The sequence below is a fragment of the Amborella trichopoda genome, chromosome 4 (genome assembly GCF_054954075.1).
Source record: "Amborella trichopoda isolate Santa Cruz 75 chromosome 4, AtrichopodaSantaCruz75HAP2 v2.0, whole genome shotgun sequence".
NCBI classification, from domain to species: domain Eukaryota; kingdom Viridiplantae; phylum Streptophyta; class Magnoliopsida; order Amborellales; family Amborellaceae; genus Amborella; species Amborella trichopoda.
The window spans coordinates 53938870-53999817 of record NC_142339.1 but is presented as its reverse complement, the minus strand read 5'-3'; the positions used below and the strand labels follow the sequence as shown (position 1 = coordinate 53999817).

Below are 60948 nucleotides of genomic sequence, written 5' to 3'. Positions count from 1 at the left end.
TGTTGGTGATATTGCACATAATGAGAGAGAATGGGAAGGGGGTCTAAGGGAAAATAAGAGAGATGATGATTCTGAGGCAACCCTATCCCAGCCATATTGTTCACATATCGAGTCCCAATAGCAACAATGTAGGGATGAGCACGATAGTGTAGGTGAGCATGAAGGATGGACAAGCTTCGGGGATTTTGGATTGGGAACACAACAGAACACTAACACTCAGGGATTTGGGTACAGTTAGACGCCTGCTAATATCGATGATTCGTTTTTAGATTGAATAAATGAATTGTCAAACGAATTCAATCAATGGCACCAGCGTGACCAAGAAGAAGAACGACGTCGTATGTTATTTTATTTTTAGATCGTATGTTACTAATTGTATGCTTTATTGTAGTCCATGTATGTTGATATACTTATTCCATGATAATTCTATGTTTATCCTTTTGTGTGATATAAATTAAATGATAAATAGTAGTTCATGTAGGGAAAGAACATATCAATATTCGCATATTCATGCAAAGAAATGAGAATTCTTAATGGAGTACCCTCATTTCTTATTGAATTTCTAAAAAACAATATTTATAATGAATTTTAATGATTTTTTCGGATTTTTTTGAAGCTTTAATCTGATCGATTCAGCCGAATCCCGATCCGAATCGTCGATTCGTCGATCCAAATCGATTTTTGAGGTGCCCGATCCGGATCATCGATTCGCTTTTTAAACCATTGTTAGAAACTATATGTTCTTGCACTTGCTCACTCAATATTTCTTGTAGGGTGTGGTTTCTATATGGTTGTAATTTTAAACAGTTCAATTAAAATGTACCTCCAAATTTTATTATAAAAATGAAATTTTGGTATAAATAATTTTTTGAATTATCTCAAATCAAGTAGATCTATAAACATATGAAAATTTTGAAAATGAATGGTATTTTTTACTATATTCATACATCTCATTATAGAGACGAACAATTAGGGGGTTTTTTTAGCATTAAAATAATTTTTTCCGGTGGATTTTTGAAGTGCATCAATACTCCTACATTTTCAGGTATAAACTTTTTCCTTTCTTGTGACACGCTCTTTCTCTCTCTCTCAACTTGAGCAACACCCTACATTTACTACTGTCTTAAATTCTTTAATCATTAACTGACATTGGTCCACGTAACTCTTTGGCAGGTACGTTTCTTGACTTTTATTTATTCGACCTGGTTTCTATGCGGCCAAGCCCGCATGTATAGAAACGCGGGCTTTTAAATAAATTTATTTTTGAGATGAATTTTAAGACTTAATTTTTTAAAGCAAATAATCTTTAACATGAATATCATGAATATGAAAAAATAAATAAATTTAAAAATAATAAATTAAAAAAAAAGCATTTGGACTTTTAATTGCCATATTGTTTTAAGATGGAACGCCTATTTGCATCCATCTTTACACTTTTTCTGAATTGCATATGTAGAAATGCTGTCTAGCCCACATCAAACAGTTTTCCTTATTTGTACTCTGTTTGTCCTGATATATAGATATATATTTCATACGTCCTGCAAACAAAATTGATCGGTTCTTCCATGGCTCCTACTCCTACACCCTCTGGATTTTGTAAGGGTTTAACCTTCTCTCTCTTCTTCATCCATGTGATTGCCTCTCCCCCATTTGCCTGTGACCAATCCAACCCTTCCACATCCTCCTTCAAATTTTGCACAACTTCTCTCTCTATCAATGAGAGGGTGTGGGACTTGATCTCTCACCTCACTCTAGAAGAGAAAGTCTCTCAGCTAGTTAACACTGCTCCTGCAATTTCAAGGCTTGGTATCCCAAGCTATCAATGGTGGTCTGAATCTCTTCATGGTGTCTCAAACATTGGGCCTGGGATCCGATTCAATGGCACCATTCGCTCTGCAACAAGTTTCCCTCAAGTCATTCTCACGGCTTCTTCTTTTAACAGAGAGATCTGGTACCAAATCGGACAGGTATAAGACTCATTCTCTCTCTAGCTCTTTATTTTATTTTCAAAGTTGGGTCTCAAAACCTCAAGCTTTCAACAGTAATGCTCCCCACTTGAGCCCTGGGCAACACTTTATTTCTCTTTTCTTGTTGGGGTGACCGGAAATTGTTTTCAGGCGGCCGGAAAAGAGGCGAGAGCAATATACAACGCTGGACAAGCTAATGGATTAACATTCTGGGCGCCAAATATCAATATCTTTAGGGACCCAAGATGGGGTAGAGGGCAAGAAACACCAGGAGAAGATCCCACTGTAACAGGAAAATACGCAGTGGCATATGTGAGGGGTTTACAGGGTGATTCCATTGATGGGTCCAGAGGGCCTACGGTTCGATTGAGGGCTTCGGCTTGTTGTAAACACTTAACGGCTTATGATTTGGATAAATGGGAAGGGACCACGCGTTATACGTTCAACGCCGCTGTGAGTTTGGATTTTTCTTTCCTTCCTCTCTGTCTCTTCACATTTACAGTCCTATAAATAAAGGTTTGTTTATTCTCTCTTTTCACATTTACAGTCCTCTAAATAAAGGTTTTTTGACAAATCAATGGAATTAGTATTTGTTTCTCTACATTCTGTGTAGGGGGAGAAATTAACAACCGAATTGTGCTTTTTTAGTCACACACACAAACTCTCTCTCTGATGAATTTTTTCATCAAAAGTTCTACTGATTACTGGCTCTGACGTAATTTACTTGGTGGCCTCTTTTGCTCTGATTTTACAGTGGTTTTGGTACACTAAATAAAGGTATTCATCTCTGTTTCCCACGTGTAGGCAGAAGGATTAGCACCCAAATTGTGCTCTTCATATAGTATCTGATGACTAATTTTCATGAAAATTTCTTTATTGAAAATTAATTTTCATTAAAAATTTATTCTGACTAGTAATTCTCATTATATTTGGACTACTTGTGTTACAGTCACCTCTCTCTTAAGAGATTTTTCATTGCATCTTTCTTCTCTGTCCTGAACTCCTGATAAGCGATTTCACAGAGTCGGTTTTTTGGGTGAATAAGTGGTTTCACTATGTCTTGATATGTGGGTTATTCATGTTTGTGCACAAAATGGTACTGATTCCTCTCTCTCTTGTTTTTGTCAGGTTTCTTCACAGGATTTAGCAGATACTTATCAGCCACCATTCCAAAGGTGCGTGGAAGAAGGGCATGCGAGTGGGATAATGTGTGCATATAATCGTGTTAATGGTGTTCCCAATTGCGCCGATTACGACCTCCTTACCAAAACCGCAAGATCACGTTGGGGTTTTTACGGGTAAAACGATCAAATATCTTGGTTTCTCTTTTTCTCTCTCTTTATCTATATGGACTTGTTATATCATTGCCATGGCCTTAAATTTTTTTCCTGTTTCTTTTATATCTCCCGCCTTTACATCAAATCTCAAGAAAGAGTGCAGTAGAGATGAGAGTGTTGAGATTGATGAGTGTCGAGATTGATGGTCAAGATAAGAATGGATATAATTCAAAATGAATACATTCGGAAAAATTTATGTATGGCAACAATCGGCGATGAGATTAAAGAGAGTAGACTTGGATGATTTGGCCATGTGTGCCACAATCCCAATATAATAGGTACAAGTTAGTTCAAGTGGAAGGTTAAAAAAAAAGCGGGGTAAGCCCACAAAGACATATAGTTTCAAGTAATGAAAAATGATATTGAGACTTATGGCTTCATCTTCATAAAACAGATTCGTGTAGATGACCCCAATTAAATTAATTGAGAAAAATCTTTGACGACGATGATGATCTCTCCTCCCTCTCCCATATATTTCTTCTTTTTATTTATTTATTTCAATGATGATCTCTCCTCCTTCTCCCATATATTTCTTCTTTTTATTTATTTATTTCCTTTATGTCCCTCAAGAGTTTGTGTTCTCTCGAATTTAGTCGATGTGCTAATTCATGAATAGTAATACTATGTGGTTACCTCCTTGGGTAGTTGAATCCCCACATAACACCCACATTTAGCAAAGAAAATTAGTTCACCGCCCATGATGCATGAGTGTAAAGAGAGATGATTGTATTTTGGGAAAGGGTAAAAGACTACTTAAAAAAAAAAAAAAAAAAAGTAAAAGAGGGGATCATAAATTTCTTCTTTTGGAGTTAACGTTGAATTGAATTTAAGTAGAGAAATGCATATTTTAGGAGTATTTGGATTCGATTTCATGAAAGAAGGCGATTTATTTGAAGGGTGTGGTTTATATAAGGCCGAGGCCCTAAACAATCAAAGGAGGCACATTTTCAAATAATGTCGAAATATATTCTTACAGTATAAGAAATCTTTATGATGACTTAAAAATTTATTTCCATATTTAATTATAAAATTTAAAATTAAAATATAGTATAGATCGAGCAGATCTATAAACACTTGAAAATTAATGATTTAGATAATATATTACAAGATGCATTATTTCTAAGACTTAGAAATTTATTTTTTCTCATGTTCAGACATCTTGAGGTTGAGATGGTCAAATTGAGGGTTTTTCAGCATCGAAATAATATTTTCTAATGGATTTTTGAGGTGCCCTTAATTTGATTGTTTAGGGCGCCTCACCCTTATATAAACTTTTCCCATATTTGAATCCTTTCTTAATGGGCTTGAATTTTCATTTTCAAATCTCATTAAATAAGGTGACAGATTTGGATGGGATTAAATTAATCGAAGTAAAAGGTAACTTGGTGAAGAAAATTAGTTGAAGATTGGGATTGGTAAGATATAAATGAAAGGCTCAGACGACACACACACAAAACATTTAAGGCAATTAGAAGGTCCTACATAAACACACGGAAATTTATCAAAATATGTCCGTCTTATTGGTTATTTAGCAATTTCCCATTATTAACTATTCTTGTATTACAAATTTTTTTAAATAAAAATTAAATGAAATATATGGGTTAAGTAGCTCATCTCTTATATTTATTTTGATAAATTTCACTTAATTTTTTTTCTCTTGTTGGTATGATTTAATGAATGTAAATATTTTGATTGATTAAATTAGGTATATCACCTCTGATTGCGACGCGGTTGGGATAATCCATGACTCTCAGAGCTATGCTGCAACCCCTGAAGATGCCGTTGGCGATGTCCTCCGAGCTGGTAACTTCGCTTTTAAAATTTGGGAAACTGGGGGAACATCTTGTGATCTATTGAACGCTTAAAGCTTCTTATCAATTTTCTTTATATTTTGCTGAAGCTCTTCTTCTCTGAACCAAAATGTTTAGAGAAAAGGTTGGTATGTATTCTCAATGAGGGGATCACACTAAAATTTACTTTATTGAGAAAACCAAAATACCAAAATGCCTCACATGGAACAAATCTGACATTGTTTTGGTAGTTTTCAAGCATGAGGTGATCACTAAGCTGTGTTGAAATTTCACAGTATTCACAATTCTAAAATAAACCAATATCCTTTAATCCCATTCTGTCATAATACCCACAGTCCATCTACTCACTATGTAAAATCCAGACAGAGGTCTAATGAAATTTTGCACAAAAATGAAAAAATGACCAAACTGCCTTTTTTTTGGCGCAATATCCAGGCATGGATGTCAACTGTGGAAGCTACATGCAGCAGCATACCATGTCTGCAATTCAACAGGGGAAAGCAAAAGAATCAGATGTAAACAGAGCCCTTCACCATCTTTTCTCAATAAGGATTAGGTTAGGCCTTTTTGATGGGAACCCAACAAAGCTACCTGATGGTAATATTGGGCCGAACATTGTATGTTCAAATGAACACCAGTACTTAGCTCTCCAAGCAGCTCGAGAAGGGATCGTTTTGTTAAAGAATTCTCCCAAGGTTCTTCCTCTCTCTAAAAATGCGATCAAATCGTTCGCTGTTATCGGCCCAAATGCAAACAACCCACAAACCCTTTTGGGGAATTATGCTGGTATCAAGTCTTATGGTCTCATGTTATGATCGTGTCTGCATATATGGTGTGTGTGTGTGTGATCTTCTTCTCCCTCTCTCTTTTCTCTACCCCAAAATTCAGGGCTCCACTTTATTTTCCCAGGTTGCTAGCCCATGGGAAAATATACCATAATTAATGGAGTAGCACTCCTAAGGGAATTTCTTCATTTTGGATTAGACAGATCAATTATTTCTTTTCCTATGTTATACTGATTCTCCCTCCTGTCATGCCATCATTCAGTCTAGCTTATCCTAGCAACTTATCAACCTAAATTATATTTCACAGGACCGCCCTGTAACATTCTTTCACCCCTTCAAGCTCTACAAAGATATGTAAAACACACACAATTCGCACATGGATGCGACTTGGTTGCTTGCACCTCAGAAGCATTGATCGACGAAGCTGTGAATGTAGCAAGAGCGGCAGATCATGTGGTTTTGGTGATGGGTTTGGATCAAAGCCAAGAGAGAGAGGAGTTGGATAGAGTGAGCCTTAGCCTTCCAGGTCACCAAGAGAGGTTGATTACCATGGTTTCTCAGGCTGCAAAGAAGCCGGTGGTGCTGGTGCTTTTGTGTGGTGGACCGGTGGATGTGTCTTTTGCGAAGCGTAATTCGAAGATTGGAGCCATGGTTTGGGCTGGTTATCCTGGTGAAGCAGGGGGGACTGCCCTTGCTGAGATCATCTTTGGTGAACATAATCCAGGTAATGTGTGTGTGTGCGTGCTATTTGAGGTGGGGTCTGTGTGCAAGAGAGAGAGAGAGAGAGAGAGAGTCCATTAACACTCCCATGTGGGGATTTGTTTGGTTCTAATTCCCTGGTTGGAATTTTCTTGCAGGGGGTAAATTGCCCATGACCTGGTACCCCGAAGAATTTACCAAGATCCCAATGACCAACATGAGGATGCGCCCTGACCTGAATTCTGGCTATCCAGGCCGCACATACCGCTTCTACAGGGGCCGAGAGGTTTTTCGATACGGCCATGGCCTGAGCTACTCAACCTACTCGTATGAGTTTCTCTCTCCAGCTATCACCCCACTTTACCTGAACCTCTCTCTCTATAGAGACCCCTCTCTCTCTAACCAAGACTCTGAGCATTTAATCTATGATATTGATCAGTTGGGTAGTGAAGCCTGTGATCAAGTTCAGTTCTCGACAACAGTTCGAGTGAGAAACTCGGGCCAAATGGATGGTCAACATGTTGTATTACTGTTTTCGCGGCCTCCTGTTGTGAGCAATGATGCTCCAAAGAGGCAATTGGTGGATTTTAAGAGTGTCTATTTGAAGGCAGGGGAGATGAGGGAGGTTCATTTTGAGCTGAGACCATGTGAGCACTTTGCTGGGACCTTAGAGGATGGGAGGAGGGTTTTTGAGGGGGGCCCTCATTACCTCATGGTTGGCAATGTGGAGAGGCTGGTTATTCTCGTGGCTTGAGATGGAGGGAAATAGGATTTGAAAATTTGAAGTTCTTATGCTTTGTCATTTATAAGGGTGTGGTTTGCATGAGGTTGCACCCTTAAATAATCATATTAAGGTGCACTTTCAAACTTTGTCATGAGCTGAAATTTTATAAATTTAAAAAATGATTCAAATCAAGTAGATCTATAAATCGAAAATCTTGTCTAGATATTGTGTTGCAAGATGTGTACTATTTTTTGGATTTGAATCCGTATTTTTTTCTCCATATCCATATGTCAAGATGATCAAAAAGATATTTTTCCCACATCAAAACAACCTTCCTCCAAAGGTTTTAGAGATGCACCTTAAATCAAGGTTTTAAGTAATCGACTTTATATAATCTTTTTCCTATAAATAAAGAACAATAGCTTATCCTCGCCACCGTTGGCAGTTTTCTTGGAGTGATGTTTCTGTAAGTAAAAGAACGAAACAACATTTTTTTGAGCTCTTATTTGTTGCAGATTTTAACAATTGAGCTCTAACATGTTGCGCAGTTTTTACTTGCCAAAGGTTAGAGTCTTCGCACACCAGGTAAGTTTTCAAATGCTTTGATAGCACATCACTAACAGTCCCATGTCATCAACAAACGGTTGGGATGCAATTCTTCGCATCAAAATATGGCCCATGAGTCGCCAGAGAACTGTGTGAGCAAGGTGACTCTAGTGGACCGTATGAATTGGACAGGTAGCGCTTTATACGCATCTCTCATTTTGGAGAGAAGTGTTCAAAGTGACTACGATTCGAATGTCGTATTATAGAAAAGCTTTAGCTACTCATGGATGAACTCTCATTTCTTATATAAGGATTTCTAATTAATTGATAAACCCCAAAAAATACCCCATGATTTTTTTAACCCAAAATTTTGCAGACCTACCTAGCGATCAATTCAACAAAAAAGAAAAGGAAAAAATAATTATGACTCTTAAAACTGTATTGCAGAAAAGCTCACTCGTATTTGTAGCATCACAAGCAAAGCTCCTATGAGTGTTGTTTTTGGCAAAAGATCTTATTTATTAGTAAGTTTTTTTGGTTGCAAACCATCTCCTGTCCAAAGATGTTCTCACAGAAAAGATTCGAAGAGCTTATTAACGAGCACTTGAAAGAAAGCAAGATCTAGGGGTGGCAACAGGTCGGTTCAGGTCCAGGTCTGGACGAGCACTAGAAAGAAAACAAGATGACAGGATCCTATTCATATAATTGGCTTACACTTGTGTATACAAGAAACCGATGAGAGTTCTCTTTCAGATGCATTAAGAACTCCATTTATCCCCGATATCTAAAAGTCCAAGAGTCCTTATGCAGATATGCCCAATTCAACTTTATACGAAACCACCACAACTTTTACAAATGCATAATCGGTTATAGAAAAGTTCTCGAAAATCCATAGCAAGGATCAGTCCTGCTAAGGAGGAGAGAGAGCAACAAAAATGCACATTTCATATGGATAGTATGTACATAAATCAAACCTTTCAGTTCATTAATCAAATTCTGCGAGCATAGGACACAAAATTTGATCGATCATATTTTTGAAAGAAAAAAAACCATTGAGAAGCTGCCGAGAAATATTGGAAGGTATACCCTGTCTATATTATATAGTCCAATGGAAATGGAACACAATTTCCATTGGGCTCATGACCATCCAACAAAATGATGGACGATTATAGGAGTGAGAGGTACCAATTATTGGGGTCATGTCCTGCTCTAGGAGTTTGCCCTCTCCATCACCATCTATCTTTTCGGAAAACAGTCATGACCTCAACCATGGTACCTTGGCCTGCACACTCTCACTTTTCATATTTCTTGGGCAGTAGCTCAGCTGCCCAAAGAACGATTTTTCCAATCAAAACTACAAGTTACTGCTCAGTCCATTCTCTTGGCTCCCTCTTAGAATAAGTAAGATTGCTTTCACAATGGCTCCTCTTATAATCATTAATTTTGCTTTCACAATAATTTAGGTCGAACTCTTATCAGAAAGGCAAAGTGACCTACAGTAATAATGATACAATATATGAAAGAGAAATTAAATGGTTTGTACATGCCGGGAAAAAAAACATTGGCTATAAAAAGTATGTTAAATGAATCTATGCGATAACTTAGCTCCACTCTCAAAAAACGATTACCAGATTTTCTCGACCAATTTCAGGCCAAAGCTATTCCATTGCATACAGAAAAGGGGCCACACCAGGAAAATGAATTTCAGCTGAATTTCCCAATCTCCATTTTCTTCTTGATTGCTCGTTGGCCATGGTATATGAATGAATCAATTATACCAGAAACAGTGAAAATACCTGAACACAAGCAGAGAGAAATGTACGTGTTAATTCAAATAAAAGCATGAATTTTCCTATATGATTCTTTTGTTTTTCAAGGGAAGAGACTCAATATAATAATGAGCATTTCTTTCCAGGCGATGCCTAAAAGTTGAGGAGTGCTATAATGCTACTCAATCACATTAACAATGACCTTTTAAGTCCAGTAAATGATCCACAAACAATTGACTTAAAAGGTCCAGCAAATGACCTTTAAGCAATAGAAAGTACTATGGGTTCACTTGTAATATATCAGCAAGAAAAGCAACACACCCCAAATAAAGTAAATAATCATAACATCAAGGGTACCTCCAACTATAGCACAAACATTTGTCAGGAAGTGCAAGAACGAAACGTGCGTCTCCACAAAAGTCACCTACAAAACAAAATAGTTCGTGTTTAGTTTGTAGAGAATATTTTGGAAGAAATATGAACTGGTTCAGGGTACTTTCATGGACTTAAAAGTGAATAGAAGAGTTCATCAACAGAGGAAATGCACAGAATAAGTCCTATTTCACGAAGAAAAGAAAGCATCAGCACTAAGTTCTAGATGCATTCATTGTTCTCTTAAGCACCAGCCTAGCACTACAAGGAAGCAAGTGGGCAGCATCTGCAAAATAATTGATCCTTCTCCAAGAAGGCGCTAGACATCCACAATAAAATAAGAAACACGGCTTACTAGGGAATTATGTAACTCCCAACATATGTTGCCTCTGAGAACTGTGTCACAAACTAAAGGGGGCGAAAACATGCTTAATCTTTCCACCCTTCTTCACATCACATAGAATTAGGGATATTGGAATAAACAATGCTATCATGGTTACATGTGAAGATCTCATCCTAAATGGTCAGCCACTAGTAGACAGACATGAACTCAGCACACTACTCTCCGGTGATGGCATCCACTTAACAGATACATGAGATGCTCACAGGCACAATTTGATCATGGAAACCCCCTTCCATAACTCAAAATCCATGAAAACCCCCTAAATATTCCAGCATTTGCCAATCTATCTCAAAGGAATAAGACTCCACTTGAACAATCTAGCATTTCACCAGCTCTAAGACCACCTTCTCCCCGCCTGCACCCCCCAACCACATCCTCACCTCTTCAAAGTCCAGACATTCTTGGGTTTGGAACCTCCTGATACATGCTAATCTGAAAATACCAAGAACCTTAAGCACAAAGACCCTTCACAAACCAAACACCCCAACCCCAATCCCAGCAGCGTCATTCCTTACATCCAAAAAATATAAAATAAAAAAGGAAACCCAATTGGAGAAAATACTGGATCATCACAATAATCATCATCAGAGCCTTTTCCCAACTATTTGGGGTTGCCACACAAATCCTGGTCTGCTATTCTACTCTATCAAGGGCTATACCTTTAGTGAGGCCATAAGTCTCAATATTTTTTCTTACTACTTCCAACCATGTCCTTTGGGCACCCCTTGCCCTTTTGGAGTCTTTTAGTTGAACGAACTCATACCTCCTAACATATGTAGTACTGGGTTTGCGCTGCACATGTCTAACCCGCCGAAGTCTACATTCTCTCATCTTATCGCCTATTGGAGCCACACCTAAGTTTTTTAAATATATTAATTTCGAATTGTATCCCTGGTTTTCTTGCCACTCATCCATCTCAACATCCTTATCTCAGCTGCATTCATCCTATTGGTATATTGTTTCTTGACCGCCCAACAATGTAGCCCATAAAGCAAAGCTGGTCTCACAGCTGTTCTATAGAAATTCCCCTTCAGCTTTATTAGTATGTGGCGATCACATAAAACTCCGATTGTACATCTCTACTTTGCCCACTCAGCTCTGATGCTATGTGTGATGTCTTCATCAATCTCTCTATTTTCTTGGATTATTGACCCAAGATATCAAAAAGGCATTCTTTTTGGTATTTCTTGGCTGTCAATCTCAACTACTTCCTTGTATCTACTCCTATTATTACTAAACTTGTATTCCATCCATATACTCTGTCTTAGTCCAGCTAATTTTAAAACTTTTAGATTCTAGAACATCCCTCTAAAGTTCTAACTTTGTGTTGACGTAGCTTAGGGTTCGATCAATCAAAACTATGACATCCACGAACAGCATACACTATGGTACCTCATCTTGTAGGTGCCTAGTTAATTCGTCCATAACTAAGACAAATAGGTATGGACTCAATGTTGACCCCTGATGTAGACATATCATTACTAAATCTTGTCTTTCTACCAGTTGCTCGTACAATAGTTAGCACTCCCTTGTATAATCTCTCACCAAGTCGATATAGCATCTGGGGATTCATTTCTTTTCCAATCCCCACTAAATTAAATCTCGAGGCACTCTATATTAAGGCTTCATTTACATTAATAAAGATCATGTGGAGGTCTTTTCCCTTCGCCACACACTTCTCACTCAGTTGTTTAAGTAGGAAATTAGCCTCAATCGTTGATCCCTGGCATAAAACCGAATTGATTTTATGATATACTTGTTTCATGCCTTAGTTGCTTCTCAATCACTCTCCCTCATAAGTTTAATCCCTCAATAGTTTGCACGGTTCCGTATATCTCATTTGTTCTTCTAAATAGGTACTACAATACTTTTTATCCATTCGTTTGGCATTTTCTTTGTTCTCAACACCTTGCTAAACTTGGTTAGCCAATGAATGCTGATCTCCCCTATGCACTTCTAAACCTCTATCAGGATACCATATGCTCCTAAAGCCATTCCTATCTTCATCATCTTCAAAGCTTCTTTCACTTCCGATATCCTAATCTTACAAGTGTATCTATGGCCTAGGCCTTCATTTATGCCTACAGTTTCTTCTATCGCCATGTTCCTATTTTGTTTTTCATTTAATAATTTTTTAAAATAAACTCTCCACGTTTCGTTGACCTCTTTATCTTTCACCAAGACCATTTGATCCTCACTCCTAATGCATTTAATATGGTCTAGATCCCTATATTTTTTCTCTCATTTATACTAATTTGAAGAATCTTTTTCACCTTTTCTTGTTCCCAATTTAATGTATAAATTATCATATGCCTTAAATTTAGCTTTATTATTTGTTTAGCACTTTTCCATAGTTTTAAAAAGCGGACCGCCCAACGCCTAGGCGGTCCAGAAGGCCTGGGCGATGGCCAAACTAGGCGGATATCCCTGGGCGCCTGCCTGAGCGCCTGTGCACCTGCCCAGGGCCGACACCCTGGCCAGGGGAGGAAATGTGGCTCTTTGAGGGTATTTTTGGGTCATTTTTTTAATACTAAAGGGGTAAAATTGTAGGTTTTAGGTTCATTTGAAACCTAACACCCATTTGAGGCTATTTTAGAGAGATAAAACCCCAAAAAGAAAAAAAAAATCTACTAGACAACCCAGGTTCTGGGCGCCGGCCTAGGCGTTGGGCGGCCTGAACCCCACTGACCGCCTAGGTGCCGCCTAGTGCTTTTTGAAACACTGCATTTTTCTTAGCATTTTTATATTCTTCTAAGTTTTGATTAGTTCTATTACATTACAAAGTTTTATAACATGATCGTTTTTTGCTAATGGCCTTTTGAACCTCATCACTCCACCACCAAGTTTCCTTATTGCAATTTCTTTTCCCTATAGTTTCTACTAAAACGTCTTTTGCCACTTTCTTAATACAGTCAGCTATCTCATTCCACATAACATTGACTTCATGTTCAGAGTTCCATTTTTCTTTTTTAACTAATTTGACATAAGTCTATTTTTTCATTTCTTAAAATCCACTACCTAGTACTTGGATACCTATTAATTTCACCCATTCTCTTCCATCTCTTTATGCAAATGTCCATAACCACGAGCCTACATTGCGTAGTCAAACTCTCTCTTGGGATAACCATACAATCTTTACATGATTGTCGATCTACCTCTTTAATTAGGAAGAAGTCTATTTGGCTTTTATATGATTCACTTTATTGGTTATTAAATATTCATCTCGCTTTTTGTTCCCAGATAAGCCAATGAAACCAATTATGCTTCTTGTTCCTCTATATCATTTGCTTAAAACTAGCAATATTTAACAGCCAAATATTAATATCACCACAAATGACATTAAGTCTCATACGATCACAATAACTAGAATTTCAACATTCTTTCAGGAGACACACCTTAATTGGAGAGAGGTCATAAAAGAAGAAAACTCCAGGAAGAGTTTGACCATGACCAAATTCTGAATTCCGGAAGTGCTCAGTAACCGAAAACTGCATGTCCAACAGCAAGTTAATACAAATTTTTTATCATAAAGTCTACAAATTTGCATTTTGGAATCATAACTCAACCTGATTTGACTGGATGGTATTCCCCTTGATGTCAGTGTAGACAGTAGGAACCACCTGAGCAAGTACACCACAAACATACATGAACTTCCTGAATCATAGCCCTTCAGAACAGCTACTGATAAAACATTGAATAGATCATAAAGGAACTTATATCACAAGCTACTCATTCTAAATACACGTCAGATAATCCTTCCAGAATAAGAAAAATATTGCTAAAACAATCTACAACTAAAAGGTCTGATTCACCTTCCATGGTATGCTATGATAAACTCTAGATGGTTACAAACTACCAAACATAATAAAAAGATGCAAGAAAAGGAAAATGCTAACACCGACCTTTATGAAGTACTGGTACATTCCAGATGGTGCTTTTTGCTCCCAATGAACCCTGGAAGTTCCAGAAATTAGGACCAGGTTGTTACATATAAACATTCAGGTAAGTTGCACAGAGAGATCCAAGTTAGGTGATTGGTGCAGCTTACCCATCAAGAGGATTGACTGCACCCGGAAAATAATCTCCAAAAGCCAGTCGATTTATTTTGTGGCTTATCTATATCATACAAAGCAGTTAGAAAAGACATCCTAAAAATCAATAAACAAACTGGATAACCACCAAGAAGATAAAGGCTTACGATACTCAAAGGGGGAAAAGAAAACCCTGCAACATAAAAATTTGAAGTCAAGGATAACATGTGAATACTCACATTAAAATTGTCTTTCTGAAATGCCAATAAATCATGCACATGAATATGTGATTGTTGGAAGCTTTTCCCAGGAGCGAAATGAAAATTTCCAGCAACCTTATTCACTTCCAGGAACCCATAGATGTTGCATCCTTCACCATCTTCCTCTTTAATCCTTTGGAGAAAACCCTCTCTTTTACACTGGAGCCCCAATATATGTAAGTTAAAATCATCAGCAGTAGCATAAATCTTACTTCATATATATAATGACTAGTAATTGAATATGCCACGAGTCCATTTTATGGTAGGGGCCCAAATCCCACTGACATACCACTTTTTTCTCACCAAAGGATAGGGGTCCAAATCCCGACTGACTTACAACTTGAGAATGACCTGAGGCATTGGCGGTAGTATTGCCAAGCTCTATGGTGAGGTCTCTGAATCCATTCTCACCAAAAGGTAGGGGCCCAAATCCCCACTGATTTACCACTTTCTTTTAGGAAAAGAGCCTGGGCTTAAGTGGTTAGCGCTTGACGATTTGCAACGCTACATTCTAGGCTCAATTACTACCAGGGTAGGGGCCCTCTCCCACTGACTCACCCAAAAATAAAAAATTGCCACGAGCGTAGTTGGCATCTTACGTGAAATAAGGGTGATATAAGATATTACAGACACGTCAGTTTGACATATAAAACAGCAAGCTGTTGAATCATAGCTATAATAATGTTTTTTTCTTATTTGATGATCAGACATCCACATGCAACCTCATCATAGAGGAATACATTAAAGCACCACACAACACCAACACACCCAAACACCCACCTAGCCCAACCTTAAGAGCCAGCCCATAAACTTCTCTATAAATTTAGGCAACTAACAAAGCTCAGTCCAAATTCTAGGTTAAACCAGTAAAAGGCAAGATCAAATCTGAATTATGGCCCTCAGGCAGTTTCAGTTTTGGGTTGAATCAGCTGCTCACTGGTTGGTCTGGAATGAATAATCCAAACTATTTGTTTCTAGTATCAACTAGTCGAAGCCCAGTTCAGTTTTAAGGCTAAAAAATAGCTTTTTGGTCTTCTCTTTTTTATTAACTGTCCAGGTTGACCCACCCAGCCAGTTTTAGACCAGTTTTGGTGAGGATAACCAGACTAAGAAAGTTCAGATATGTGTTTATTTGACAACCATGGCAAAAATGTGGCATAAATACCACCAATTTCGGAAAAATGATATGTATGCTCCCCAAAGAACTTTCGGCAACCACAAATGTAGTCACATCAAGTCAGTCCATTGACTTTTTTAAAAGTTGAAATAACAACCTGCCAAAGTTCTGTAAGCTCTTAGAGCTCTTAGACCGTACCTCAATAATGGAAATTGATAGAGCCAACTAGAGATTACTAAATCAGAATATCTTTAAATTACCAATTGACTAGCTATCCAGAAACTATGTAAATGTCCCAACTTTTGGAACCAAGGGTTCAAATCTCCAATGAATTGCCCCACTTTCGTCTCTTTTTATGGCCTTTTTCTTTTCTTTTTTTCTCATGACTATTTAAATGAACATGGCACCATTTCAAGCCAGTGTTCAGTTAACTTCATAACAAAAAAAAACATTTCAAGCCAGTGTTCACAAACTCATCTGAGCCGACACGGACTGGGGGTGAGCGGCTGCCAAGCCTAGAGTTCCCTATAAGGTAATCAGGCGAGTACTGTACAAACTTCCCGAGTACTGTTCAAACTGAGGTGAGTCAGCCCTAGATTTTACAATACCTGGGTAAGATCTCGCTCGAGACTGTACAAGTCACAAAAAAAGAAGAAAAAGAAGCCCCCCCCCAGTTCTTATTTTCTTCGATTTTGACTAGAAGGGTGTGCGCTCTGAGCCCAATTTGATCCTACAGCTAGATATTCTCCTGACATATCTATAAGATACATTAAATTTGAAAAAAAAAATCAGATTTGATAGATTGTTTATATCAATAATTTCAAGCCTTGCCTGATTTTGGAAATTGCGATTTCTTGGCAAACAACAGTGAATCATCAACGAAATTTATTCCCTACAACTATTTTTATATTCTTCATCTCACCATAAGCTTGATTTTCACAAAAACAAGTAAAATAAAGGGATTTAAGAGAGTTGAAATTCGAATATACTATCCATCCGAAAGTTCAAGAGCTCAGATCTCCTAGATTCGAACTCAAAATTTAAAACTGCTTTGGGGATTTGGATTTGGGTTGTTTGAGTAAGCTTTGACAAAGATCGGAGACATCATTCCACACCAAGTGTAAAGAATATTGATCAGCCTAAAAAATTAAGTTAAAGTTCATTTTCTCAAATTCAAATAATATATTTATTCTTTAAATTCATATACTATTCTTACTAAATCAATTATAATTGATTTATAAGTAATTTTGTATGTATATAACCACTACTTTTCTTTTTCTTTTCTTTCAAATTTTATGATCTTCCTATTTTTCTTATTTCCCCCTCTTTTTTAACGGACTGATTGAGGGCATGGCCCTTGATAGAGCAGAATGACGAAATAGGATTCATGCAGCCGACCCCAAATACATGGGATAAGACTCAAGATTCCTACAATTGTACTAAAACCAAAAGAGCTGAGCAAAATAATGGAGTATTCTTCAAGATTTCACCTGATCAATCAAATCGGGATTTGTAAGACCCCAACCTTTTTTCCTATATGCTTCACGAACCTCTTCACATGAGTTACAACATTCATCATCAGACTGCAAAGAAAATTTTAATTTAAAATCAGAAGTTACACAAAGAGAAGCTCATAACAATTACTAACAATTAGCTAAAACAGAGATTTTAAAGGAGCAGCACCTAAGTGTTCACATCAAATATAACACAGAAGAGAAAACAATTCCCCAACAAAGTATGAAAAAGCGGAACGGAGATCGGAATTTATATTATTAACAGACAAATCTTACACAAAATTCCAGAGTAACAATCAAAGGAGAAACATGAAGAAAGAAAGGAACTTGAGACATAATATCATCAATTGTTGATTATAGTGATATCATATCTTGATTTTCTCTTTGATTTTCATGCATATGTTTTATTTATTTCTCTGGAAATATGTACATCATCAACAGCCAAATATTACATACCAAACACACTAAATTCCAGAGAAACAAAAAAAGCTTCAAATTAGAAAAATCAGATGACAGCAAGTGAAGACAAACACAATCTCATGCAAACCAAATAAAAGCATAGGATTCAATCCTTATCCATTCAAAGAATATTTAAAAGTATAGAAAGAATTATAGGCAACAAAAAGATATACCACCATGTATATCATTCAATAGCCTTCTTAGACATATCATATTGGCTGAATTACATTAAACTCAACTCAAACTTGATCTCCAAGCGGACATTCAAAGAAAATGTATACAAGCATTTATTTCTAGGAAGGAAAAACACGAAATATCTTAGCTAATTCCATTTGGGAAGGGCAGTTTTACCTCAATGCTAACCAGAACCAAGTTTGGAAAATATTTGCTCATTAAGGCCCCATTTGGATGGTCCAACAATTCCATTAAAAAAAGGGGTTAAGTGCAACGGATTAGCATAAAACTAATCGTAGATTAGTAACAATACCATGTGCTTTCCGTCTTTGCTCCTAAATGGGTGGGAAACCAAACAGCCGTATTTGTTAATAAATAGTCTGCCGAAACAGGCCTAAGAGCAACTGATTAGCATAAAACTACATAACTATAGATGAGATCCCAGTTCTCATAGGGGAGGACGTTCCTAGGAAGAAATCCCACATGACAGACAATGTTAAAACATAGAGTCAGTACTGCATATACGATAAAGTTCGAAAGTGTTATGACCAGCGTTTAAAAAATCGCCGAGTCGAACCGGACTCGCCCGGTTCGACTCGGATTTCACGAAAATGGACCGGATCGTTTCAAGAATCGGGAATCGTCCGGTTCTAGAGAGAACCGGACGATTCCGCACAGCGACTCGCCGATTCACTGTGCGGAATCGGCGAGTCCGTGAAGAACACGGGTTGCACAGTGTTCTTCACGGATTCTTTCAAATTTGTCATTTTTTGATCATTTTTTTTGTTTTTTTTGGCATGTGATCTGATTTGCAGGCTGTAAACAGCTTTATTCAGCTTTTTCAAGAATTAAATGGTGGAAAAATTGGTTGTTTTTGGATCACAAAAATTTCGGGGTTTAGGGTTTCCGCCTTTTCTGAAATTTCATGCCAAATAGGGCATGAATCTTTCAAAATTTGTAGGTATTTTGATCTTAAAGCTGTGAATCAAAACCTTTTGTTACTAATTTGTGATAATCGTTGAGAAAAACAGAGCTTTTTGGAGATTGAAGGCTTCGGTTCACAAAAACAGGTAAGAACTTTGGGTTTTTTTTTTTTTCCGCCATTTGATTTATTTCACGGCATATTTTGAACAAAATGAGTTCAATAATTAGGGTTTTCAATCTTTATTGTGTCTAGTATGATTTAAAATTTTCAATTTTACGTAATCTAGTCAATTACAGCAAGAAATTTGATATGAACAGTGAGATGTCTGCGGAACCAAATTCCGCTGTTTTTTTTTTTTTTTTCCGCCTTTTGATTTTGTTTTCATGATATATTAGAAATAATGTGTTAGAAATTTAGGTTTTTGATTCCTTATATTGTTGTTTATCAGAAAATATACTCACTTGGATGTAATTTATTCACTTAGAGGTGAATTTTACAGTTAAAATCGCTTATGTAAAACGAACTCTGTGAAGAACAATTTTTTTTTTTTTTTTTTGTAGCCCATAATAGAATTTTTTGTAATCCATGATCGAAATGTTTGTTTTTTTTTCTTGTAATCCATGATCGAATTTTATTTTTTATTTTTTATTTTTGTAACCCATGATAGAATTTTTTGTAATCCATGATCGAATGTTTTGTAATCCATGATCGAAATATTTGTTTTTTTTTGTAATCCATGATCGAATTTTTTGTTTTTTGTTTTTTATGTAACCCATGATAGAGTTTTTTGTAATCTATGATTGAATTTTTTGTTATCCATGATGTAAATGTTTTTTTCTTTTTTTGTAATCCACGATTGAATTTTTTGTTTTTTGTTTTTTTTTGTAATCCATGATCGAATTTTATGTAATCCATGATAGAATTTTTTGTAATCCATGATAGAATTTTCTGTAATCCATGATCGACTTTTTTGTAATCCATGATCGAAATGTTCGTTTTTTTTACTTGTAATCCATGATCGAATTTTTTGTTTTTTTTTTTTTTTTGTAACCCATGATTGAATTTTTTGTAATCCATGATCGAATTGTTTTTTTCTGTTCTTGTAATCCACGATCGAATTTTATGTTTTTTTATGTTTTTTTTTTTTTTTGTAATCCATGATCGAATTTTATGTAATCCATGATCGAATTTTTTGTAATCCATGATCGAATTTTTTGTAATCCATGATCGAATTTTTTGTAATCCATGATCGAATTTTTTGTAATCCATGATCAAATTTTTTGTAATCCATGATCGATTTTTTAGAAAATTTATGATTTTTTTTTTTTAATCCATGATCGAACTTTTTGAAAATTTGTTAATTTTTTTTTTTAATCCATGATCGAATTTTTTGAAAATTTGCTGTACTTTTTTTTTTTTATTTCTTTTTATCCATGATTGAATTTTTTGAAAAATGATGATTTTTCGAAAAGATGTGAAAATCGTGATAAAGTTTTGATTATCATGATGTATTAAACATTTAAACCCAATTTTTAATTTTTATTGTTTGAGTTTGCTGTAAATTCTTTTTTTTTTTTTCCATGATCGAATTTTTTGAAAAATGATGATTTTCCGAAAAGATGTGAAAATCGTGACAAGGTTTTAATTATCATGAGGTATTAAACCATATTTTAAATTTTTATTGTTAAAGTTTTTGTTGAAAAAATTGTATGTTGATGGATTATTTATGCAAAAAAATGCATGTTATTATATTTTCAATACAAAACTGTATTTTTTTTATCTGTTGTTCATGGATTTTTTAGTTGGAATGACTGATGTTAGCCGGCTCTTTGAAGAATTGTTTTTATTATTAATATTTTAATGCAAAAAATGTATGTTCTTGATAATTGAGTTGTAGCCATGTTTGGAGCTTGCATTTTGTATTATTCTAAATGTTTGTAATTGATATGTACGAAAATATTATTGTCCTTTTGCAATAACAAATAACAACGAATATGACTACATGAACTACCGCAACATATTATCACTACATATGGTAATTATTTTTCTTTTTGAACTGTCAGGTTAATTTAAACTTTTTACATCTTAAAACAGTTGAATCATGTCAAGATCTACAGAAGACCGTGCATGGCAACATGGGGTCAGACTTGATCCCAACAAGAAAGACAAAATTATTTGTAATTACTGTCAAAGAGTGATAAGTAGTGGGGTACATAGGTTCAAACAACACTTGGCAGGGGTTAAGGGAGAAGTTTCTGCATGCACTAGTGTCCCTAGTAATGTAAAAAAACAGATGGTGGCAATTCTTAATGCTAGCAAAGGTAAAAAAATTGCCAAACATAAGATGAATGAGGAGATAGCTAGTTTATATACACCATCAAGCAGGAATGATACAGAAGAGCAATATAATTATGACCTAGAAGAGCAATATAATAATGAGCTGGATATGGCCACAAGATTGAGTTTACATGAACAATATCAGAGGGAATGTGGGTTTAGAATGCCTGGTGGGTCTAGCTCAGACATGCATGGTGGGCCTAGCTCCGATATGCATGGTGGGCCTAGTTCAGATATGCATGGCGGGTCCAGCTCGAGCATGTATGGCGGGCCCAGCTCAAATATGTATGGAGGGGTTGGTGGCAATATGTATCAAGGAGAATCAGTTGTTGAAGAAATTGTTTCTAAGTTACCTAGGAGTGCCAGTATTGCAGGTCATGGTCGTAAAGACCCATTTCTCTCAAAGCCTAAGTCACAACAGATGACCCTAAAAGGCATGGTTAAAGGTACAAGAAACATGTTAGGGAGATATGTTGGTAAATGGTTTTACGATAAAGGGATTCCCTTTGATGCAGCCAATAGCCCATATTTTCCACCTATGGTTAGTGCAATCCAGAGAGCCGGGCCCGGGGTAAAACCCCCGACGACATATGAGCTCAGTGGGCCAATATTAGATGAAGAGGTAGAGGAAGTTAAAAAGTGGATTGAAGAATATAAACAGAGTTGGCCAAGGACAGGAATTACTCTCATGAGTGATAGTTGGTTGAATAAAGTTAGCAAAAAGGAGTTTTTAAACTTCTTGACCTATTCCCCAAAAGGTACAGCTTTTTTGTCTAGCAAAGACATATCAGGGACGAAGAAGGATGCAAACTTCTACGTACGACTATATGATCAGATAGTGGAAGAGGTGGGAGATAAGCATGTAGTCCAGTTTATTACGGACAATGCGCGTGCATGTGTTTCTGCGGGCAGCAAGTTGATGGATAAGAGGAAGCATCTAGTATGGACCTCGTGTGCTGCACACAGCATCGATCTTATGTTAGAGGAAATCGGTGAGATCAAAATTGTGAAGGAGACTCTTGATGAAGCAAGGTTGGTGTCGAGATTTATATACAACCACTCTAAAATATTATTTCTGTTTAGAGAACACTCTAAGAAAAAAGAGATAATCAGGCCTGCCATAACCCGCTTTGCGACCGATTACTTAACTGTGGACTCCATTCGACAATCTGAAGGTGCATTAAAGAGATTGTTTACTTGTGAAGAGTGGTTAAATGACCGCCTCTCGAAGTCCAGTACCGGTATAAAAGTGGACAACATAATCTCAAATAGGTTGTTCTGGTCTCGATGTTCCAGTGTTGTAAAGGCCACTGCCCCTTTGGTCACGGTGTTAAGAATGGTAGATGCTGATAAGAAAGCTACCATGGGTATCCTTTATGAAGGTATTGAGAGGGCGAAATCAACTATTGGGGAGAAGTGTAATTTTGCTAGCAAAGTGATCGAGATTATAGAAAAGAGGTGGAACACCAAATTCGGACGTTCAATTCATTATGCTGGTAAATATATATTTATATCATTACAATGTTTCAGTTTAAATCATTTTTTTATGAAATTGTAAATGACATTTTTCTACCTATATATTTTTTAGGTTACTACTTCAACCCAAAATTTTTCTATTTGACACCTGAACAACCCCACAAGATTATGGAAGGGGTCAGATACATTATTGCAAGGTTGGAGAGAAGCCATCGAAACCAAGAAGCAGCAATACAAGAGGTATTATTTAATGTTTGGGTAAGAACTTCATTGAGTTGTTATATTTGTGAGGAATAATGCACTAAAACGTAATATATTTGTTTTAGCTTGCTATGTATAGGGATGCTATAGGATCCTTCGGAACTAGACTTGCCAGAAATTCTCGAACTATGATGGATCCAGGTTATCCCCTCGCTAATATTTTGTTTATTCATATATTTAATCTTATGAATTGTTCTTGCCCTTACAATGCTTTTTACATTTTAATCCAGCTGAATGGTGGGAGATATATGGTACTGATGCACCTCACCTAAAGAGGATAGCAATCAAGGTGCTCTCCCAGACATGTTCTGCTACTGGCTGTGAGCGCAACTGGAGTACGTTCCAATGGTTACACACTACTAGGAAGAATCGACTCGCTTCTGAGAAGCTTCATAAACTAGTCTACGTTCATTATAATTTAAACCTTAAAGAGCGACAAATAAGAAGGAAGCTTGAAGACTATGGGCCGATAGACTTAGACACAATATTTGTCACAGACACAGCAGATCGATGGGTAGTAGAAGAGGAGGAGCCAGTGTTGCACAAGAGAGCGTTCATTGAGGCTATCGGTGATGAAGATATTGAAGAAAGTGATGAGCGGCATGAAAGAGGAAGCAGCCAGCCAATGTATCTATAATATGTCGGTGATATTGCACCTAATGAGGGAGAGTGGGAAGGGGGTCTAAGAGAAAATGAGAGAGATGATGATTCTGAAGCCACCCTATCCCAGCCATATTATTCACATATCGAGTCCCAACAGCAACAGTGTAGGGATGAGCACGACAGTGCAGGTGAGCATGAAGGATGGACAAGCTTCGGGGATTTTGGATTGGGAACACAACAAAACACGAACACTCAGGGATTTGAGAATAGTCAGACGCCCGCTAATATCGATGATTCGTTTTTAGATCGAATCAATGAATTGTCAAACGAATTCAATCAATGGCACCAGCGTGACCAAGAAGAACAACAACGTCGTCTATCATTTTATTTTTAGATCGTATGTTACTAATTTTATGCTTTATTGTAGTCCATGTATGTTGATATACTTATTCCATGATAATTCTATGTTTATCCTTTTGTGTGATGTAAATTAAATGTTGAATGGCGGTTCATGCAGGGGAAGAACATATCAATATTCGCATATTCATTCAAAAACATGAAAATTCTTAATGGAGTACCCTCATTTTTTATTGAATTCCTAAAAAACAATATTTATAATGAATTTCAATAATTTTTTCGGATTTTTTTGAAGCTTTATTCTGACCCATTCACCCGATTCCGATCCGGATCGCCGATTCACCGATCCGGATCGGTTTTTGGAAAGCCCGATCCGGGTCACCTATCCGGTTTTTAAACCATTGGTTATGACCATGTTTTTTAGCACACAATATAAAGAACTACCAATCACATAGACCTTTCTTCAAAAAATAAAGAACTACCAATCAATAAAGATTCATCATAGAACAGGTAAACATTCCACAGATGCACCTAAACAAGACCTGAATAAGACACCCGTCAAACATTATTATAACAAAGAAGAAAGAGACTCTCCTGAAATCTAGCATGCAGCTAATCACCTGGTGTTACTTTTAACACCTTGCCACCAGCTTAGACAAGCTGCCCAACTGGGGCTCTCTTCACCGGAATACAACTTGTCAGTCTTTAGATCTAAAACATTCATGCAAATAAAGGACAAGAAGCTGCAAGGCCAAGTAATGAGATAGTGGGAAGGGACTTCTCTCAAGATACATGGTGACAGTCTTTTTCCTAGTAGCTAGCTCTCCAATGGAGGACCTAGGTCGCAGCTACAAAAGAGGGAAGCTCTGAGCCTTGCTTCTTTGAATGCCACACACGACTCAGGAGCATTGATACCTTTATAAATGAGCTACAGGACCTCTAAGCTACCTATGTAGGGCCTATAATCGAGGAACTCATATAGCAGCAGCTACATGCAATACTTTTTTTTTCTTTTCTTGGATCCATAAGCATAGGAGACATGCTCCACCAAATATATCTTCCTAATTAGATTTGAAACACTAACAAATATAGTATTCCATGTAGACAAGATAATGTGTTTGCCCATTGTATACCATATTCAAAGTTCGAAGTTACACCATGTCAAGGTTTTTAAAAACAGCAATCCAGATTGGAGTTGTCCGATCCGAATTGCCAATTGGTGGGACCTGTCTAGTTCTCACCAAATATCGGGAACCGGCCAGTTCCTACAGCGAACCACCTTCAGGTTGAGAATTTAGGTTTCATAGTTCCCGCATTCAGGACCAATTCTATTGTCAACCTATACAAAGAACTTAATAATGGGAAGTGCTCCAATTTGCTCAAACCTAACTTAAGATAACCTAACAAGTAATCCATGATGCGGAAGATGCCTACTCATTAGCTTCTGTAAGCGTATGCATATATGACAAGGACATCCCCAAAAGGCTAGTCAACTAAAAAAATAACTTCTAACATCAACTATCTCTAGGATCCCACAGAAGCCTTACAACCCACCTAATCACACTGAAGGAGCACCTCTGACAATCAGTGGGCCAAAAAGGACAGCACTAAGGAGCGGTTTGGTCTCTGCCGAGTGATGTGCTTTCTAGAAAAAAGGTCTAGTGCAGTGCATCAGTGACAGTTGCCAGATAGCTTAGACTATCCTTCACAATTGATTTGCTCTATAGAAATTAATTCCACTATAACTCCTGTAAAAACTGGTACGGAATCATTCTGGGGCCAATTGTACCATCCTGTTCTTCAGAGATGGTATGATACAGCAGGACCCAAAAAAACACAATTACAATTTATTATGAGAAACCTACCACTACTAATGTAATGCATTCCTGAGCATTTTTGTCAGATAAAAAACATATTTCAGTTCCGAGAATAAATTAAAGATCAAAACAAATAGGTAACCAGTAAAAATAGAATCATTAAGAAATCAAACACAGCAAGCAATTGGACATGCTCTGGTGAAAACCGGAGAAAAATCACATAAGCCAACTATTTCATTCTAAGCTCATAAGGCATAGTAAGCATAATACCGTGTAGGAGAACATACCCCTTCAGCACCATAACAAGAACCACAGTATGTTTCATTTTGTTCAAGCCTTCCACCATGCCTCTGTAAAGGCTTCTCAATCTGCACATACATAGACGACACAATCAACCAGTGCAATGTAAATAGAACCAAAGAAAAAAAGTAATATAAGAAGTGAGTTTATTTTCCAGTTGTAACAACAAGCAAACCTGCTCATAAAAGGAATCCTATAAACAGTACTTATGTACACAGTAATAACATATATGAGGCCATGTTAGTCTTTTCTCTTCTGTAATTATTCTGAATTCTGATCAAGCAGAACAATGGTATTCCTATTCCCAATACTTTTTTCCCCATACAGATAAGCCATGTGCTTCAATGAAAATCTGTTTATTTCTTTTCAATACAGGGGAAAAAGCCTTTTCTGTCGAGATACATTTCAAAGCTTCACCTGATTTCCTAATGTGACCCTTGCAACATTTCTCGAAATATATGTAAAGTACTTTCTCTCATTACCTCTTCAACGGGAAACTATAGATAAGCCAGAGATGTACAGTTGTCCCCAATTCTCCTTAAAAATACCGACTTCCCTCTCATTTCATCATATAGTTCATCTAGGTGACCAAGTGTTTACAATAAATGGCCACTCAAGTACAAGGATGATCACAGCAAATTCATAATAGTTGGCTAGTCACAGCCCTCCAATTGGATGCCTTAAGCTCATGTTTCACATTTTGGGAGAGGAAATCCACATGCAGCTAGTCTCTAGGATTGGGGAAGGGCATAGCCTGAGAAGAGGTCAAAGACAAAGTTTTGAGCTTTCTCATGTCAGAAGGTCGTTTCATGCTACACGGAAAAAATCCCTCACGCTGAAGGTTGCATATGACTTCACATTACAAGGCTTCCATTGGGATGTTAAGATGCATTACAAGAGGATTGTAAAGTTTGTATTGATATATTTAGAACGGTTCACAATTCACAGATGGTTAAAGTTAATTAAGATTGTATTTAAGTGGTTAAAGTTAATATAGCACAGATCAAAGCACAGATCAAGACCATAAAGGCTGATTAAGATCCCAAAAAGTATGCCAATTTGGGGCTATCATACGAAGTTCAGAAACTCAACTCGGCCAAGGATTTGGCCCTTGGCCAAGCCGAGTGATTTGGCCGATTCCCAGTGTACTCAACCGAGTCTTACACAACCCCAAAAAAGGCCAAAAAAAAAGTATAAAAAAAAAAAAAAAGTTAAAAATAAGAAAGTACATAAAAGAGGAAAGAACATAAAAAGAGGTAGTTGAAATCATCAGAGGTCTAAAAAGATGGAAAAACTCTATAAAAGATGGTTATTTTGAATTAGATCTTGAACATTCTGAAAAATTTAAAAAAATGGGAAAATATGGAAGTTCCCAAATCACCTTAAAAACTATCATATCATCCAAAAACTAATTGTAAATAATATGGTGGTGTTTTCCTATTTTTTCTACTTTTTTTTTATTATATTTTTTCCTCCTTAATAAGGGTAGGACAAGTTGCTATAAAATACGCCCCAACTCGGCCTCGCCCAAGTAACTATCCCAAGTCCTAGTCGGAACGCTGGTTTGATAAGTGACTCAATGGAGATATTACTTGTCGATGTTTAAAATATGGGCGTCTCACTCACTGCCCAGGTGGTTGAGGACCCTAAGCGTATAGCCTAGTCCTAGAGGGGCACCTAAGGCACCCAATACAAAAGGCACCCGCCTTTTGGGCTGAGGCACTGACTAGTTGCCTGGTTGGCACATGGTCCTGCCTCTTCCCAAAACATAGGAGCCTTGATGCCCCTGTCCACGGACGAAAATTGGGTCTCTGGCAATGGTAGTTTAGGTCATTTTCTCCTCTTAAAAGGGCGTAAGAGGGCTTTGGGGGGTATTCTAAACACCTCCCAACCTGGCTTCCACCCCCCACCCCCATCCAAAAAAAAAATCCACCCAAAAATAAAAAAGATCTTTGCTTGGATTCTAGAGAGAGAAAATCCTTTATGGGCAAAAAAAAAACCTCCACCAAATAATAATAATAATAATATTTTCCTGGACTCTGGAAAAGAAAATAAATAAAAAACAAGTTTTTTGATATTCTTTTGAAGATTGAAATTTTTTTCAGACCTTCCAATTTTGCAGAAAAGTATGAAAGCCGATTGTTTGTGAAACTTGAAGTGGTGGCAAAAATGGCGTTACGGCAACCAAAGCTCAACAACATTTATTAACTTTCCCAAAAATCAGCACATTTCAATCTTGGGTTTAGGGTTTGGTGATATTTTTAAACATTGGGTTTTCACTTGTTTGTTTTCAATTTTGATTTTTGTTTTGGTGTATTTTTTTTCTTGAAGTTTGGTTTTTGGATTTGTTGTCCCTTATCAAGATTGGGTTTGGGTTTGATTTAATTGATATTTATTAAGATTTTATAACTCTTTTTTAATTTATTACCTGTTTTCAACATATATTGATGATTTTTTCTTAATATTTGGTTCAACGTAAGTATTTTTTTCAATATTTGGATGATTGGGTTTTTGTTTTGTGATTTTCTACTTCTGCTTTTGTTGAAGGAAAAGTACACAATGAGACCATTTACCATTGGCACAAGGAAGTCATAATTAATCTTGAACATTGAATATGAAATTGGCTGACTTCATTTATTCCATTGACCAAGCTCAAAGTTCAAAAGAAATTCTCTCGAATTTTGTGACACACCCAAGCTATCAGATCTCATATCAAATGGTTACAAGTAATTGTGACCTCCTTGTATCAAAGGTATATGGTCTCAATTGTATACAATCCCTTTTGTATATTGTTAAATATTTTCTAGGTTGGGTTACTTTATTCGATACTTGAGTTTGATTTGTTGCATCCTAGGTTAAACACTTGAGTCTTGCAAATTAAATAAATACTTGAGTTTGCATCAATACTTGAGTTTTGTAAATTATTTACTACTACTTAATACCTGGTTTGGTTTTAGACAATTTTACCAATATTTCAGTTATTATGTTTTTGTGTGGTGATCTACTCTAGTTTTCAGTTTGTAAAGTACTAAATACTGTTTTAGGTTCCGTTACATTATTCAATACTTGATTTTGGTTTCCTGACCACATTTTCCAGGATTGGGGTTACTTTATTCAATACTTTAGTTCGCCTTGTTGTATCCAATACTTCCAGTATATTCATTCAAGATTAGGTTTTTTGGCCGTTCTGTGCATTTTTCATGTTGGGATGGTTGTTTGTTGAGTAGGTGACAATGTTGTCTTCTGGGATCAAATAGGTAAGTTGGCTTGGGTTGCAAATATGCAATGTTACCCAACCAAAATGACAAGAATAAGGTGAAATGCTAATTTGTAGTGGGATTATGCCAGCATAAATGGACTCAAGAAAGATATGATAGGCTAAAGAGGGGAATGTAGCCTGATGAAAAGAGTAGATGTTGGCCAATTTAAGATCGGCCAAAAGGAAGAAAGATGACAAGAAGAAAAAAAAAATGATGATATTGTATGATCACTTGATGTTTATGAAGTAGTAGAAGAAGAAGATATATTTGCTGAGAAAGGGGAGCCTGTGGGCTTTAGTACCAGGCATTGGGGGTTTGGGTTGAAGAGGGCTCGAGCAAAAAGGGCTATAGGTTCCAATTTTACTTCCGACGCTGCGGTTTGAGAAAAGGGGCAGACTACTATATAGACCTTCTTTAATGAAGATAGGGGCGGTCGGGTGGGTGTGTGAGTACATAGCCCGAAGAATATATCGAGCAAGCAATTCCCCCAATGTCACCAGCTTGAAGAGCTTCCAAACAATATTGGAAGCAGTGGGCCAGTTTGGGCCATGGCTGAAGGCACCTACACTTTATGAGCTCATGGAGTCCTTACTAAATAAAGATGTGAGGTTCACAAATGAATACATGAATCCCACAAGAATGTATGGAGGAAGTAGCGTAACAATAATGACAGACACATGGACTGATAGGAGGATGAAAAGTATTATGTAATTTGGGGTGAATTGTCCAATGAAGACAATGTTTTCGAGGTCAATTGATGCATCTAAGCGCATACATGATGCACATTTTATTCTTAGCTTAGTAGATTAACGTACACAGAAGTTGGGTGAACAAAATGTGATACAAATAGCGACTGATATGGCTGCAGTCAATATAGCGGCTGCTAATGTAGTGGTGGTGAAAATTCACCATTTTTTGAACACTGCACGGTGTACTGCATTGAACTCATGCTTCAGGCAGTAAGCAAGTTGAAGGGGGTGGATACAATGAAGAAAGACAGTCATCACATTGTTTATTATATACAACCACAGCCAGGTCTTCGCCACGATGAAGTTCACATAAACAATGTAGTGAGGTCAAGGGTGAAAAGATTTGCTATTTTGTATTTGTCGTTGCAGTCTATACTGGCCCAGTGTAGACACCCCATTTTCGAGTATAAGCACCCAGAAAGACGAGTATAAGAGCATATTTCTCACTGAAAAGAACGGACCCAAAGCAAGTGGCCCAAGCATGCAAAGGGGAAGAGAGGAGCTGAGATTGTTTTTCAACCTCGGTTTTGAAATGCGGTTGTTTACCCCCTCCAAGTTTTCAACCCAACGGTGAAGGATTCCGCATGGGGAATGGTGAGAAGGAACTACCAGTGGGTCATATTTACAATGCAATAGAGGCTGCCAAGGAAGACATCACGAAGTGCTTTGGCCATGATGAAAGAAAATACCCATTTTGAATATTGTGGAAGATAAATAGAATAGCCAGCTGCAGAGGTCCTCGTGTGCAGCATAGTTTTATACCAACCCTGCGTATTTCTAAAGTGATTATGAGATTGAATCTATGGGTTGGATCATGGACGCATTCAAATTGAGCAACATATGAGACTCAAACTTGAAGCCAGACATCCAAGACCAACTGTCATTTGAGTTGGATAAGTATAGATTCTCAACGAAGTCACTTCGCATGCATATAGCAATAAGCACATGACAAGATCTATCCATGTAAGTACAAAACTTACTTTTTTTGTAGTAAATCTATCCTATTTTTTGAACTTTTTAAAAAGATAAAAGTACAAATCACCATAGTGCAATCTAAACTAAGAATACTTACATACTCTGTGTGTTCTTAATAAAGTGTAGCTCCATGGTGGCCACACAGAGAGAAAGTGTCAAGCATTTGGAAAAGATGGACATACGCATTTTGAGTTTGACTTGCAGCACATCTAGTTGCGAGTGCAACCTTAGCACATTTGAGGCAAATTTATTAACTATCTCATTGTCCATTTGCCCTAGTCTCCTATTACTCAAAACTTCCAAAGTCCTATGATCATTTGCCTGTTTAGGGCAGCTCCAAGCCCTATATTTTTTTAAGAGCTAATCACGCACTCATGTATTGGCCAACAGAAACAAGCTTGAGCAAAAGAGACTGAACAATCTTGTTACATTCAGCATAAAATGAGGCTGAATGAGAGCCATCAAGAGGGCCATCAAATTGATGGTGTTGACCCCATTTTGTAATATGGATGACTTTGGTGAATTTCGTAACACACATGGATGACTTTGGTGAATTTTGTAACACACATGGATGATTTTGGTGAATGGTTAGTCAGTGCTAGAGATGATCCGATTTTCCCTAATGAGAGTTCGAGTTGAAGCCAAGTTTGCGTGGCTGCTGGAATCCCATTGCGCCCTGTGTGGGCTACAAGATATTAATCTAAAAAGAAGACGATTAGGAGAGTGACGAAGGAGGATGAGGATGAATAGGCTGACTCAAAGGAGACCAAGGAAGAAGAGCAATATGTGGAAGAGGATGGCTTTGATAATGATGACTTGGCATCATCATTAAATTTAGATGCAGCTGGTGGTGGTCGTGGAGATGGAGATGGTGGTATTCCTGGTGCTAAGGGTGGAGGAGTTGATGATGAAACTCACTTTGAAATTTGGATTAATGGAAGTCTTGAGTTTTGACTTTTGTGACTTTATTTCTGGTATATAGTGGTTGGTGCGGATTGTGAAATATGGGCTGAGTATGGCATATTGGCATGTAATGACATATTGTTTATGTCACTATTTAATGATCAATAAAAAGTCAATGTTGGGCAAGTTTCAACATTCTAAAGTTTCCATAATTCAATTTCAAGTTTCAAACGCATGTCTGCATGAGTTTGAAAATGGTACAACACAATAACACAAAAAACATCTCAAAATAGGTTTTTTTTTTTTTAATACTTGATACACAATTTGGTATCTAAACCCAAACCCAACAGCATATTTATGGCCCCAACTCCCCCTCCTCTCTGTTTAGGCAGCGTGAACACTAGCCGCTTGCCTAGGCAGTGGAATCCGAATTTTTGAACTGTTGCTTGTTTTGACTTTCGGCTACAAGGCAAGCCTTAATATTGTATTGTAGTACATCTATTGCAAAGAAACACAACATAACATGCTGCATGATGGTTCAAGAAGTAGAAACACAATGACTCGAGCATAACAACTCCCTTGCAGTGTTCGCAAAATCGAACCGGAACAGTTAACCGGACATGGGCCTGGAAGCGGTTTAACCGGCCTAACCGGTAAGCCGGCCGATTCAACCGCTCTAACCGGGCAAGTCCTGAGCAATAAAAAAAGTGTTGAAAAAAAATAAAAAAAAATACAAAAAAATCTTCTAAAATATGAAACGATAGAAAGAAGGATTAAAACAAAACAAATTCAAATGAAGTTGAAAATTAATGAAAAAAATGGATTTTAACCTATTTTATATTTTTCAAGGGCTATTTTTAAAATTTTCTAAAAAAGATGGGAAAATGTAACATTGAGTATTAATAACCAAAATTTTTAATCTTTACCATGATATAAAGAATATTTAAAAATGCATTACAAATCAAATTCCTTATTTTTGAGAATTTATATACAATTTTTTTAATTTTTAATTTTTTAAATACCGGTTGATCACCCTAATCGCCCAAAACCGGAACCGGCCGGTTCCGATCTAAGCAGGCGGTTAACGGTTAGATAGGGGGATTTTGCAAACCATGCTCCCTTGTAATAGGTAATAAAATAAGTAGCTTAAAATATACAACAATCACTGGCTAAAACCACGCCCACTAGACTTGGGACTAGGTAGAGTCATCTCAAATCAGGTGCTGGCTGAGTTTTAAGTACTCAGATGTCTTTAGCCAATCCTAATTCTTAAATTTTTATTCAAACAAATGTTAATGACTCAACTTTGGTCAGAACCAGACGGAGTACTATTTGAACTTCTGAAAATGAAGAAAGTATGGATCACCGTGGCACACTCTAAACCAAAGACTTTAACAAAATGTTAGATAGCTCCTCCAGGATACACAAAAGGTAGCCAAGTACCGACCTTCGGTGCACCAATTCCATCTGCCCTAGCCTCAATTACATTACCATGAGCATCGATCCTCTTCTTTATTATATCATGTTTCTGCAAAGAAAAGGCACAGAACACAAATTAACAAGTAGAAGACAAACTAACCTATCCAACATAAAATGCAAAACTCTCATTTTATCTGCTTGTACATGGTAGTCACAATGTCCACAACTCAAATAACCATGTAGTGTAGAATTAATGAATTTTACAAAAATAAACTCAAATAACCATGTCATGTCCATCAACTCAAATAATCAGCCATCCTTTTGATTTATAATTCTATTTACCACATCAAGGTGCTGCTCTCCACTGATGTCCATAGCATCGAGACTGAGAATCGAACATGGAAGTGCAGGGAAAGTAACATCAAACTGTAAAAAAAAAAAAAAGGACCCAATCATCAAATCAATAAAAATGATACTGAAATCCAGAACGAAAGTTTACACCAAAGAACAAATCGACAAATAATGGAATGCCAGACGATGAATATACCTATGGCAGCCCAAAAGTTGTCATAAAAGCAACAATAGGAAATAAGTCCCAAATGTTCAACATCAACCAAATGCAGCAAAAGGCAAACTTTTGAACTAAAAGATTCCCAAGCAGTTTTATGACAAAGTAGCCAAAGTAGTTACCAGCATAAGAATGCATAATCAAAACTTCAATACAATGGATATTTGGAGGATTATGACAGAAATAAACTAGAAGATTACATTTCAGAAATATGTTAAATGGTCTTTCAACCATTCACAATATACGCAAACTTCTGAACTTAGAATTAAAAAAAGAGTAAAACAAGCAAGAAATTGAGAAAAAAGGGAAAGAGGAAATTTCTAAATGCTAAAAGAATAACAAAGAATAATAAAAAATAGCTCCTGGATCCTTCCAATATTATCTGACATCTATAACTGAGCTAGAGATCTTAAGCAATTCTGAACAAATCAATGGTCACATATTTCTTATCAAACTAGACAAAGCTAGCCAAGTATACTGAAACCGTATATTCAACAAGACAGTAAGGTACTACAAGGAGGGAAAACAAGATATTACATTGATACGAAGAGTTTCACCTCTTGAAGTATCTACCATCAGCTTAGTTTCTGTAGCTGCATGAAGATACAATCCTGCAACAATAAAGAAAACAACATAAGAGAATGAGGATAACTAGTGTTTGGATAACATTTTAGGCGACAAGAAAATAAAAGTTACAAGGAAATCCAACACTTCGAAGACTCCATATGAAGTGGATTAATGATATACATGAATAGTTGATTGAATGTAAAATAAACCATAGATAACATAAATGTTTGGAACACATAGGGACAAAATCAGTCCATCACATTGATCGTAACAGGAAAGACTCAGAGGACAAGCAAATCTCAAGGAGCAAAATCACCAAACATTAAAATAGAAATTATCAGTTAGTAAGATGGATCAAAAGAATGCTCCTTGGATAAATAAAGTATTCCAAAACTCCAGAAAGAGCATTCTATTTCTTCTTTCCTTTTTTATGGATAAGTCCTCATATATTCAATATGCAAAGCATTGCCTTCAATAGATAGACAATATGTACGAAAAGGAGAATAGTCCAGCCTTAAAATAATAACTAGACATCAATGGTGACATGATTGACTCAATCAAAATGCCAACAAGGAACCACAAACCTAGTATAAAGGCCATGAAACAAACTAGCCTATGCACAAGAAAGTATCCAAAACCCATTGCAAAAGGCAAAGACCCTTATGAAGAAAAACACTTCCCAGCTTCTGAAAGTTTTTTAGTGTAATACTGCTGCATCTTACAAAGGAAGCTAGAACAAAGCAGAGGCCTTCCAATACCTTGACGTAGCTCTTAGCGCTAAAGAGCTCGCAAATAAAGGATCTTCACTTTTCTAAGGACCTCAGGATGCATTCATCATATGCAAGGGCATCCCATATTACCAAAAAAAAAGAAAGAAAAGTCAATATATATGTCGTTCCTAATATGCTTTAAGATAGTAGACCACAAACAGAAAGTTTTCAAAATCTAAAATCCTGACCAACTGCATTCAAAGAACTACAAGAGATCCAAAATTTCATATAAAGCACATAAGTGGACCAGCTCGGGCCTTGAATACTTGTATCAGTGTTCCAAAAAGCGGCCTGCCTCCACGGAGGCCTGGGCGCATCGCCCAAGTCTAGGCGGGCAAACTAGGTGGACTGTCCCTAACCTAGGCGGGCGCCCAACGCCTAGCCCTGCTGGATTATCCTTGTTGAAGGGCATTTTTGGTTTTTTTTTTTTTTTTTTTTTAAGATAAGGGGTTTAGATTCATATCCAACTTAAAACCCATTTGAACCATTTTAGAGAGATAAAAACCTCAAAAATCTTAGTATTTTTGAGGTTTTCATAGGATCGAAGGGTTTCTCAAAGTTACAAGAAATCGATCTAAACATCACCCATTGAATTAGATTTAGTTTTGGAGATTTTTTTAGGGCTATTAGAGGGTTTTTTATAATATTTTGAAATTGGAAAACTTCTCAAAGGTGGAAGTTTGATGTTTAAATTCATATCCAACCTAAAACCCATTTGAACCATTTTAGAGAGAGAAAAACCTCAAAAATCTTAGCATTTTTGAGGTTTTCATAGGATCGAAGGGTTTCTCAAAGTGACAAGAAATCGATCCAAACATCACCCATTGAATTAGATTTAGTTTTGGAGATTTTTTAGGGCTATTAGAGGGTTTTTTAGAATAGTTTGAAAATGGAAAACTTCTCAAAGGTGGAAGTTTGAAGTTCGATGTCATGCTGTCTTGGATTATATTTTCCAATTTTTACTGTGTGTATGAACTATGGAGTACATGGAGTTTGGATTATGGAATGGACTATGGTAGTATGGTACTAATACTCTAATGTCTAATGGTTTGAAGTTTGAACTTTGATTTTTGAATTTGAAATGTATGCAATTATGGTTAGTAAGTTGTAAATGGACTATATATTATGTATTATGTGTTATATGTCTCAATATGTATTTTCGAATTTTTTACACAAAATCTGACCCTAAAACAGTTAGTTAGATATCCCATGGTTTTTATTCTACTGGGCCGCCCAAGTTCTAGGCGGCCACCTAGGCGTTGGGTGGCCTGGACCCCCGGCAGCCTAGGCACCGCCGTTGTTTTTTGGTACACTGACTTATATGTTGGCCTCTGTGTATTCAGCATTACCATGTATTTGTAGAGGAAGTTTCCTTAATTACCCCATGTGTTTAGAAACAAACTAGTAGCAGGTAACCATCAAAAAAGAACAAACAAAACAAATATGAATGTGTAGATGATTTCTTTCTTATGTAATGTGGCAGAGAGCTAGATACTAAAAAGCAATTGCAAACCAAAAAGCACATGTATGTCATAGTGCTCGAAGGCATGTCATTAGTAAAGAAGTGGACAAACAAATCGAGTCATTACAACCTAAAGAACATCATTGATTTAAGAGAATGAACAAAATAACATATAAAAATAAAGAGATATTGAGAGAATATACCCTCTCTCAGAGTTTACAAAAGAATCCACCCCAAAGTTGAGATATTAGGCTTCATCTCGAGCCTCACAAGGGAATCCATCCTAAACTAACTTTTCAAAAGTCCCAAAAAAAAAAAATTTCTCCTGTCCTTCTCTTTATAGTAGATCATATATTTATCAACAAAAAGAAAAAAAATAAAGGGAAAAGTTTTTTAAAGTTGCAACCTTGCAAGTAGAAGTAAGGTTGTAGTAATCTACACCATTCATATTATTTGGACGGTGTAGATTTGACACAATCTTAAAAGATGTGTCCCTTGTTTATATTGGCTTAGAAAATGTGTCAAGTCTACATTGTCCAACTAAAATGGACGGTGTAAAACGTCTCGACCTTACTTCTACAAGGTTTCCACCTTATATAAACTACACCCAAATTGCCCTTACAAAATACAATTCCAAATGACCTAAACACCTTAAAATCTCTACAACATCAAAATCAATCTAACTCTATTGTTTCCTAAAAAATAAATCCTAACCACATAAAAAAGTTAACGTTAAGTACATTCTCCAGGGTTAGGAATAGCTTGGGCTTGAGGTTAAGGAATTTGAAAATCTTCCTTCTCTGTCTTCTCTGCTTTGTGACAACCAAAAATTCTCCCATCAAACTCTCAATTGTTGAACATAATCCAACAAAATTTAGATATGCAAATTAAGCCATGTAATCTTAGGAAACCGGCAGCAATGCCAAATTTTCTTGCACTCTCCACCACTTGGACTACATGCCTTTGAACCAATTCAACTTAGGGAGCTTGTTGTGATGTTTGATTAATGTTTGGATTGGAGGATGAGTTTTTATCTTCCTCTTCATAGTATTCCATTAATATGCCAATTGCAGAGTAGTTCTAGTACCAATAATTGCTCTAAAAATGGATTCACAGATGTTTCCTATAGCATCCCGCTGTATGGAACCAAGGCTCTGATACCAAATGATTTGGGGAGAAGTGACAGACAAAATAATAGAAAACAAAACTAAAGAAAGATTGAGAGAATATGCCTCTCTTTGGGACTCCAAAGGAATCCACCCCAAAGTTGAGATCTTAATCTCCTAACAGACATGTGATAAACCAAGAATGCTATACTTGCAATGTTCTGCTCCTCTTCTTTCCATTCTATTGTATAGTAGGAACAATTACATTAGACACTTAAGTACATCAACTCTTGCAATATTATACAAGTAACAGATAACATGTCATAATAGTTAAATGATATTGATCCTGTAACTCCAAACCAACTTGTTCAAATCTATTCAAGTTCCTTTCATGGGCACCAGAAACAAAGACGGGATATAAGTGAAATGGGTTTTGTTGTGTTTAAGACAATACCGAAAAGAAGATATACAAAATCACTACTTATTTGTTATACAACTACTTGTCCTTGTCGATTTTCGTAATATACCTGAAATTATCACTAGAACAAGTGGGGCAAATCAGCAGCAACTTATTGTCATCAATAGCATAAAAGACACAAGAATTATTACTTAAACAGTGGGAGGAACCAACAGAGACCCATTGCCACCTATAACACAATAAAAATTCGCTAACTCATCCATATATTTAGGGGTCCACATAGTCATGGAAAGAGCATGGCCATAAGGATCATCCTATGAATGGGTTGGAGACTTGGGGGTTGACATGATATTAAGGTGACATCCATAAAAATGATGTGAAATATTCCTCAAATAATATAGATGGAAGTACGTTTTCCCACATTGGAATCACAACAAAGTAATCCCAATTTGGAAGTAGAAGTTGCGCCCAGTAATCATTTTTTTTTTTTGGGTAATTCAGTGGGGATGACAGGCTCCTACCCATTTTTTAATTAGTTAGTAGTTTTGAAGCTGTCAATGGGAATGGAAGCCACAACATGCAACTGAGTTTTGGGTAATTCAGTGGGGATGACAGGCCCCTACCCCTTTTTGAATTAGCCAGTAGTTTTCAAGCTGTTAATGGGAATGGAAGCCACAAAGTGCAACTGAGGTATGGGGTGTGCTACCACCATGGCATCAGCCCCTTTCCTCAGTAATCAGTTTTCAGATATTTGAAGCAGGTACCCAACTAAATATGGTAGGATCTTCCCCTAAAAAACTAGGTAAAAAATATAAGCAAATACGTAACCTGATTGCATTATGCAATCAAATGTGATCTCTACTGAAACGACCCAAAAATTCTTCCTATCCATCAATCAGATTCTAATCATAAGCTACTATATGACTCTCAGATTCTAGTTTTAATCTATTATGTGACTAATTATAAGTAAGAGGAATTTCAAAGAAAGGCCGAAGTAAAAAGAGGAGAATAGGAAAGCATTTATTAAACAAGAAATCATTATGATGCATCTGAACAAAAACTAAATTGAATTGTACTAAATCATGAATACGTTTCCTACTCTTCCACAAATTCCAAAAATCAACATAAAAGAGAAAACCCAAAAGCATGAATTGGAAATCATTCCCAAAAACAAAAGCTTATCCAACCTAACAATGTCATTCCATTATTCCTCTGGAAAATAAACAAACACAAAATATATAGAATTCTTAAACCCCAATCCACAAAAAACGCTCTGAACTCAATAAATCAATCTCAGCCGTTGCACCCAAAAAACCAGAATCCATAACCAAAGAGCAAAATCACTCACTGAGCTCAGAGAAGAAGAGCAAGAGCATAAAAATGGATGAGAATATCGTGATTAGGCCTCCTGATAAGGTCCGACTATAGAAATCTTCGTTGATCTTAGGGTAAGCATCGAGGTGCCGAAGCTTATTGAGGACGTCCATTGAGGAAACAACAAATTAGGGTTTTGAATCAGAAGAAGAAGGGTGGGAGGTTCAACATGTCCAATTCAATCCTAGGATTCCATAGGCTCGATATTCGGCCCTTCTCGTCTTGTTTCCTTCTCCTTTTGGACTCTGTTTCTGCAACCAACCCCCCTCTTTCTTTCTCTAACTTTCTAAATATAATTACCCTGCCGCCTCCCCTTTCTCTCTTTAGATCTCGAATATTATATTTGGCCACACCTCTCTCTCTCTCTCTCTCTATTTTCTCGCTCTTTCCTCTATCTAGTTTTTCATTCTCCCCTGTGTCTCTATCTCTCTCTCTCTCTATTTACTCGCTCTTTTCTCAGTCATGTTTATCTCCTCTCTCTCCTCTTTCTCTCTCCACATGGTCAGCGGACAAGCTTCAAGCAAGGCGTCACTTTGACGTCGATTGAACGAGAGAGGGAAATCCGGCTACTATTTTGCTTGTTAGATAAATTATCTTCCACTTTCGTTCCAATTGTGCTACAGTGACTCGCGTGAAGTTTTCCGTAGAGTAGGATTTGGTGATCCCGCAGGATTTTGGTGCGAGGCAGCATCGCGGGCGCTTATTTTTTACCATCTCTCTTCATCGCTGGCATTGATATAGCAAATAAAAGAAAAGAAAAAAAGAGTAGATTGTAAGCTAAATGCTCCAAAATGAATTACTGCATACTCCAGTTTAAGTCCTCTACATATTTATTTTGGACTCTCCATTCGAGGGACAATTAGGTGTAGTGTTTTGAAGCTCAAAACTGCTTTTTGCTTTCAAATTGATCCGAGTCAGAGATGTTCTTGAAAAAATTCAAGTCATGTTTTAAAACCTCCATTGGTGCCCCATAAATTCGTATTGGATTGCTCGATTGGAGATCCAGAAAGGGTCCAAATCGATCCGAATTGATTCTCCAAAAAAAATTAAAATAAATAACAATAAAATAAAAATAAAAATAAGGCTTTTGGGGTGGGATTTAAGGGGACCTCAGTGCACGTTGGATAAGCTTAAAAAAAGAGAAAAAAAAAACATGGATATATATATATATATATATATATAAATAAAAGAGTGGCCTTTTAAAACGAATTGGGTCGGGACTCCTACCATTCCAAATCGGTTCGGTCTGATTGATTCCCATCCAAATTGGCGAGTGGATAAAAATATGTCTGGTTTTAAAAACACCACATATAACTCTTCCCACGTTTAACGAGAAAATGTGGAGTATAGCCTGTACTTTTACGCACCCTGTCTTCGGATTTCATGTTCAAAAAAGATTGTGGCGCAGCCTTGGCTGCATGTGGCTTCACTTCAAAAATTCATATAGGTGATGTACTGAGAATCCAAAACTTTGCAAACACATCCCCTTTTCTTCCATGGCTATATTTCTCTAAAAATTAGATCTTGAAACCCTAAAATTGGTCAATCTTACTCGTTTCAAAATAGCCAAGGTCCATCGAATTTTCATAGCAAGGTCCGTCGAATTTTCACCATTTTAAGAGCTTCAAATTCACTTTTGTATGACTTAGATAGATTTCTACACCCATAGAAAATATGGGGGTCCCATTCTAGGGCAGTGTGAAACAAATGTCCTTCATGGCTATAATATTAGTTTCATTTAACTTAGTAAAAAAATATTTTAGGTTGAGTTATGAGGAAAAATGATGTTCATGTATGCAAATTAATTTTAATTTTTATAATTAGATTTTAGGCAATGTAAAAAAAATGTGGAGCTTGGATAATATTATAAAACTTGACAATGTAATAGAAATGATCAAAACTTAGAAGAAAATAAAACGTTAAGAAAAATATTAAAAAATAATAAATAATACTAAATTTAAAGTATATGATAATCTATATAATAAACTACAGACAATAGAAGGTCAAAATATATCTACAACTAGCAAAAATAAGAGAGATGAAGTATAAGGATCTAGACCACATTAGATGCATTAGATGAGAGGATCCTAGTGAAAGATGACGAGGTCAACGAAAGGTGGAGAATTTATTTTAAAAAATTGTTAAATGACGAACACTATCGGAACACAACATTAGGAGAAATCTTTGACATAAATGAGGGGGGATGTCACAGTTACATCTGCAGGATTAGATATCTAAAGTGAAAGAAGCTTGAAGAAAGGGTATCTTGATAGAGGTTTGGGAGTGCAATGAGACAAGCTGTTCAACAAAGTGTTGAGAACACAGAAAATACTAGATAAATAAAGAAAACAGATATTGTGGTACCTATTTATAAAAACAAAAGAGTCGTACAAAATTGCATGAACTACAAGGGATTAAACTTATAAGCAACACTATGAAGATGTGGGAGAGAGTGGTTGAGCAATGACTAAGATGTGAAAATAAGTGTATCAGAAAATCAGTTCTATTTTATACTAGGGACATCAACTATCGATGTCATTTTCCTACGTAGGCAACTGATTAAAAAACTTATGGTGAAAGAAAAAGATCTCCATATGGTCTTTATAGATTTAAAAAAAACATACGATAAGGGACCTAGAGATTTATTTTGGTGGGTGTTGGAAAAAAAAAGGAGTTGCCAGAGGCTATATTGATATAGTAAAAGATATATACGAGGGAGTGCTAACTAATGTGCCGACAACAAACGGAGAGACAATGAGTTCTCAGTGACAATGGGCCTATTGTGAGTGTTAGTGTTGAGCCCATATCTCTTTGTTTTGGTTATGGACGAGTTAGCCAGGCACCTGCAAGATGAGCTACTGTGGTTTATGTTGCTCACGGATGACATTATTTGAATGATGAGATTAGACGCAACGTCAATGTAAAGTTAAAATATTGGATGAATGCTCTAGAATCTATAGGTTTTAAAGTTAGCGGGACTAAGAAAAAATATATGGAATGTAAGTTTAATAATAATATGAGTAGAAACAAGGAAATAGTTAATATTTATGGTCAAGAAATATCTAAAAAAAATTGTTTTCGATATTTAGGATTGCTGATCTACGAGAATGGAGTGATTGAGAAAGATATTGCACATAAAATTAGAGTTGGGTGGGACGAAATGGAGATGTGCATTAGAAATTTTATGTGATTATCGCACTAAAGTTCTATAGGACGGCTATAAGATCAGGCACGCTTTATAGGACGAGATGTTGTGCAGTCAAGAAATAACATATCTATAAGATGAACATGAATGAAATGAGGATGTTCAGATGGATGAATGGAAAAACAAGAAATGATATAATTCAGAATGAATAAATACAATGGAATTTAAGTGTGGCTTCAATATACAATAAGATGAAGGAAAATAGGCTTAGATGGGCTGGCCATGTGCATAATAGACCTAATACAATGTCGATTAGGAGATACAATTTGGTTCAAGTGAAAGGTTCTAAAAAGACAAGGAGAATGCCGAAAAGGACATGGATAGAAGTTGTGAGAAAAAATATTATGGCTTTTGGTCTTATTGAGGATATAGCCCTTGATAGAGAAGAATTGATGAATAAGATTCACGTAGCCAACCCTAAATCATTGGGATAAGGTTTGGATGATGATGATGGATTTTAGGTCTTGTTTGGATGGTCCAAAAAACCCATAGAGAGCATACTATTTGAAAAATTAAATGAAAAAAATATTTGATGTAGGGTTGTAGATGGTTTTGTGGCATTTTTCAGGGGTGTGCATTTATTTATTTATTTTTGAATGGGGGGACGTGGAAAGAATCATTTAAAATTTTTCCTTCACACACACTCATGCACACACACAAACATATAAAAGATTATACGAGCCCATAGGTTATTGAAGCTCAATGAAAGGAACAACCAATTTCTTGTTTTAGACTATTTTTTTTTCTCTTAGGTTCAATAGGGATATGTTCAGATTAGAGATGGAAATCAATGAAAATGGGTTTTTAAGAGAAGGCTCTGAAAGAAGAGAGCCTAGTAATGTGGCCTTTTGCAAGTCTTTTCCAGTAAAAACCCATTAAAGAATAACTTAAGTGTTGGGCTCACCCAGTCGAGCTCTCTCGCACAAATGCGGATATGCACCGTAGAAACAGGATATGGAACATAAAATATGTCAAAGTCGATGTGTGTGTGTGTTTGAGTGGGAAAACAAACAATAAAAAAATAAAGAAATAAATATTGCTCGTATCGGATTTACGTGGTTCACCTTTTTCGGCTACGTTCACAGGAGAAAGAGATCAAATACACTTTAAACTTTACATATTAAATGGTCTTCCAAGAAACAACCTTTCTTAGGCTATCGACTTTCTTCTAGAGACTTTCTCTCTCTAGGTTTTCTTTTCTGATGATCTTCTCTCTCAAAGGCTTTTTTTTTTTGAGGATCTTCTCTCTAAGCTTCTTTTCTTTTTAGATGCTTTCTTTCTCTAAAAGAAAATGATATCTCTTTCTCTTTTCGTCTTCGCCCTCTAGGAGAAGGATGACTTTCTCTCTTTTCTTCTTCTTTTATGCCAAATAAGCTCCATGTATTTTTTCCAATACACCCAAATGAGTCAACCACCCATATCTCCTACATTTTTTTTTTTATTTTGTATATAAGCCAATTGATAACTATCGTATTTAAAAGTGTATCGATAACCTTCTAAAAGGTAATCTATCTCTATCTACATTTTTTTCCACTTTTCCATATTAACTATTTAACTAGGACAATTCCATTGGTGCCCTCCCAACATGGGATGGTACACCCAACATTAAGAGGAGAGATTGCAACTTTGATCTTTGCCATTTAACTAGGACAATTCCATTCGTACCCTCCCAACATGGGATGGGACACCCAACATTAAGATGAGTGACTGCAACTTTGATCTTTGCAAAAAGGATGCGGATGGCCAAGAAAAAAAGGCTTAATAGACAAAAGCAAATAGAATTGGGTCGAATAATTCACAGCGCCATGAGCTATTCTTTTACCATTTTCTTGAATATCTCTTTAGTCTCTTGAGCAATATCATCAAGATTTGCACATATGTTGAGAAGTGTCCTCAAGTTGAGAGAAAAAGATCTTATTTAATGGAGAGAGAACTTCACACAAAAAATTGGAAATGAAACCAAGGCATGTAATTTAATTGAGTGAGAAGGTACCTGGATATATAATAAAAATGTTTAGAGAAAAAAAGAAGAAGATAAGAATGTGATAATGACACATGGTATAGATGCTGTGAAGGGAACGATGAAAGGAGATATACTTGTGAACTATAAGTAACTTATGTGATCTATACTGTCAATTTTGCCAGACCAATTATGGATGAGCTATGATTTCAAAATCTCATTCATTTTGTAAATAAATACTATCTTTTTTTTAACGAAAACCATAATGATCAGTTAAAACTGATTGATTTCCCGATCTCCGGTTTACAAAATTTCAAGTTCTACCAAATACAACTTTCTAGATTCCCAAACAAGTTGCCAAACACATTATTTATTATCTGGTATCAAAATCTCCAGCATCAAAATTTCAGAAGCAGAAATCCCAGTTTCCATATCCAACTTCTTGTTTCCAAACACCACCTAAAGGATAATTAATAGAGGGCCAAACAGAGTGGAAGCATTGCCATTTTCACTCCAGAGTGGCCTAGAGTTCGATCAATTTTAGTCGAAGAAATGGAAGACACGTCTTCTGTAAATTTCACCCGCCTTGCTTCCCAGGGTGCAGAGTGTACAGTTCCATGTTTGTATAAACGAGAAAGGATACTAATTTGAGAGAGAGAGACTAATAATTTGAGGTCTTAACATACTATCATCTAAAAATTAACAAAATTCAACCAAAAAGTAACACCAAAATATCGTCCAAATTCTTCACAAAAACAACTAGAAAAACAAAAAAACCCTAAAAATTCTCTTACATTCCTCTCACTATTATCAAAGTTCGATCAAAACCTTCATGCAATTTGTCTGAATCATCATCAGCGGAGGGTTTACATTGCTATTCTACGTTGATATCGAATTATTCGTCTATTTAATTGATTCAAGTCCACAATCCTTTCATACTCCTTAAATCCAATCATCACCACCGGTTGTAGTTTGGATATGATTATGTAAATTACAAGCTCTTAACTTGTGTTTTATAAGGATATGATATTGCCACTTTCAAGAGAGATAATTTTTTCTTCAAACATGCCAAAAGTGTACCATTTCTTTGTAAATTGATCCCTAAAGTTGTACTATTATTCTGCAAAAATTGATCCCCAAAGGAAGAACCATATACATATCAAAGTAGCCAATTAGATTCTTGAAAGTCTATTTGGGCCCATATGAACTAAGTGGTGTGAGTGCCCAACTCTCGATATCACAAGTTTCAATTCGGAGCAGAAGAAAACACAATTATAGATAAGGGTTGTGGTTTGTGTAAGGCCTCAACCTTAGACAATCAAATTAAGACACACCTTCAAACCATGTCAAATGTTTAGTTTTGGTATTGAAAAGCCTTGTGATGGTTAGTTTTGGTATTGAAAAGCCTTGTGATGGTTTGAAAATCCATTTTTTACCCTAATTATTGTGAGAAACTGTATTTTTATATAATTGAACCTTAAGCCCCCATGAAGATGTATTATTAAGCCTATAAAAGATGTGAACAAGAACCCCAATTTATAGGGTTATAAAGTTGTGTACTACTAAAGAAATTAACATATGTAATAAACCACCTTCCTAATATGGATACACATAAGAGGAAAGAAAATATTGTTCCTAAACATCAGTGCATATTTCTATATTTTCCACAATTATGAAATTTAAAGCTTTAAACTTGATGTAGATCTATAAATATTTGAAATTCTTGAAAATGGATGGTTCAGATAATACGTTATAAAATACGCTATTTTCATAACTTGAAATCCCTCTTCTTTTTTATATCCATATATTGAGGTTGAGATGATGAAATGGAGGTTTCCTAGAGTTGGGAACAACTTTTTTAATTGGTTCATGAGGTGCGCCTTACTTTTACAATATAAGGGTGATATCTTATATAAACTTTCCTTAGAGATAATCAGAACTTCACGACAGTTATTTTAAATAAAAATTTCAGACAATCTAAGACATAAATCTTGTCAATATATAATACTATCAAAGACACTAAAGATAATAATTAAAGGACTAAAAGTATATAATATTACAAAGAAAAGCAGGAATAAACAAATTGCTAGCTGGTAAATTAGGCCAAAACTAGGTAAAGGCCCCACACATGCAAGAAAAGTCAACGGGCTGAAGCCATTCAACCATACTAAACCAATAATCCACTAAAAATAACAAAGAATCATCTAAACGAAGAAAGGTCTCTACACACACAAAAAATCAGTTGAAAATTGAAACCTTTCCAAGACAATGACCTTAATGAACCAATAGTTCACTAATAAAAGATAAAAACTAGGTACCCCTGCTCTGTTACCTCATTATCATATCTGCATAAGAGATAATAGAGAACCCAATGAGAGAAACCCCCAAGTCTCTCTCTTACTTTTAACCGTTCCTAAAAAAATAAAAAATAAAAAAAAAAGAAAAAACAGAAAAGAAAACCCTAACTCTCTTTAAAGCTTTTGATGCATGGATTTAATTTAGTCTTTCTAGATATTGTGAAGACAATGAGAAAAAACATGCAGATTTAAGAAAGCGTGTTTTTTTTTTACACGTGCAGAGGGAGCAAATTTTTTTTTCTTCTCTCTTTTAGATAATTAAGTAGGGAAGACAAGCTTTACTTTTTTTTTTAAATAGTTTAGGCATTATTTATTTGAAAATATTAATGAAAAACCACAACATAGTGACTAAGATGTGGGGTACGACCACCGCGACCCAAGCCTCTTTCCCAAAGGGAGCAAACCTAATGAAAGTAGAGAGCTTGTTTTGGCTCGTCTATGCCAGAGAACTCGCCTAGGGAAATACCATGTTCATGAAAGAGAGCCTTTGTACAAGAAGTGGGAGGGCTTCTTAGTGGGAAGGATTTTTGGGTATTTTTGAAAATAACTAAAAATAGTAATGTCGTACGTGGGAGAAAAAAATGGGTAAAATTGGAAATATTGAAAATCAAGATCAAACTCAAGATTTGTTTCTAAGGGCTGTTTGGGTACCTGGAAATCTATTATGTGACAATAGATTAGAACGAAATATGACATTTCTATTGTTTGTGTACATTTAATTATAAAGAAATAGAATGAGATTACTTGAGATTTTCCCAAAAATCAAAAAATCTATTACGTCCGGTGATAGGTGAAAAATCTATTACGGGGTGACGGGTAATTTTAGGAAATTTTCAAGTGTTTTTTTTTGCCTATATTCAGTTGTAGGCCCTCTCTTCATAATAACTAGCATAGGTGATCCCTCCCTTTTTAATCTCGTCCTTTTAATCTCGTCCCCTTTGAAGGCATCAACTGTCATATAAAAACATAAATAATAAAAATAAAAATAAATTATCAAAGATAAATTACACAACACAATCATAATAAAATTTTTTACACGACATAATCATCATGAGAGATTACTAAAATCTTAATTGAAATAAAATATCTCTTTAGTTTTCTCCAATATCTCAAAATTTTATAGTGCAATTACAAAACCTTATAGTCCACTAATCAAACTTCTCCCCTTTTTTTTAACCGTGCCATAGAGATTTTGAATTTAGTATCATAAATTTATTATTTATTTGAAATTATATAGAGAGACATTTGAAAGATTTCTATAAAAAATAAATAAAAATAAGGCTTCTCATAATAAAATCATGTTATTCCAATTATATTGTTCCAATGACTTATCATGTTGAAACCAATGTTGTGATGCCATGTAAGTGTCAAAGACATGTAGAATAAGTAGGAAATGGTGTCATGATGACGGTAAAATGGTACAAGTTATTTTTAGAAAATCTTTTTGGAATGGTGACGATGTTATTATTAGAAATCCTTTTAGAATGGTGTGATGACGATTTTAATTCTATATTTTAGTGGAATTTTGTAACAAAAAAGAAAGAAATGATAATTCTGCATTTTAGCAGAATTTTGTGATAAAAAAGAAAGAAATGATAGTTTATAGGCACGTGCTGGTAAAATATTGGTCACGCATTTCCTATATTTCTTCAAGATATAGCCAAACAATAACAATGTATTTATCAGGTTGCATCTAAATACTACTCAAACAATAACAATCCATTTACAGATAATGTATTACGCAGTAACGTATTACGCCAGTAATATATTTTACAGACAATATATTTCCGCGTATCCGAATGGCCCATAAGGGCAAAATCACCTCAATGGTTTGTATCTATAATAAACATGACCATTCCCCTTAAAATAACCATAAGGAAAAAGCGGAAAAAGTTTAAATAGAGCTGAGGCTCTAAACAATCAAATTAGAGCCTACCTCAAAAATTTTACTAGAAGAGATCGTTTTGATGCCCAAATATCTCTATATCAAGATACATGGACATGAGAAAAAAAAAATGAATTTCAAGATTTGGAAATAGTACATCTTGTATTGCATTTTTGGTCTGTCAATTTTCAAGATTTTCAACTTTTCATAGATCTGCTCGATCTACATTATTTTTGAAGCTTTTAAATTTTATAATTAATGATGAAAATATATTTTATGGCTATCACAAAGATTTTCAGTATTAAAATCACATTTCTCAATACTATTTGAAAGTGCGCTCTACTTTGATTGTTTAGAGCATTGGCTTTATACAAACCACACCCATTAAGTAAACCACCCTTGTAAAGGTTAGATCATCACACACATACATGTGCGCACGTGAGAACACACACAAACGCAAATAAAATCAATCAAATTAGGCCATTTTGTCCATTAAAGCAATAGATTTGGGGGAAGGGGTCCCCTTTCAACCTTACACTTAGAATGAAACAAAATTAAGGTTGCATCATCCTCTACCTCTGCTTCCATTACCAGAAACCTTTACAGTTGTAACATGCTATCAATGAATGTTTTTGCAGTTTCATGTACCAAAGAAATTGTTTTATCGATTCTTATTTCGCGCCTTTGTTTCGATCTCTACATTTCGTGGCACTCCAACAAAGGAGAGTTTTTAGTTGTATTATGTGTCAAGAAGCATGGCACAATTCTATTTAGTGCTTTATATGGTGACTAACTACTTTGAGGGAATTTTTGATTGCTCTTTCTCTCACTAGTACCCACTTTAATGTCTTTTAAGTTGATTTCAGTTCATATTATGCTGTTAAACTTGCACAAGTAGGAATTAAGTGATCTGGGGAGCTGTTTTTTCTTGTTTTAAATTGAATTTGAGGTTTGAAACTGTTGAATAGGCACTTTGAGGTGCTGATATTTCATGCTTTAGATTGAGTTTAGCATTTTTTATTGTTGAATAGGCACAATTGTGACATATATTGCACCAGCCATGGGGACAAAGTTTTAGGCTTCTCTTCTGATCCTTGTGGGTTCAATTTGATTCTTGATATTAATCCATCATTGTTTTGGTCAAAATTGATATCCAATTTCAAATATGAGGATTAATACATTGGAGGATGGGCACCACCTCCACCACTTTGAATTTGGAGACAGAGAATAACAGAAGTTGATTGGGTTTGAAGATAATGGGAGAATTTTTTGAAAGGGGAAGGGAGAAAAGACAAGGAGTTGAAAGTGGTAAAGTTTGATGGAGATTTCAGGAGTCTTACTGGATCTCTCTCTCAACTTCAGATTTGTAATTTGTACAGTAGTGAGATGATTGGTATTTGAGATATTCAAGTTTATTTATTTCTTAGATTATATATATATATATATATATATAATGTTGGAGATAATTAATTTTTTTTATGTATTTTATGATACTTTCTTTTGCTAAAAAAGATTATAACCATAACAATAGATCTGATTTCATTTAGTTAAAAAAAAATAAAGCCCCCAATTATGACTTCACCATATCAAATGGATGAGTTTTATGCTATGGCATTCTTACTCATAGTGGAGTGTCAGTTAGGTTTGGGTATAGCAAGACTTGAACCTGCCACCATTAGGTTAAAAACCCAATGCTCTAGCAATTGAGCTATACACCTAAAAATCAATGTAATGGTCAATAAGGATTGGTCCCCAAAAAAAAGAGGACGATCCCTTACATTTAAGACGAGGCCTTTCCAAAGGTTTAGTAAACTCCTCTCGTTGTTTTGAGAGTGAGTCTATAGCTTCTTCTTCTCATTATAACACGGGTGCGGCTCGCTAGCTGTTGCTTGTTAGCTTTCAAGCCTACGTTTGCTGGCTTTTTGCTATTGCGAAACCCTCTAAAGTGAGTGTTTTGATGTTGCAAGCCCCAATTTGAGCGTGTAGCATAAACTACACATCAAAGCACTTGCTACTATGGCAAAAAGTGATTCGATGTTCTGTATAGGCTACAAATCCAATCATTCCGCAGCAGGGGCAAAACAAGAGCAAAAAGTGACATTGCTACCACTGGCTTGGCTGGCTCTTCACTTGCCAAATGGATGGTTTTTATGCTACGGCATCCCTAAGTGAGAAAAGCAATGGATGGTTTTTATGCTACGGCATCCCTAAGTGAGAAAAGCAACTATCATGTGAATTATTCAGGTCGAGGTAGTCTTTTATTATTTGACTTTCGAATTTTTTATTTTTAATCCTTTTCAATCATGCCTCATGACTTGATAAACAAATTATATATGACATACTCTCCTATTTTGCTAAACTCAGTTCATATGGCTTACTTGGTTTTCTGTTTAACTTGAATAATTTGCGGTTATGTGGTGTAATGTTTCTATGCCATCCATTACAGCGTAGGTCTAAACAACAAGTATTGATAGTGGAGGAGTTTCTTATTAAATCAATTATTTGCCACTAATAAAATAGCCTTTAAATCTTATGGTGATTTTGCTAGGGGTTAAGATTTAGTGACTCGAAAATATGGTAAGTAATGAATTGGATGAGGAAGGTAGCCTCTCTATCTCCTCCCATCTTTTAGGAGTAAAAGATACCCGCCATATATTTAAATCTTAAATATAACTCATACTTGTAACAATAGGACTCCAACTTGTCTCACGTCAGTTTCCTAAATTCAATCGGATTAAGAGGGCGCTATAGAGTTTCAGGAAACCCCATATGCATAAAATCTTTCCAGGTCCGCCCCGGTCGGCCCGTCCCTAAAAAACTATGGCTTTGGCCACAAAATGTGGCCGGCCGGGCAATCATAGCCCAAGGGTAGAGCCAAGGAGGGCTTGGGCCATGATAGTGTGGGTTTGGCCCAACTTGGGCCTCATTTTATTTATTTATTTATTTAATTTTATTTTTATTTTATTTCGCCAAGCTAGTCTCTCCCCGGCCCGATCCAATAGGGCTAGGGCCAGCCTAGGCTAGTGCCTCTTTGATCCAGTCAGGGTCGAGACCGGCCCATTGCCAACCCTAGTGACTTCACCCGTTAACAAGCAACTCAAAAGTGTGATCTTCTGAACAAGATTCAATTATCACGAGATTCCCTTTGGAGCTCTAAATCCCTCGAACTCGCTATATATTCATATTTCATAGCTTAGAAACAATTTTGTGTAGTGGAAGATTTGAAGCTTATCTTTTTTGCTTTTTTCGGTAATTAAATGGGGAAGACAACCCCTATCCCTTTTTTCAAGTAGATTAGGAGTTCACTTTTTGAAGGTATTAGTGGGGTGGTGTTAGTGGTGGGAATTAGCTTTTTGAAGGTATTAGCGAGGTGGTGTTAGTGGTGGGAATGAAAACTACAACGTGGTGACTAGAGGGTGGTGTTAGTAGTGGGAATTAAATTTTTGAGGGTATTAGTGAGGTGGTGGGAATGAAAACTACAACGTAGTGACTAAGGTGTGGGGTACTATCACCACAACCTCAACTCCTTTCCCAGATAAAATGAGATGAGAATGGCTTGCTCGCATATCTGGAGTTCTCTTTCCCAGATAAAATGAGATGAGAATGGCTTGGTCGCATATCTGGAGTTCTTTATTATTATGATTGTGTTTTTGGATTCTCTTCTCAAAGACTACTTTGATGCCTTGAAAAGGTCTACATTCCTCCAATTCACTTCCCATTGGGCAAGGAAAATAGATTTGTAGCAGTTTTTCGAGTTCAAATCCATTTTTATGAGGAGATCAGTGTTTGTAAAATCAAACTAGAATGGTTAACTGGACATGAGACTAAAAGCGGTTCAATTGGCCTAACCGATAACTCGGCGATTCAACTGTTTTAACTGGGTAAGTCTCGAGCGGTAAAACAAATGTTGAAAAAAAATAAAAAATATGCAAAAAAAATCTAATAAAATATGAAAAATATATTTAAAAAACCATTAAATAATTAAAACATTAATGAAAAAATAAAATTTAAAGAATTGATTTATACCTAGGGGTATTTTTTATATTTTCTAAAAATATGAAAAAAATGTAAAAAGTAAGTATTATTGATCAAAATAATTTTCAATCTTTTTCATAATTACAAAAAGCATTAAAAAATACATTACAAACAAAATCCATTATTTTTGGGATTATATATATATATTTTGAATATTATTTTAAAAATATTGGATCGGTCACCAAAATCGATAAGGTGGTTACCGATTAGATCGCCCGGTTATTCCATCAGTAGTGGAGAATGTTTTATGAAAAGAAGAGATTGATATGGATTGTTTCAACGAAGAAGAGAATGATATAAGCACGTTTTTGGGTCGATCATTGACCTCAAAAGTTATAATCGAGCAAAGAGGATTGTAGTCTAATAATACTAATACTAAGGTAGCAAAAAAATTGCCAAAGAAAGAGTTCATCAAAGGAAAGAGTTTGTACAAGGTTGCAACCTTAATATATAGAAATAAGGTGAACTTCAAAAATCCATTATAAAATGTTGTTTTAATGTTGAAAATCCTTTAATTGATCATATCAACATCAAGATGTATGAATATGGAAAAAAAAAAAAGATTTTGTATCCCAAAAATAATATATCTTGCAACACATTATCTGGATCGTCAATTTTCACAATTTTCATGTGTTTAGAGATTTACTTGATGTAAAATATTTTTGGAGTTTAAAATTTTATAATTAGAGATCACAATATATTTTCATGCCGTCTTAAGAATTTTTTATACCTAAATGATCTTTATGATAAAATTTGGAGGCGTGCCTTAAGTTGATTGTTTAATGTTGCGGTCTTATGCAAACCACACCCGGGTATGGTTTACATAAAGTTGCAACCTTAAACAATCAAATAGAGGTGCACCCCCAAAATTTGTCACAAGATGTACTTTTGGTACCGAAAATTATTATGGTGGTACGAGAATCTACTTTTATCTCTCACTATAAAATTTTAAGCTCCAAAAACAATTCAAATCAAGCAGATCCATAATCGAATGAAATCTTACAAATGGACGGTCCAGATAATGTGTTGCAAGATATATTATTTTTAAGACTTGAAATCTCTTTTTTGTCCATATCCATACGTCTCGATGTCGAGACGATCAATTAGAGATCTAACTTTTTTGAAAGATTTTAGAGGTGTACCTTTATTCTACATTTTAAGGTGTCAACCTTATATATGAAAAATGTTCATATAAGGTTGACACTCTAAACAATGAAAATAAGGCGCACCTCAAAAATTTACTAGAAGAGATTGTTTCTATGTAGAAAAACCCTCAAATTGATCATCTAGACTTTGACATGTATAGACCAGCGTAGGAAAAATCGAATCGGAACAGTTAACCAGAGGCCGGAAAGCGGTTCAATCGGCCTAATCGGGCAAGTCCCGGGCAGTAAAAAAAAAGTGCTAAAAAATATAAAAAAATGCAAAATAAAATCTAATAAAATATGAAAAAGTATATTTAAAGAATTATTAAACAAAATATATCCAAATGAAGTTGAAAATTAATGAAAAAATACAGTTTAAATAATCAATTTTGCCTAGGGGCATTTTTGAAATTTCTCAAAAGAGATGGGAAAATGGCAAAACATTTTCAAATCTTTGTCAAAATGATAAAAAAAAAATTTAAAACTATATTCCAAATAAATTGATATTTTATATAAATTTTAATTTTTTTTTTTAAATACTAACCGGTTCACCAAAAACCAGAACTGGCTAGTGACAGGTACCGATTTAACCGGGCTAACCGGATGGTTAGAATTTAAAAGGCCAAATTTGAGCACTTGTTAATTGAGTTTAAGAAAATTTGAGCACTAATTGGTTGAGTTTAGGAGCGCATAAAGGTAAAGAATTGGCCAACATTCGCTACTTATTTTATTTTTTCTGATACTCATAATAAAACAGTGTTTGTTTACAATTCATTCCTTGTTTTTGTTATTTTATTTTTTCTGGTATTTATACAAAAACAGTGTTCATTCATTATTTTTGTTCTTTTCATTCCTTGTACAAAAACAGTGTTCATTCATTGTTTTTGTTCTTTTTGGGAGAATGGGTTGATTCTTTTTTTTTTTCGATACTCACAAAAAAAGTAGTGTTTGTTTACCGTACATTCCTTGCATTTGTTCTTTGTTCTTTTTGGGAGAATGGGTTGATGTTGTGATGGATGTGTTGCTTCTGATAGAGCTTCTCTATAGGTATTGGTTGAAGAGCACGGTATAGGTGTTCGTTGAACCTCAACTTTTAACTTTTTTTTTTTTTTTGGGAAAGGTTTTACGCTTTCCTACAACATAAAAAATACATGCTTCCCCTTCATGAAGCCGTGATCACTAACCATTTAATCTGGTTCGATACTTCAGAGTGTTTTATTTATAATTTTTTTTAATACTAAATATATGATTATAAAATTTGATATGTGCCATCACCTCAATAGGACTCACAATATAAGTATTAGTTGAAGAGCACAATAGGACGCACAATATAGGTATTGGTTGAAGAGCACAGTGTAAGTATGGATGTGTTGCTTCTAGTATAGGTATAGGTTGAAGAGCACAGTATAGGTATTGGTTGAACCTCGCTTTTAACTTATTTTTCTTTTGGGAACTATTACATAAAAGATACATACTTCCCTACTACATAAAAGATACATACTTCCCCTTCATCCAGCCGTGATCACCAACCATTTAATCTAATCCGATACGTCAAAGTATTTTATTTTTAATTTTTTTAATACTAAATATATTATTATGAATTTTTTTTAATACCAAATATATGATTATGAAATTTGGTAACATCACCTCAATAGGATGCACCTAAATAAAATATTAAAAAAATATTTTGATAAAATACAATGACCAAAATACCATTGAAACTTTTAGGGCATTTTAGTTATTTTATTTTATTAGAAATATTGTTTATATATATATATATATATATAGATGAGAGTTCAGGGAGGATTGGATGCCCATATTTTGGTGTAAATATGTTTTGTATATAAAAAAAAAATAGTATAGAGGGTTACATTGTGATTGGGATTTCTTTGGTGTTCATTTACAACAGAGATATAGACAAGTATAAAAGTTTTATGTTGTAGGAGAAGCATAGAAGGCTTGCAATGTCTTTTTAGCTTTCAACGTTCGGTGGGGGTAGGTGGCGACATGGGCTGGGAGGGAAAGGCCGGGGCAGGGCATGGGCTGGGGAGGGAAATGCGGGGGCAGGTGATTGGCAACTGGTTAAGGGGCTCATAACGGGGAGAAGTGGGGGAAGGGGTTAGGGCCTCGTAGGGGTGGGTAAGAGTGGGGAGAGGGGGCTGGTGCTGGGGCTGGAGAGGGGTCAGGGCCGGTGCTGGTGATGACAGGGCCGTTGCAGGTGATGAGGAGGGTGGCTGGGGTGGGGTTACGTATGGGTCGGGTGCTCGGGCTAGGGCAACGGGCGCTCAGGAAGGGGCAAGGCAGCGGCAGCAGGTGATAGGGAGGGGTCATGGCCGGGTAGGGGTGAGTCGGGGCGAGTCGGGCCGAGGGTCATGGCAAGGGTATGCGTGGGTAATGGTGCGAGGGTTGGATGACGGGTAGTGAGGGATCATGTCGGGGATAGGGGTGGGTAATGGCTAAGAGTTGGGAGGGGGTGAGTGATATGGCGCGTTTGGATTCCTGAAAAATATATTGTTGGAGAAATATATTACTGACGTAATCTATTATATGCAAATGGATTGTTAATAGTATTTAGATGCAACATGAAAAAATACATTGCAGTTCGATGGTTTAATATGAAATGCTTTACATGGCACTTTAAATTTGCTCCTCTTATTAGGCATAGCAATTTAATATGGAATTGTTTACAAAGATATAATCATCTTTTGTATGCATAATCATTCTTGTCCTTTAAATTTCAAAATGGGTGGTTGTACTAGTATCATTGAATAAATATAAAATTTCAAAAAAAAAATTCAAACTCACTTCAAGCCATCCAATTTGACATATAATATTGAAATACATATGTACTGATAGGATGAATATACCATTCTTGTCATGCATTAAAAAGAATAATAATTTAATAGTGTGAATTAATATTGGTCATAAACATTGAATAAACTATTTTAATCACAACCTTTAAATATCGTGTAGTTTAAATAGTAAATGGTGATGTATTTAAAAAAAAAATGGTAAAGTATTTTAAAAATTAGATTGAGATATTGTAGGAGGCCAATGTGAAAAAAAATAAAAAAATGAGAGCTGGGCTACAACCCAAATTGAGGATAGAAGGGGTAGAAATGGTTGATAGATAGTATAAAAATGGATGTGCACAAAACACTTATAAATTGACCACTTATAATATATCTTGCAACACATTATCTAGACCATCTATTTTTAAGTTTTTATATAATTATAGATCTATTTGATTTGAATTGTTTTTGGAGCTTAAAATTTTATAGTTAGAGATAAAAGTAGATTTTCATGCCAAGCTTGGGGGTGCACCTCTAATTAATTGTTTAAGGTTGCAACATTATGTAAACCACACGCAGGTGTGGTTTGCATAAGGCTGCAACATTAAACAATCAAATTAAGGCGTGCCTCCAAATTTTATCATAAATATAATTTTGGTATAAAAAATTCTTAAGATAACATGGAATATATTTTGATATCTAATTATAAAATTTTAAACTTCACTTATAAGTGTTTACACATAACTGGGCACATCCATTTCTACACTACCTGCCCATATCCATTTCTACCTCCCTCTGTTCCCAATTTGGGTTGTAGTCATCATCTACACTATCTGCCCACATCCCATCCATTTCTACACTATCTGCCCATATCCATTTCTACCTCCCTCTGTCCCCAATTTGGGTTGTAGTCATCATCTACACTATCTTCCCACATCCATTTCTACCTCCCTCTGTCCCCAATTTGGGTTGTAGTCATCATCTGAAGTCTGAAGCGATTTCTACCTACTTCTGTCCCCAATTTGGATTGTAGTCATCATCTGAAGTCTGAAGCCATCAGCTCTCATATTATTTATTTTTTTCACATTCGACTCTTCCAATATCTCAATCTAATTTTTAAAATACTTTATCACTTCCCAATATTTATTTACTTTTAAATACATCGCCATTTATTATTTGAACTACAAATTAACGATATTTAAAGATTGTGACTAATGTTTATGACCAATATTAATTCACACTATTAAGTTATTATTCTTTGAGGCATGACAATCATAGTAAAATCATGCTATCTATAGATATGCATTTTAATATAAAATAGAAATGTCTACAAAGAGACCTTTTATCTTTTCTGAATGGAAGTTATAATCATTCTCGAATATTAGATGTCAAATTGGATGGCTTGAGGGGAGTGATGAAGTGAATTTTTTTTTTTGAAATTATGCATTTATTTAATGACTCTAGTACAACCACCCACCCATTTTGAAATTTAAGCACAAGAATGATTGTGCATATAAAAGATAAATGGTCTCTTTGTAAACCATTCCATATTAAATCGCTATGTCGAGTAAGAGCAAATTTAAGGTGCAATGAGAACAAATTTAATGTGAAAGATGGATAATTTCATATTAAACCGTGTCAAATAAGAGTAATGTATTTCCCAGGTTGCATCTAAATACTACCCAAATAGTAAGAATCCATTTGCATGTAATATATTACATAGTAATGTATTACGTGAGTAATATAGTTGGGCTGGGGCGACGCAGGCTAGTGATGTAGTGAGGGTTGCATAGGGGTTAGGAGATCACGGGTCAAGGCCGGGTAACTAATGGGGAGAGGGCTGGAGGGGGGTAACAGGAGAGGGCGAGAAGCAAGAGTAGGGTATGTGCTGCGAAGAGAGAAAACCCGAGGCAAGTGATGGGGATGGGAGCTGGGGGTGGGGCATGGGTGGGGATCGGGGGCTGAGGAGGGGTCAAGGCTAGGTGGGGACCCGTGCAGGTGATGGGAAGGGGCTGGAGCAGAGCAAGTGGGGAGCCGGGAGTTGGAGAGGGGTCAGTGAGGGCTGGGAAAGCGCTAGAGCTCGCGCAGTGGTGGGGGCAGGGGCGGGTACTAGGAAGGCGCAGGTGATGGACGCTGGGGTGTGGGCGGAAGGGCATGGGTTGTGGCTGGGGAGGGGCGGGGGCAGGGGCAGGTGCTGGGTTCGGGGGCAGGGGTAGGTGCTGGGTTCGGGGGCAGGCTCGTAATGCCAACTTTCAAAAAATTTCCCTACTCCACTTATAACTGTTTGGATGCACATCTATTTCTACACTATCTGCTCACATCCATTTCTACCTTTCTCTATCCCCAATTTGTGTTGTAACCCTCATCTCAAGCCCTTACCTATTATATTTCCTCTTCCAATATCTCAATTTAATTTTTAAAATACTTTATTATTTTATAATAAATTTTTTTAAAAAATACATCACTATTTACTATTTAAACTACAAATTAACGATATTTAAAGATTGTGGCTAAAATAGTCCACTTAATGTTTATGACCAATATTAATTCACACTATTAATGTATTATTCTTTGAGGCATGACAAACAGTATAATCATGTTATCTATACATATGTATTTCAATATTAAATAGGAATGTCTACAAAAAGGCCATTTATCTTTTATGAATGGAGGTTACAATCATTCTCAAATATTAGATATCAAATTGGATGGCTTGATGTGAGTCATGAAATGATTTTTTAAATTTTTTTTTTATATTTATTCAATGACACTAGTAGAACTCCCCACTCATTTTGAAATTTACAGGACAAGAATGATAGTGCATACAAAAGATAAATGATCTCTTTGTAAACAATTCCATATTAAATCGCTATGTCTAGTAAGAGCAAATTTAAGGTATAATGAGAGCAAATTTAATGTGCAATATAGACAATTCCATATTAAACCGTGTCAAGCAAACCAGGTTGCATCTAAATACTACTTAAGCAGTGAGGATCCATTTGCATTTAATATATTACATAGTAATATATTAGGTAAGTAATATAGCGGCCCTGGGGCGGGGCGGGGAAGGGGCAAGGGCAAGGGTAGGGGTAGGGGTGGGGAGTGAGGGCTGCGGAGGCGTCAGGGGTAGGGAGCAGGGGTTGGGGAAGGTCAGGACGGGGTATGTAATGGAGAGGGGTTGCAGGTGGGGAGTGGGGAGGACCAAGGGCAGGGCAGTTGTTGGGGAACGTATAAAGCTGATGGGAGAGGCAAGACCGGAACATGTTATGGCGAGGGCGTTGGAGTCAGGACAAGAAGCGGGAGTTGGAGATGGATCACGGTAGGCGTGGGGTGGGGGCTTGGGAGGGGTCAGGGTTGGGGTAGGTGATAAACGCGGGTACTGGGCAAGCTGCAGGGGCAGGGGTGGCGAGGGGGCAGGTGATAAACGCGGATGCTGGGTAAGCGCCAGGGGGCAGGGGCGGGGAGCGGGGACTGGGGTTAGGGCTAGGGCAAGTGATGGGGAGGGCGCAGGTGAGCAACGGCAGCAGTAGGTGAGGGAGCGGGGCTGGAGAGGGCTGAGGATTGGGGCAGGTGATGGCGAGGGGAAGGTGATGAGGGCTGGGACAGGGGCATGCGATGGTGGTGGGAGAGGGGCAGGCACTGGGGTTGGGCACGGGTTGGAGAGGGCAAGCGTTGGGTGGAGCAGGGGCTGGCGAGGGGAACAACTGCGAGGGGTTGGGGTACGGGCTGGAGAGGGTAAGCGCTGGGTGGAGCAGGGGCTGGAGAGGGGAAGCTCTGGGAGGGTTAAGGACGGGCTGTTAATGCAACTTTCAAATTTATCTACTCCACTTATAAGTGTTTGCACACATATCTATTTCTACACTATCTGCCCACATCTATTTATATCTCCCTTTATCTCCAATTTGGGTTATAGCCCTCATTTGAAGCCATCAGCTATCATATATTTTTTTTTTC

General features: G+C 36.2%; 2 protein-coding genes across 4 annotated transcripts; one reads left to right on the top strand and one right to left on the bottom strand.

Moving 5' to 3' along the window:
* The first annotated feature begins 1382 nt into the window (after positions 1–1382).
* On the top strand, positions 1383–7515 carry LOC18421965 (Glycosyl hydrolase family protein). Of its 3 annotated transcripts, none has more exons than XM_006826889.3 (7): positions 1383–1967; positions 2118–2420; positions 3096–3265; positions 5010–5107; positions 5551–5901; positions 6208–6624; positions 6758–7515. In XM_006826889.3, the coding sequence occupies exons 1-7, from the start codon at positions 1566–1568 to the stop codon at positions 7351–7353; spliced, it is 2337 nt and encodes a 778-aa protein (XP_006826952.1). In that variant the 5' UTR covers positions 1383–1565; the 3' UTR covers positions 7354–7515. The 3 variants fall into 3 exon arrangements, 2 of the variants coding, with proteins under 2 accessions (XP_006826952.1, XP_088721814.1); XR_016054829.1 differs by having other exon boundaries at positions 1409–1967; positions 5551–5810; XM_088865688.1 differs by lacking the exon at positions 5551–5901 and having other exon boundaries at positions 1409–1967.
* Positions 7516–9276: 1761 nt separating this feature from the next.
* On the bottom strand, positions 9277–39882 carry LOC18422483 (uncharacterized). The gene is made up of 13 exons (XM_006826888.4): positions 39590–39882; positions 34456–34529; positions 33693–33776; positions 33379–33459; positions 26032–26112; positions 17312–17404; positions 14684–14863; positions 14462–14529; positions 14316–14367; positions 13980–14033; positions 13809–13901; positions 9996–10062; positions 9277–9665 (listed from the first exon to the last, which is right to left on the bottom strand). Exons 1-13 carry the CDS (start codon positions 39726–39728, stop codon positions 9574–9576), a joined length of 1158 nt encoding a protein of 385 aa, XP_006826951.1. The 5' UTR covers positions 39729–39882; the 3' UTR covers positions 9277–9573.
* Between the last annotated feature and the right edge of the window lie 21066 nt (positions 39883–60948).

Coding starts and splice junctions, on each gene's coding strand:
- LOC18421965 (XM_006826889.3), top strand. CDS start 1,566: ATGGCTCCTACTCCTACACCCTCTGGATTTTGTAAGGGTTTAACCTTC. Junction 1,968..2,117: donor TCTGGTACCAAATCGGACAG/GTATAAGACTCA, acceptor AATTGTTTTCAG/GCGGCCGGAAAAGAGGCGAG. Junction 6,625..6,757: donor CTTTGGTGAACATAATCCAG/GTAATGTGTGTG, acceptor ATTTTCTTGCAG/GGGGTAAATTGCCCATGACC.
- LOC18422483 (XM_006826888.4), bottom strand. CDS start 39,728: ATGGACGTCCTCAATAAGCTTCGGCACCTCGATGCTTACCCTAAGATC. Junction 14,368..14,461: donor GCAGTCAATCCTCTTGATGG/GTAAGCTGCACC, acceptor TGGAACTTCCAG/GGTTCATTGGGAGCAAAAAG. Junction 13,902..13,979: donor ATACCATCCAGTCAAATCAG/GTTGAGTTATGA, acceptor TTGGACATGCAG/TTTTCGGTTACTGAGCACTT.